We start from the raw sequence: 58415 nt of genomic DNA, 5'->3' as shown, positions 1-58415 counted from the left end.
AGAAATACAAGCAGAGTGTCACATGGATTACAGATTTTAAGAGAGCAGATTTCAAATTGATCAAGGAAAGGATAGGTCAGTTCCTATAGACTAAAATTTTATAAGGGTGGTCACCAAGAAAAGATAGAAAACATTCAAGAATGAATTGTTGAAGGCACAAAAGGAAATTAAAATGGAGCAAGGTGAGTTGTTTAAGGAAATCTATAGGAATGCAAAGGGAATTAATTGAGCAATCTATGTGTGCCTGTATATTTTTTAAGATATGCAAAAAAAAATAGAAGGAAGACAAAAAATGGAAGATGAATATAAAAGCGAAAGTGAGGTATGCTTTTGGAAGACTATTGTCAAAAGCACTAAGCTTAAAATGTGCTGAGATTGTCAATGAATAATAAAGACAACATAAGTGTTTTTGTAAACCATGTTGAGTAAAGAAGGAAGTACAAAAAAGCAACACAATTACTGCTCTGTGTGATTCAGTATTGACAGATGAAGGAAAAGAAAGCAGGATAATCAAAATTTTATTTCATTCTTTTTTTTCTCACCAAGCATAATGCTTTTGGACTCAAAGGGACAAAAGAAAAATAGTTGTGGTAGAGTTGAAATCCAAGATAAATGGATAGATAGGAAGAGAGCACCTAACTTGCTTTAATGAGTTCAAATCATTAGGCTCAGGTGAACTCTGTCCCATGGTACTAAAACAACTGGTAAATGTTACTGCCCAGACACTAAAAGTTTTCTTTGAAAGATCATGGAGTAAGACTGGCAGTGAGCAAATGGTGTCACAATTTTCAAAAAAGCAAAGAGAGAATCTGCCAACTTTAGGTAATATTGAGCCTGGGTTCAATTCCTGAAAAAATTCTAGAACACATTAATAAAGAGATGGCTAGTAAACATCTCTAGAAAAGAAAGTGGTGATCATGAAGAGGGACACAAACTCTCTAGAGATTATGGGCATCTATTAACCTTTTAGTTCTTTGTACTTTATGGAATTCTTTGAGTTTCTCTCTCTCTCTCTCTCTCTCTCTCTCTCTCTCTCTCTCTCTCTGTGTGTGTGTGTGTGTGTGTGTGTGTGTGTGTGTTGGAGGCAGAGTTGAGGGACTTGTACAGAGCCACACAACCTATGTCTGAGACCAAATTTGAATTCAGATTAAAAATTTGAAATCTGAAGAACAGATCAGGTCAAAATAATTCTACTTTCTTTCTTTCTTTCTTTTTTTTTTGATATTAGTTATTTGGCTGATAGGTCAAAAGAATATTATAAATATGTTTTGCTTAAGTTTTAGGTAAACATTTGATGAAAATTTTCATGCAATTCTCATGAAGAGATTTGACTAGATGATAAATAGGCTGGTTCAGAATTAGTTAAACAGCTAGATTCACTAATTAATTTTAAAATGGCATGATGTGGAATGGGAAGGAGTATCCTCAAGGATCTATTTAGTCCTGTTCTATTTGACATTGTAATCAATATTTGGATTAAGATAAAAATGGCATACTTATTAAGTTTTAATATGAGGTAAAACCAGAAAGAAAAGTTAAAATGTTATATTACAGTGAGGCTTCACAATAGTATTGGTAACCAAGAATGTTGTGATCAATCTAATTAGGTGGATTATGATCTCAGACTTAGAGCTGGAAGAGACCTCCTCTTTTTGTCTGGAACCTGCAGCCAGAATTCTGGGTTAGCATGAACAAGATCTGACCTTAGAGGCTACTCCCATTCTGAGTCACTAGTTCTTTCTCTCATCTTGGACTACTAAGAGGTCTCCAAGAAATCTCATAATACAACTAACAGTAACAAGATTCCCCCAGTTCTGTAGAAATATTCAAGTTAATACAGAAAGTGGGCACTGAACAATTTATTTTATCTCACAGAATATACAGAAAATGTTAAAACGTCATAAACAGCTGCAAAAAAGCATAAAAGACCTCAAATCGCCTATCAGTTAGCAATACAATCACTCCATTTCAATGAATTTCATTCATTTTTTTATTATAGCTTTTTATTTATAAGATACATGCATGGATCATTTTTCAGCATTGATAATTGCAAAATCTTTTGTTCCAATTTTTCCCCTCCTTCCCCTCACCCCCTCCCCCAGATGGCAGGTTGGCCAATACATGTAAATTATGTTAAAGTATAAGGTAAATACAATATATGTATACATACAGTTATTTTGCTGTACAAAAAGAATCAGATTTTGAATAGTGTACAATTAGCCTGTGAAGGAAATCAAAAATTCAGGCGGACAAAAATAGATGGATTGGGAATTCTATGTAGTGGTTCATAGTCATCTCTTAGAGTTCTTTCGCTGGGTGTAGATGGTTCAATTCATTACTGCTCTATTGGAACTGATTTGGTTCATCACATTATTGGAAATGGCCAGGTCCATCAGAATTGATCATCATATGGTATTGTTGTTGAAGTATATAATGATCTCCTGGTCCTGCTCATTTCACTCAGCATCAGTTCAGGTAAGTCTCTCCAAGCCTTACAGAACTATAATATTCCATAATATTCATATACCACAATTTATTCAGCCATTCTCCAATTGATGGGCATCCACTCTGTTTCCAGTTTCTGGCCACTACAAACAGGGTTGCCACAAACATTCTTGCACATACAGGTCCCTTTCCCTTCTTTAAAATCTCTTTGGGATATAAGCCCAGTAGAAACACTGCTGGATCAAAGGGTATGCACAGTTTGATAACTTTTTGAGCCTAGTTCCAAATCGCTCTCCAGAATGGCTGGATGTATTCACAATTCCATCAACAATGTATCAGTGTCCCAGTTTTCCTTCCAACATTCCACATTATCTTTTCCTGTCATTCTAGCCAATCTGACAGGTGTGTAGTGGTATCTCAGAGTTGTCTTAATTTGCATTTATTTGATTAATAATGACTTGGAGCACCTTTTTATATGGCTAGAAATAGTTTCAATTTCTTCATCTGAGAATTGTCTGTTCATATCCTTTGACCATTTATCAATTGGAGAATGGCTTGATTTCTTATAAATTAGAGTCAGTTCTCTATATATTTTGGAAATTAGGCCTTTATCAGAACCTTTGACTGTAAAAATGTTTTCCCAGTTTATTGCTTTTCTTCTAATCTTGACTGCATTTGTTTTGTTTGTACAAAAACTTTTCAATTTGATATAATCAAAAATTTCTATTTTATGATCAATAATGATCTCTAGTTCTTCTTTGGTCATAAATTCCTTCCTCTTCCACAGGTCTGAGAGATAAACTATGCTATGTTCTTCTAATTTATTTATAATCTCATTCTTTATGCCTAGGTGATGAACCTATTTTGACCTTATCTTGGTGTACGGTGTTAAGTATGGATCAATGCCTAGTTTCTGCCATACTAATTTCCAATTTTCCCAGCAGTTTTTGCCCAAAAGCTGAGGTCTTTGGGTTTGTCAAATACTAGATTATTAAAGTTATTGACTGTTTGGTCCTTTGCACTTAACCTATTCCACTGATCAACTAGTCTATTTCTTAGCCAATACCAAATAGTTTTGGTAACTGCTGCTTTATAATATAATTATAGATCTGGTACAGCTAGGCCACCTTCATTTGATGTTTTTTTCATTAGTTCCCTTGAAATACTTGACCTTTTGTTTTTCCATATGAACTTCGTTGTTATTTTTTCTAGGTATTAGAATCTCATTCATTTTTTTTTAACAGATTTTAAAACCCTTAAGACTTGGAACTACACCCTTGGTTTGAAGTTCCCTAGAAGGAACATGTAGTAGAAGATCTATCTTATCCAAATAACTTACTAAGATAGTGAAGCAAAAAATCCAAGTACCTGGTTTCAGCCCTTCTTTTCCCACATCCCATGGCTTTAGTTTCTTAATATTTGGCCCCTTATTGTTGAGGTACAATGCCTTTCCTCTCTCCAAGAGGTGCAGTACTAAAAAAATTCTTCTCTCAATAAAGAATCACCAGACACTCAAACTTTCAATTGCTCCTGAAGCTAGTGTTGCCCTGGAAACCTTTTTCTTTCAATAGATGACCGAAGTTTTAGATTCCTTGAACTGGGGATGATCTGTGAAACAATCCCAAAGGTAGTACTGTAAAAGACTATCTCTCCAAGACTCCTCTTGATTTCCAGAACTAGGAAACTGGGGTTCAGGAAATAAAACAGAACAAAACATTGTTTGGGAACCCCCTGGTTTAGGCACATAAACAAGCATATATCTACCATCACTATGTGCCTCTCCAGAAAGTTCCATCACTGTCCTAGCTGCTACTATCTCTTAAATGGAATGGAATAGAAAAAGTCTACTATGGGGTTTCTATTCTGGAACTTGTGTTCATAAAATAGAAAAGAAAAATAAAGGTGGCTAAGAACTCAGGAATCCTTCTCTAAGGCTTCATAGATGGGAAACATCAACTTATCATTACTGCCAAAAGGGAATCATTAATAGGGCTTGTATGGGCTGGAACAACACCAAGTGCTACACATTCAGGATCTCTCTAGATGAAAAGTAACAAAAAGAAAGTCTGAAAGAACTCCATCATCTTCCTTTCATAGATCAGCACAAAGGTGGCTGCTCCCAAAGGAATATGTCTTCCCAAGAATACAAACCAATCAGTAGGCAGCCCCAGCTAGCAAAACTCATCCTTCAAGAGGTGGTTTCCAAACCAAATTAGTCATCTTGGGGGCATCCCCAATCTATGAAACTTAATCATATATCTTAAGTCTTCTCAAAAAGGTGTTGATGGGCATGTCCATGCCTGCCATAAGGAAAAGCTTTCAAAAGTTCAAAACAAAATTTGCCACCCTATAAGCTCAACAAGTTGATCTGGGAACTCCCTTGATAACTCCCCTACACACAGATGAGGAAACTGAGGGCTTCAAAGGTAGAGTTGCCTAAGGTCAAGCAGAGCTTGGCACTCAGAGTTGTAGTTCAAACTCAGGTCCTTTGATGGCATATAACATTATAAACCTAAGTTTAAAAAAAAATCAGCTTCACACACACATATATAAAAGAGGTGAGGGAATAGGGCTAGAAAGCAGTTCATCAGACAAAGTCTTGGGAATTTTCATGTGAAAGTTCAATATGAAACCTGGGTGTGATAAGGTAACAAAAGAGCTAATGCTGGCTGAGATCCATTTAAGAGAAGCATCAAAAGCAGGACTAAAGGAAATAATACTTCTGCTATACTCTGCTCTAGGCAGACAACATCTCAAATATCTTCAGTCCTGAGTACCGTGGTTTAAGAAAACACTAATAATCTAGAGAGTTTCCAGAAGGCCATTCTGCTAACTTTTCAGGATCAGTTGAAGGAACTGGGGAATACCAGACACAATAGCTAACTCTAAAGAGCTATTACACAAAAGAGCGATTAGGCCAATCCTGCTAGATCCCTGGTATAAAATAAAGCTTCTTAACAATTAGAGCATTCTAAAATGGAAGGGGGTATCTTCAGTGGTAGTGGATTCTTCTTGAAAAGGATGGGGATTATCTTTCCAGAGTGCTTGGATTACATGACCTTCCGAGGGCATCTGAACTTTGTGGATCACTGACTTTGGAGTCAGAAAAACTTGGGTTTAAATCCTGTCTCAGATACATATTGGTTGTATGAGCCTGGACAAGTCACTTGAGCTTTTCCACCCTCATTTTCTTTGAGGAGTGTTGATATTTTGATGAGTTTTGAATAGTCAGTAATGGTGGGGATTGCAGGATTACAGATTTATAGGTAGAAGAAATAAATTTTGAAATCATGTATTCAAACCCCTTAATTTATAGATGAAGAAACATCAAGTAACCTAGGTTAAACAAGTGATAAGTAGGTTAAACATGTCATAAGTGATAAGGGTTTGAATTTAGATTCTCTACAAATCCAGCACTCATTCCATTGAGCCACATTGCTTCTCAATTATTACACAATAATGGTTGTCTCCTCATTGGTTAGTAATCAAGAAGAATGTACCATATAACCAGCAATGTTTTGTGGGCAAAAAAAAAAAAGTTCAAAAAAAGTTCATTCAAGAAATGATGATGGGAGCAGCTAGGTGGTACAGTGGATAGAGCACCAGCCCAGAAATCAGGAGGACCTGAATTCAAATGTAGCCTCAGACATTTAACATGTCCTAGCTGTGTGACCCTGGGCAAATCACTTAACCCCAATTGCCTCAGCAAATATATATATATATAATCACACATACATACATATATATATATATAATCACACATACATATATATATATATATAATCACACACATACATATATATACATATTCATATATATGTCATATATATGTAGATGACATATGTTGAGCTTGTCACATAGTGAGATTAAAGAATAATAACAGATTAATGCTCTACATATTGCATTGATACCCCTGTAAAGACCTAGAGGACCATTGCTTCCCATGGAAAAAAAATATGGAAGAACATGAATGTGGTTCACAGTAGATGATAGAAGCCTTGTGATTTCCACTCTGCAAAGTGGCTCCTACATCAAGTCCATTGAAGAAATTAAATTTAATTGTTGGATTAATGAATAGATGAAAAGAAGTAGATGAGAATTAGAGTGAAAATTTTGAAAATTCCACGATTTTTTAAAGGGAGAAACTAGAGAGAACCCAATGAGGTGATGGATTGTTCCTTGGAGCATCCAGCAGGTGGAAGCAAGATGTCAGGGGAAGGTCCATTACCGGCAGGAGAATGAAGTTGATATAATTATAAAAAGAGAAAATCTACAATCTCTGGCTTTCAGAGAAGGACAGCTTCCCACGCACTATTCTCTCCCATTCTCTTCATAACTTCTTCTTGATACTAGCTAGAGGTACTTTCCACCACCCTTATCTTTGCTGTGGGATGAAAAGTTCCAAGAATTTGCTTAAGCGTCATCAGAGTCTGGGACTTTAGAACAGAAAGCCCTTCCCAGGTTTTCTTGCCTCATTTCAAGGATGGAGAGAGACAAAAGTATGTGCTCCCTTCCAAAGCCAGGAGAAAAGAGAAAATGGGCAGATTCGACTTCGATCAACTCCTTCAGCCAGCTCCCAGCCTCGTCCTTGGATCCTCTCTTTGCCCTCCCTCTGCCTCAACATTCTTTCAAAGCTGTCCTCAACTTTTTCAATTCTATTTGGTCCCAACTCATACCCAAATCTTCTTCACCTCATTTTCCAGTCCTCCACTCTGCATGTTCATTCGGGATCTAGGTTAACTAAACATAAAGAGAACTCCTAAATGGTGAGAAAGGGAAGAAGGCTGGGGTTTGTAAACACCCTTTGTGGGACCTGACTTAGCCTGGACACGCACTTGTCACTTTTGCCTTAGTATGTCCGTCCACAAACCAGGGTGACAGGATAAAGGGAAAGAGAGGGTCCATATTAGGATCCCCGCCCCTATTCCTCCAGGCCCTTCCAACAGACTGCTCCACCCATGCATTCCCGCAAGTCTGGAACGGGAGCCGGCAGGATTGTCAAGGCAGAAGCTGCCAACATCCCTCCCACCTTCCCGCTTGGCATAATCCCCGAAGCCACTCCACGCCCCCCTGCGTGCCACCCTCCTTGGAGTTCACAGCGCGGTGGAGGTTTTGAGGCGGGGCGGTGCAGAGCAGTGTTCTCCCCTTCCCAGACTACGTCTCCAGGTAGTGAGGAAGGGTCTACACGTAACTCAGTCCCCAGGCGGCGGCGGCGAGGTAGCGGAGACTGGGAGGACCTGCTGCTACAGCCCTAAAGAGAGTAGAAAGCAGAGGAAGGGGTGGAGAAGAAGCTGGTGAGAGGGCGGGCACGGTGGGAGGGGACGAAGAAGGGGCGGGGGCCAGACCACGCTCAGGAAGAGCGGGCGGCGGCTGCGGCGGCCGGACCTGGACTGGGGGGCCCGAACTGAGCTCAGCGGAAGGTGACAAGAAGCTGTCCCGTCCGGATCTTCCCGCTCCCCTCCTACCCTGGACCCAAGTCTTGGAAAGCAGACTGCGCCGCCCCTCCCTCTGTGCCCGGGTACGAGCTCCGAACTCCTCGCGGCAGGCACGCCAGCGGTCGCAGAGCTGATTGCGGTGGCTCGAGGTGGCTGAGGACTTGGGGGAGAGGGAGCTGTCCGGCCCCAGAACCCAGGGGGAGGGCTTGGGCCACGCCGAGGGAAGCCCCGCGCCCTGCCCTCCCGGGAGAGCTCCAGGTTTCAGGAGCCTTGGGAACTCCGGCTGTCTACCCCTGGGCGGAAAGGTGAGCCCTCGAAATGGGGAAGGAGGCGTGGAGGGGACCTTTAGCGGAAGGGAGTGGAGGGATCGAAAAAGGCTTAGCTTAATGACGAGTTGACTGCTCAGAAGGACATTGCATGATTGTGGGCTGTCCAGCACGGCCTCTGCAAGGTCCGAGGAAGTCCCGAAGACGGGAGGGAAAGGTCCGAAGTGAGAACTGCTTTGAGTTTTGTCACCCAGGGACTCCCCTATGTGCCTCTTCTGGGTCTAGCTAAAGGGGCCAGGACCTGTCAAATATGCCTCGTCTCCTTCCAACTTGACTAGAGTGCAGAGCCTTCTTCCTGCATCGGCGCCCAAAAGCATCCCTGTCTTTAATTTGTGGGAACTCAGAAAGGGTGAGACTGATAACTTGTAACCAGATCCCTTTCCAACCTCCCATTCCTCTGATCTAGGACATCTACTGAAAGTGGAACTAAATGTGGAGGGGTGTGCGTGCGTATAGGTATGTGTATGTGTGGGTGACAGAGTGATAGTTATATCCTATTTTGCCCCTACCTCTTGCAGTTGTGTCTGCCCCGCCCTCAATCCAAGTCCTAGAGACTGAGTGGGGGAGACTCGATATTTCGTTTTTTCATCCCCGACACAACCTGAAAACTTAAGCTTTACTCTTCTGCCATGTCCACACCCCAGCTCCACTCCCTTCTCTTCCTGGCTTGGCTCATCTCACCCCACCTTGGCAGCTCAACACCCTGGCACCGTGTGCCCGCCTTCCCCTGGGGGAGGTGGCAGGAGCCCAGCAGTGCAGTTCGTGTTGTAATGGCCGCAGCATTAGGCTGAGAAAGTCAGGGCTAAATCTGTTCCCACCCAATTGGTTCCACCCTTCAGAGGAAATTTGACTCAGTAGGAACTGAAGAAGTGGAGGGCTGCTTCTGAGACTGGGGGAATACTGAGATGTGGGAGGACAGATTGACATGGGGTGGATATTGACGCCTTTTGAGAGGATCACTTATATGCATGGTGTTCTGTTGTGGGGTAGCCTCCCTCAATACCTAAAGGAAATTTTGGCAGTGGGACTCCAATTTAATGCTCAGGGAGAAACATGGCAAGTGAGGATTAAAGGGAAATGCTGAGAGAGAAGAAACCTAGACAAAAAATAAGGCCCTTCTCCTGCCTACAGCCTGATGTCATCAAGACAATGAGTAGGTAAACTGAGGAACAGTGAGGTACACTAGAGCAGAAATGGGAGGAAGCAACAAAGCTGAAGGCTCCCCCTACTCATTCAATTCTCTCTCAGCTTGTTCTCCCTACTCAGGCTCCTCTGAGAACACAGGTTGACACAGATTGAACAGAGGAAAAGGGTGTGGGGGATTGGCCCCTTGTGAAGACTGCTATTCTGAGACATAAATTCAGATAATATAGTCAGAAATAAATCCTAACATGAGGGTGTGGGGACCCCCTGTCATCTACCAACAGAACCACAGACTTTCTTACACACACACACACACACACACACACACACACACACCTCTGCCATTGCTCTCTATTGCATACACCCAATCTCATGCACAATTCCTTACAAGACATGTTTTCATACAACTTTGAATTTTCTCACAGTCATACATTACCCTAGACATTCATAGACTAGCTTACACCAGCTTTCATTGACACACATTTACTGCCCCCAAACACTTACCCAAAACACTTTCCTATGCTGTCACACCCACATCCACACCCACTTAGTCAGTTTATAGTGACCTCAGCTGGAAGGGACTATATAGACACCCCACATTTCAAAAGTTGCCCCTATTTACTCCCTTATTTTGGGAGTAGGAGGTGCATATGTCTACAGATGCTGCTTGCTCTGATGATGTTGTATTAGAGACAGTCACTGCAGGAGAGGCTCAGAGCCTCAGTAAACATCATAGAAATGGGCTGTGCCCACCCAGTCTCTGCTCCTCACCCCCCAATACACAAACAAAAGAAAAATAAATCCATATTTCTTCATCCCCCATCTGATTGCCCACTTAGATTATGTGTCTTACTGCAGGTCATATTGACTCTTCCTTATGGGTCAAAATGAGCTAAAATGAGCTGTTGAGAAGGAGGAGCATGGAGTGATAAAGGAATTACAGGGTTATCCAAGGTGGAGATTAAAAGCTAGAAGTTTATAGGGCTGCACTGATCAAGGATTATATAAGAATTTCCTGAGATTTTGACAGCTGCAAAGCAAGACTCGGGAATGGCTCTATGTTGCTGACCCTCCCACTCCGATGCCAGTGATAACAGGTGGGAAGCCCTGCCCAGTTGCAGACCTAGTCACAGATTTACTGTCCCCATATTGTATCATTTGTTCCTTTTCCCTACTCTGTCCCTGCCATTCTGGATCCCTATATTACAGTCTAAGGGTGACAATCTATGGCTTGGGAGGTATGTCTCATAACATCTTTGTCATTGGTTAGATGTCCTGGATCATACCCTGACTTCTCTCTTCTTCCATTTTTCTCCTTGTGGTTTCCTATGTCCTTTCCACTTAGGGAGATAGTATAAAAGAAAACAGTGTTATCAAGGTAACAATCTAGACTTCTTGGGAGAGAGCATTAGCAAATCCCAGAATGAAGGCTATTTATTGTTTTGTTTATTATTATTATGATTACTATTTTCTTAGTCATGCTCTTGGTGCCTCCAGCTTCTCCATCACAGCCTTCATCCTAGCTATGCAAAATGCCCAGAAATCTCAAAGCATGGGGAAAAGAAATATTTTAGTTGAAAATTTTTGGGAAAAACCAAATTAGATATAGTGCCTTTTAACACATCTTATACAAATGTAACATAATTGTAATTTTAGGAACTTTAAAAACCATATTAATTTTAATTGGGTTATTCATAAAATTATCAGGTTTGCTGTGTTAAACAGTTAATGTGGGCAGTAATTATACATTTAATATTGGAATCTACTTTTACATATTTTAATATATATTATAATTAAGGCAACAGGCTGCTGAACTTTAAGAAATGTATCATGTTCTACCCTTTTTTTAAAACCAGTTCACGAGATTTAATAAAAACCTGAAAACACAAAAGAACACAGTAAAGCCCCAAAAAGATTTTTTAAACAATTAATTTAGCATATTCTGCAATTTTAGATAAAAAATAAAAGTAACATTTTTCTTAATTAAAAAAAAAATGTGAACTCATTAGACTTACTTTTACCACAAAAAAATCTCTGTCTACTCAGTCTCATTTTCTACACCATCACTATCAGTCTTTTGTATTTTTTCCAACTCTCCATTTTTTTGTTTTTTTTTCCCCTGGCTTTCTGAAAACTGTTTGCCTGGATTGAGACAAGCCCCTCTACTTCACAAATCAGTACATTTCTTGAATTGGTGTAAATTCTTCCAAACATAAGTTTCTTTTACGAATCACAGAGAACTCTCAAACAAGAAAGAAGTACAAGGAATCAGGAGCTTTTGTCCTGTAAGGGACTTGGCACCATTTTGTAGAAGTGATTTTGCTTGGCAGAATCCCAACTTGCATTCTTTGACCAAGCATCTAAGGACATTGTCTATTTTGTTCCAATGGAAAATATCTTCCCAACATCAAGTCATAGGTGGATTGCTTGTTTTGCAGCCTAGTTAAAGGTGGCAGTAGCTTTGTGATCATGTAAATTTCTGTCTTTGAATCATGGGTCAGGAGTTGTAGTTGTGCTGATTAGCCGGTTCCAAAAATCTTCTCCTTTCTTAAGGAAGACTTTTAACTTTTTCTGTACCAATAAGTAGGACTCCATGTCAAGTATCAAAATCCACTGATGCTTGATAAAGAATTGGCAAGGAATGTCTGACAACAAAGCACTGTGATTCAGATAAGAGTGCTAGCCTTAGAACCTCACTGAATCAAATGTTCTTTCATTTCTGAGTATTTAAAACTCTTATTCTTTCTAGTAGAGATCCTCTACATTTTAATAAAGTATACTCTCCAAGAACAAAGTTAGTGTAATAGTAGGAAGGAATAATAAAATTGGAATCAGAAGACATGGATTCAAATCCTGAGTCACCTGCTTAATCCCTATGTGACTGTGGGCAAGTAACTTCAGTCAAATTTTCAACTTCCTTGATTTGTAAAATAAAGGGGACTGGTCTGGACTAGGAGTTCATTTTTTATGTGAGTATCATGGATCCCCTTTGATTGCCTGGTGAAGGCAATTCAGCCCTTTTTAGAATAATAGTTTTAAAGGTATAAAATAAAATATTAGGATCTCAACAGAAACCAGTTATATTGAAATATACATTTATCAAAATATTTTTCAGAAAACAACTTCATAGATCCCAGGATAAGAACTTTTAGGTTAAGATCATTTGTATGGCACCTTTCAGTTCTTAATCTGTAATCTTCTGACATTTCTGATTTCTCCCATCATACTTTATTGAAGAGTTGTGTCATGAATGCCAAGATTCAGACTGGAGTCATGGATCACACTGGCCTGCATTCAACTTTCTGCTCTCCGGGATCCTCTAGGAATCTTTGTTTTCATTCCCAGGGCACTATGGCTTTGTGCTCTTAAGCAGGAACCTCTGAATCTGAGATCCTGAGCCTACCAGAATTATCAATTTCCTTAGAATTCTGAATTTGTAGAGAAGGAAGGAAGGAAGGAAGGAAACAATCATTTATTAAACACCTACTGTGTTCCAGACACTGTGCTAAATGTTTTAACAATTATAATCTCATTTGATCTTCATGACTATCCTGGGAGGTAGGTGCTATCATTATTGCTGTTTTACAGTTGAGGAAACTGAAGCAAAGATTAAAGGAATGTCTAGGTCACATATCTAGTCACATTTGAACTCAGGTCATCCAGACTCCAGGCTCAACACTATCCAGTGCCACCTAGTTAAACCTAACTAGCTGATCATTAATTATCCATCCCTTCCCTTCTTCCATTGCCACTGTCCCTAGGTACCCTTTCTTTATATTACCTTTGCCTCTTTTACTTTTCCTGTTTCCCAAATAAACTATCTAGATAGAAGAATTAGAAACATAAAAAAACCTAGGACTAAGTAACCTTAAGCTTTATAAGCTACTCCATACTAAAATTTCTCCATGCTATATACCATTTATTGGGGTGGGATGAGGGGGAGATATAGCTACATAATGATGAATAAGGAAATTATTGAACCTAAAAAGAACACTTTGGGAGATATAAATCAGAATTCAAATGGGAATGTAAACTAGAGACCATACTGGACCCAATACATTGTGAACTCCTCAAGGGAATAGACTTACTCTTGCCTTTCTTTGTTTCCTCAGTGCTAGCACAGTGCATAGCACATAGTAGGCACTTAATAAATGCTTATTCGCTAACTGATCAGGAGCTAAAGTCTCTCAACAGCAAATTTAAGAAGTAAAGTAGAAATAGAAAAGCAAAGACCAGAATGGAAGCATTGAGTTGAGGCTATCTGCATGGAAAACAGGAAGCATGATAACAGGAGTGTTGGCAAGATGACTCTATGATATAATCTTTCTTTTCAAAGCTCTACCTTTTTATCTCAGCAATACGTGTGGTCTACCCTACCTCCTTGGGCTGATGTGCCAGCTCATGACCACATTTGTATACTTGCCAAGCCTTCTGGCTGTCCTGCCATGGTTCTATGGGAATAGAGACCAAGACCAACCTTCCCCCTAATATAGAAGTTCTTCATCTGGGGGTTGATAAACTTTAAATATGTGTATATATTTACATATACATATAAAACTGTATTTCAATAGAATTGATTTCTTTTCTAATCTTGTTTTTCTTTTTTATATTTAAAACATTATTCTTAAGTATATTGCATAAACTTTAGACTATGAAGTGGTCTATGACATAATAAAGCTTAAGAACTGTTAAAAGTTGAGTTTGCAGTGTTTTATCAGTATGGGTGCTCCCACTAAAATACCATCCTGGATAGTTCCAGACAGATTCCTACTATCTATTATGTTCTCCATCTTGGTAAAGAATTGGTACTAGTATGAGCTCAGAAATAGGATCTTAAACCAGTTTCAATGTATTGGGAAAAATACCGGGAACAGATGGTATTGTGGTAAGCTATCATTCCTTGATTTAATAGCTTTAGAGGTGTCTAATTTATATCAAACCAAAAGGCAAAGCCTGATATTTATATAGAGCCATTCAAGTTTTAGAAGGCCATCTTCCATCCATCTGCTTTTTATATCTAAATCAAATTGCATACATTTTGAAGAATATAACTATCTCTGCCAATTCATGTATAATGCTCAGTATTAAGGCCAAGTGATATTAATCTCATATTGTGATAGCATTGAGCATTCTCTAGTCATTTGTTAGTCTTTCATTTGTTTCTTCACAAATGATATTGAATCTTCGAAAGGGAAGGAATAGGATATAGTGAACTATTTATTTCTTCTGTGCTTGAAACTTCCACAAAACTGCTGCCTCTGATCTAGCAGATCCAGTGATCTGTGAACAGATCCAGCCAATCAGGATTTGGAGCTTGAAGTTAGTTACATAAACACGTAATCTATACGACAGACATTGCTCTGCCTCAGTTGTACTAAGCTTAACAATATGATTCTTGCATGAGGGAAAGAACTCTGATTCAAAGTCTGTCTAGAGCAACAGTCTCTAGACCTGATTCCTGTTGCTGGAAGGGCCAAATCTTGAGCAATAGTTAGGTTATGCAGCTTCAACCACTATTAAGAAAAGAACATTGGAAGTTGTATACATTGTTTCCCTAAGATGCCACCAACTTTGTGTGTTTGAGTATCAGAGGATACCTGTTTTATCAAGTGGAGAAGGCAAGAAGAATTGTGGTAATTGCAGCAGTCACTAGCTACCTCTGGGGCCATAGTTAAATCACCTCACTACTAAAGGCCACGATTTCTTTTTTCTATATAATACAGTATGACGGAAGGAGTACTATATCTAGGGTCAAAGGACATTGGGTTTAAATCTTTCCTCTTATAACTACTACTTACTTTAGTAAATAAATGAATTTTCCTGAGCAAGTGAGTAAACCTCTCTGGGTCTTAATTTTTATTCCTGTTAAACCAAAAGGTCACTCCAAGGCCTCTTTCAACTCTAGATATATGGTTCCATAACATCAGTAACATTTATGAAGTTTTCTTGAATTCATCAGAACTCAGACCTATAGTAGTTAAGGACTTGACAGTTAGATATTAAGTATATAGATGCACCAAGGTGGAGACGAAGTCTGATTTTCCTAAGTATATGTAGGGAAGGGATAGTACTACAATGCCTTTATCTGTGGTGACTGGCCCTGGATGAGGAGATGGACCAGATCCCAGGACCTAAATTTCATTGGCTGCTACAAATTTTTGCCATTTATCAAACTCCTGGTGGGTAAAGAATGCTGAGGATCTGCCTCAATTTCAGTTATAGCCAAACATAGGGCTTGATGCAGCAGCAGCATTTTCCCCTGGACTAATTCAATATGCCATAGGATTTCGAGTTGGAAATGACTTCAGTTCTCACCAATTCCTCACTTTATAGATAGGGAAAATAAGAGAGAAGTGCCCAGAGTTACAAAGGTAATAAAAAAGAGGTGGAGTGTGAAGGTATTGCTAACACCTCCAGAAATTGATTTGGTAGGACTGGAATTGTTGTTCAGTTTTTTTCAGTTATATTTGACATCATGATACCATTTGGGGTTTTTTGGCAAAGATATAGCAGCGCTTTGCCATCTCCTTCAGCTCATTTTACAGATAAGGAAACTGAGGCAAGTTTAAGGATTAAGTGACTTGCCTGGGATGACACAGCTAGTAAGTGTCTGAGGCCATATTTGAACTCAAGAAAATGAATCTCCATCGCTGTCTCCATTGCTGTCATTTTAGTAGTCTATTCTTTTTTTTTTTAAACAGACATATGTGAACTTAAAATTATCTTTCTGATGATTACATTTTGATACAATTTATTTCCTTTGTAATCTTACATATTTAATTTTATTCATTTAAAAATATTCTGAGAAGGATCCATAGACTTAACCAGACTTTCAAGTGGGTCTATGACATAAAATAGGTTAAGAGCCTTGGGTTTATATCAAGTTCTGATAATGTCCAGAAGGAGCTGGCATATTCCATCCTTGTCATTTTTCTCTGATAGAATGAGAAAATACACTGATTGGCAATATGGGATCTAAGGATAATGTCAGATATCTCCTTAAACCTCAGAAAAAACCTTATTCTCCCCCTCCCCCATCATCACTACATTTTTTCAATAAGAGACTGTTTTCCATGAGATAAAAAATGGATCAGTAGGAAACCTGTGCTGATTAATAGCATGTAGCAGAAAGAACTTACAATAAAAGTCACATTGGTCAGAGCTACAAATAATCATCAGGTGAAGGTCAAAAAACAACTTACTGAGGATCAGAAACTCTGGGAGACCCTGTTCCCACCCAGGAAAAGAATCTAGGGTATTCACAGGCCTGCCAGAAAACCAAACAACTGACCCCATTTGCTGCTGGAGTCAGCTGCTTGCTTCCCAAAAGGCGACAGATGCCCTCTGGCTTGTGGCCACTTCCTCAGTAGTCTGTTACCAGGTTTGGTGCAACCATTTGCTAGGGATCTTAAAGGGCAGTAATGGATTATCCATTGTATAAGCAACCAGAATTGGGGGAAGGAGTCTGAAACAAGCACCAAATGTTAAATACTATTCAGTTTCTTACATTGGTGTTAACTAACATCATTGATTAGGTTGATCATTGGGTGTGACTGATGACCACTTCAAAAAGGGACAGGACCCAAACTAGAATCCAAGCAAGATCGTGGACTAGAGACCAAACTGAGTCACTAACCGAATTTCCAGAGAACTCCCAAGTCTAAGAGATTTCGGAAGCAGAAAGCCTAGCACCATAAAGGAGATTTAAACCAGTCAAATCTGAATGGAAATCAAGAGGCTCATGCCTAGACATATCAGTCAGATGATTGTCAGGTGCAATCTTTCTCTTTTTCAAATATTTTCCTCTTGTCAGGGTTCTTCTGTATCTGTGCTTAACTCCATCTGTATATATTCCAGATTGCACTGGTAATTCTCTTAAAAAGGACACTCCATTCCGCAGCCATGACCTCTGCTCACCTCAAACCCTTTGGAGGAACAATCCATCCCTTGGAACATATCCCATTAAAATTTAAAATTGTTCTCTTGGATTCTCTGATTCCATATCATTGATCCATTCACCTAATCTCAGATTCAATTTCATCCATTTAGGAAACTTCTTTGTGATTTGTGATCCTCCACACATAAGGCTATGTAGTCCCTTAGCTAAATAGATATCTAACCTTACCTTTTCCCTTTTCTGCTATAAGGCATTTCCCCTCCCCATCAAAAAAGGGATTGGACCTAGAAAGAAGTAGGATCATAAAACTTAGAAATAAAAAGAATCTCCAGAATTATAAAATCAAGATTTCCTATCTTGGAATTTACTGACCTATAAGGGGTCTGTGGATAAATCTCCAGGATCCAAAATGAATGGAAAAAAATCTTTATTATTAGTAACCTCGAAGTAAAATCTTGCATTTCCTTTAGTTGTGAATATAGCCAATAAAACATGTTGGAATCAGCTGCTTTCTGAGAAAGAATTCTATCCATAGCCTTCAACACACTGCCTAAAGGGTCTAAAGTACAAAAAAGGTGAAGAATATCTTCCCCATTCTACTTCCACCCCCTGCTATTGCTCTTTCCACTAGACCACACTAGAGCAGATCATTCCAATGGTTGTGAATCCTAAATAGAACAGACTCTATCACCTCGAATTCAGAATAATTCAGCCCCGACACACATCACCACCAACACTCACAAAGGGCACCCCTCCCTTTTCAGGCTTCTGTGTCCCTATTTTATTCTGTGCATTCTTTTTGTCTTGTTTCTTCTTGAAGACAGCAGCTGCGACAGGAGCAGCTTTGATTTGCTTTGTAACTAAATTCATTTGCACTTCTGTAGCTCTTCTGGAGACTGTCCAACTTCATGACGTCAGTATGAAGCAAGTTTAGGCCATGGGATGTACATCCTATTGCAGTAACATTGGTATTTATCCATTTCGATCTCCATGATGCTTTCACATTTATTTGCATAGCCAGTCAGCAAAGAAAATATGCTACCACTCCCAGTCTTCTGCCCAGCATTGCTTATTTTACATCTGATGTATTCAGCAATGTTATCTGTTCTTTTCTCCTTCTGCATAGAGGTGTGATTATAAAGTTTATAATTCTTTTTCCTACACGTACTGTGTCCATTCTTCAGTAAGTACCCAAAGACATGGTGCTTCATTGATTCTTTTCTTCACAAATGCCATTATCTCTTCACATTCAGACTCAGAAAGGATTCCTGGGCAAATGGAATGGTGGTCTTAGTCAATTGCTGAACTGTATTTTACATGACCCATATTAACTGTTCTCAAATAAGTTAATCTTGGAAAAGAGTAATTTATTTCTTTTTGGTTTTCAGATGCCATCGTCTCTATGAAAAAAAAAAGTTGCTGAATTGATTGCAATTTTCTTTTTAAGGATGTTAATAGAAAAGCCCTTTGTGATGCTGCTGATAGTAAGAAGCTACAGTGGTACCTCTAAGCCAAGACTTGGAAAGGATGACTTGCATTTTCTTTATTATGGTCCTCTTCCTTTAAACTAACCAAAAAGATTATTTAATGGTCCAATGCAAGGCTTATTAATGATCTTAGTAGCTTTTGGAAATGCATCTTTAATCTGACAATATTTGCAAATCACTTTCTTCCTCTCTCTTCAGAATAACTTGTAGAGTAGAAACTCATCTTCCATGTGAAGTTGGCTTCATCATTTGCTTGGAGGTGGGGAAAACAATGTAATTTAGTAACTGCTAAACTGTAACATATAGAGAGGCATTTGTGGTACTTCCTTCCTCACAGCGAACTATACACAACTTGAGATGCTTCTTGTTGGTTAGTCATTTTTCAATTGTGTCCGACTTTCCATGACTCCATTTGGGGTTTTCTTGGCAAAGATACTGGATATGCTTTGCCATTTCCCTCTCTAGCTTTTTTGACAGGTGAGGAAGCTGAGGCAAACAGAATTAAGTGACTTGCTGAGGATCACTCAGCTAGTAAGTGTCTGAGGCAGGATCTGAACTAAGAACAATGAGAATTTCTGACTTCAGATCCAGAACTTTGTGCACTATGGTGCCATCTAGCTGCCATCCTTATGGAACTGAATTCATCTAATTGTTAATTTATATTGTGAAATCACCATATAAATCTCAAAAGAACAGACTCTTGGTTATGATTGATATAAGTTGTGAAAATATGAAAATGTATTTAAGATATAATTTAATATTCATTATTCAGGTAAGTATAAAGTCTTGCCATTTCAATTAAGATGCATTTTTTTGAGCTTCCTTATAGGACTCAAGATAATAGGGTCAGATGAAGTCATCCACTATCTCACTTTTTTGAAATAATCCCAAACTTAACTTTTTTTCTCATTTCTCCCTGCACTGAGCTTTTCAAATAATCAGGATGGTAGACTCCAGATTTCTAAATTCTACAGGAATAAATGGATGCATCTTTCAGCATTCATTCTACTCTCAATCCCTATAAGACCTAATCAGAAAGACAATTCCATACCTACCAATTTTCTTTTTTATTCCTGATTTTTAACATTTTTATTTAAAGTTTTAAATTCCAAATTCTAGCTTTCTCTTCCTCACTTCCCCCCCTCCACCTGAGACTGTAAACAGTCAGATATAGGTTATACATGTGCAGTTATGTAAAGCATTTCCATATTAATCATTTTGTACAAGAAAGCTTAAATAAAAGAAAAAATGAAAGTGAAAAATATCATGCTTCAGTCTATATTCAAATGATATTGGTTCTTTCTCGTGAGACATAGTATGCTTCATCATTAGTCCTTTGGAACTGCCTTGGATCATTATTGTATTTCTGAGAATAGCTAAGTCATTCATAGTTCTTCACTATACAATATTGTTATTATTATGTATGACATTCTCCTGATTCTGTTCATTTCACTATGCATCAGTTCATATGTTTTTCCAGGTTATTCTGAAATCATCCTTCTTGTCATTTCTTACAGTTCAATATGGATTGTAATCCATTACAATCATATACCACAGCTGGATTAGCCATTCCCCAATTGATGAATACCCTTTTGCTTTCCCAGTTTTTAGCTGCCACAAAAAAAAGCTGCTATAAATATTTCTACAAGGAGATCCTTTTCTCTTTTTTGAGGGGTGTCTTTGGTATACAGACCTAGCAGTTATCTACCAATATTCTGAGCAAAAATCCCCAAAAGGAAGCAAAGAAGGTAATAAATTCTTCTTTCTTGAATGGTGAAGGTTTCCAGAAGCAAAAAATACTATTACTCTTCTAATGGAAGGTCAAATTGTAATTGTCTTCAGGGTAAGCATCTTTAAAATCATGATGCTGCAGGTTGTTTTACATGCTTATCTTAGAAGCAGCTATATGGTGCAGTGGAGCACATTATACATGAGAGGTAGGAAGACTTGAGTTCAAATTCTCCTTCACACATTTACTTGCTTTGTGATCTAGATCTCAGTTTCCTCATTTTTAATATGGAGATAATAATAGCACCTCCTTTGCAGAATTGTTATGAAAATTAAATGAGATAATAATAGGTAAAGCATTTTGCAAACTGAAAGCAATATATAAGTGCTAGTTATTCTGTTGCATAGATTTGAGAAATAATTAAGGTGAGGAAGAAATAGCAATACAGGAGTACCTTTTCCTAAATTTTCATTTATTACTTTTAAATAATCCAACATTTTTCACTGAAAAAGATAACCTACAAAAACCCCCTGTTTTTCCCAGAAATCTTCACTTTTTCTCCTCTACTCTCACCCCTTTGGGGATTTCACATCTCTATTCCTTTCCCATTCTATTGTAGGCTTTGGCACGACATGGTCTCCTCTCCCTCCCCCCTCCTTACTTCTGTTCAAGTGTTCCCCTCTTCCATCATGCCCCAGAGCTTTTCATTCCTCCCTCCCTCCTGCTTCAGTGCTTCTCTGAAGCATTTTAGGCTGCCAGGTCTGACAGCAAAGAAAGAAGGCCCTTTGTGTCCCTGGTAAGGAATGACTGGGGGCAGTTCCATACCCAGCTGCCCTAACTTGCTAAGGAGCTTCTAGGTTTCAAAAGGTGGTTGGGGGGTGGGGGAAGAATAGAGTGAAAGTCAACAAAGAAGCAGAATCAAAAACAAATCTTCCAGATGAGCATAGCATCAGCTGAGATCCCACCCTATGGCCTTGGAAAGTAGGAATGGGGTCAGAAGGTTTATTCCATGTCACTGAGTAGAAAGAAATAAAGGCACAGAAATAGGGCATACTAAGCCTTGGGTCCAAACCGAAAGACAGATCGAGGAAAAAGGAGGCAAATCCAAGTTTTCTTCCAGTTTGACTGAGTTTGCATTGGCAATGGAAAGTGAGCTCACACTCTACTAAGACCCTACTTGGAACCTACTTGGAACTATCTTGAGCTTTAATAGGTACAATAGTTCATTAAGTCTATGATCTACAACAGGGAATTATAGCTTTTTCTCCCCCTGCCCCATGTTTTGTGTCTCCTCTTAGGGAGTGATTTTGGATAAGAGACCATCCAGTTCTGAGGGTACAATAGAACTAGCTGGAAGCCGAGATGTTGGCTAGGACAATGGTGAAAACCCTGAAGATACCCCATGTCAATTAAAGGGGACAAAGTGGGTGATATGGTGTGGATCTGGATTCTCTTCTTTATACCTCCAACTGTAGCCCTTGAAGGTAAGAGGGATGGGCAAAGGATGATAGAGGGATAATCCTCCCCAAAGATAATAGGAAAAAGAGTTGGTACTTATAGAGGGAGTTAGAAAGGGGGATAAGGGGATATTTTAAAGGAAAATGAAGGTATTGAAGAAAATCACAAAGAAATAAGAAAATTTGATATATGTAACGAATAGGGAAGATGATCTATGGTTAGAACTTTTCAAGAAGCAAAGCTGGATGGGACTGTGATAGGGATACCACATTGGGGTAAATGTGAGAACTAGAAACTTTGAGATTGCTTATCCTTGAACAGAAGTGCTACTGGATACTACAGGAGAGACATCTGAGATTGGTTGGCTCACCTACCCACCAGGAGGGGTAAGTGCTTCCCAACCCTTTACCTCGAATTAGCTCTATATCTTTCTGGAATTCAACCTTGTTACTCTTACCCAGCTGGTCCCATCTCCCCAATTTCCAGGACATCTCTAGCTTATTCAGGGATCTTTCCCCTAAAGATCTCATGGGGACTAAAGAAGGTCATGGGGTCTAAAGAAGTGTAGGGGTTTAGAACTATGCTCTCTAGGAAGAGGTTAAGGGGGAGCAGGATAGAAAAAAGTGTATCCTTCTGACTGCTACTTTGCATTATATGAATTAAATGAAAGAATGAACTAGCTATGTCCCTTCCTGTCCTGCTTCCAATGCTGCTAAATTTGAGCATTAAAAAGATTCTGGTCTGAGTATACCCTGAGTTATTTTCCTACTTTACCAGAAACGCTGGAAGGCTAAAGAAACCTCTTCTTCCCTTTCCTACCCTCCTTGCAGTGGGATGAGGTCAGTGTCCTGGATAATCAGCAGCGCCTGACCCGGACATTTGAGGCATGCCACGTAGCAGAGGGCCTAGGCCTTGGACAGGACAACTGGCTACAAACCCATTTTGTGGATCGGCAAGGGGCCCATCGGGCACATATCCGGCTCCACTTCTCTGTGAGGGCATGTACCAGCCTGGGAGTGGGTGGAGGCACTTGTCGTGAGACCTTTACCCTCTACTACCGCCAGGCTGAAGAGCCTGATGACCCCAGCCATGCATCGGCCTGGCATCTGGGGCCCTGGATCAAGGTGGACACAATTGCTGCAGATGAGAGCTTCCCTGCTTCCGCTTCTTCCTCCTCCTGGGCCGGTGGGACGGGGCTTCAGCTCAATGTCAAGGAGAGGAGCTTTGGGCCACTGACTCAGCGCGGCTTCTATGTGGCCTTCCAGGACACAGGGGCCTGCCTTGCCCTCGTGGTTGTAAAGATATTTTCCTATTCCTGCCCTGCTGTGCTTCAGGCCTTTGCTTCCTTTCCTGAGACGCAAGCCAGTGGGGCAGGAGGGGCTTCCCTGGTGGAGGCAGTGGGCACCTGTGTGGCCCAGGCCGAGCCTGAGGATGATGGAGTAGGCAGCAACCCTCCTAGGCTTCACTGTAATGGTGAAGGCGAGTGGATGGTGGCTGTAGGAAGCTGCCACTGTCGCCCTGGGTACCAGCCTGCGAATGGTGACAGAGCCTGCCAAGGTGAGACATAATCCCCTTCTCCAGGATTCGTCAAATACCTAGGATTGACTGACCTACTTGAGATCTTCAGGTTTACCATTATCTCCCAATCAATTCCATACACTCCCAGAGACCAGACAAGTTCCTCTGAATCTCCCATTTTGATCGACTAATTCTGCATTCCATTCCAAAATTACCTTCATCCACGACCTGACATTCTGCCCTTTAAGACCTCCCACAGTCTCTTTCCAGCACTTCAAGGCTGTGAAAAGACAAAGTGGGTACATTTGCTTTTTGAAGAATTGTGAGAATATGGAAGATAGGGATCCCATTGACCAAATTCTATGAGTTTTCTCTCTGGTTTGTACCCTTTTTCCTTGTTGATGTGGGTACATGTGGATCATTTTTTCCCTCTGTAATGTTGGTGGTAGAAGGAAGGGCTATGACTGGGAAAAAGTAATACATTTAAAATCAGAGGGGCTTGCAGTCTAAGATTTTGTGATCCTGAAGTTGACATTTAGCTACTGGAGATTTCATTTCCTCATTTATAAAATGGAATTAATGATACTTGTTTTACCTAACTCATGAGACTGATGAGAGGTTAATGAGATAGTATATGCAAGATACTTTTGCACGGCTTAAAGAGCTCAGTAAATATAAGAAACAGTTATAATGGGAGAATGGAAGAAGGAGTTAAGTACTATAGTTTGGAGGGGGCAAGCTGACAGAAGGGAAAAGATATAGAGAGAAGGAGTTAGATGTCAAAAGCAACAGAAACTCACAAGGATGGGTAATAGAATGTCTGGGTTCTCTCTGTGGCCCTTTGACTGTGGGCTTCAGGAAAGGAGAAACATTATACCAGTTTGAAGGCATGAGAATATGGTTGAGTGGGAAGGGAAGTCGGGCCACACAAAGGAGACTTTCCCTGATTAAAAAAAAAAGAAAGAAAGAAGGGTGAAAGGATGAGGGTCAGGGAAGGGGAGAGATGACGAATGTGGAGAAAGTAGTTATAATGCCTTCACTGTCTTATCTGCCTCTCACAGCTTGCCCCATAGGCTCCTTTAAGGCTGTGGCAGGAGGAGCCTCCTGTACACCCTGCCCCTCCCGAAGCCACAGTGACGTTCCTGGTGCACCAACATGTCCCTGCCTCAGTGGCTTTTATCGGTCTAGCACTGACCCTCCTGAAGCTCCCTGCACTGGTGAGTCATTTAACACCAAGGGAAGGGATAGGGAAGTAAGTGGAAGTAGGAATTGGTGATGGTAAGGAAAGGGAGGGAAGAGGATGAAGAGGGTTTGAAAGAAAGAGAAAAGAGAGACAGAAAGACAAAAATAGAGACAGAGAGAGAGACAGAGAAGGAAGAAGAGGAGGAGGAAGAGGAAGAGAAGAAAGAGGGGAGGAGGGGGAGGAAGAGAAGGAGGAGGAAAGGAAGGGAGAGAGAGAGGAGTGAAGGAAGGAAGGGAGGGAGGAGTGAAGGAGGGAAGGGGGAAGGAAAGAAGGAAGGAGGAGGAAGGAATGAAGGAAGGGAGGGAGGGAAGGAAGGAAAGAAGGAAGAAGGAAGGAAGGAAGGAAGGAAGGAAGGAAGGAAGGAAGGAAGGAAGGAAGGAAGGAAGGAAGGAAGGAAGGAAGGAAGGAAGGAAGGAAGGAGAAAGAAGAAAGAATTGTCATTCACTGTCTACTCATTCTATCTCCTAATTATCCATCCCTCTTCTCTCTTACCTCATGATTGGGCTTCTTCACCCTTTTGATATTTTTACACAAACTTACATCCATTCCTTTCTCATTGATCACATCTAATCTCATTCTTTTCCTGCATGCTGCCCATACCACTTAGATCCCTTCAAATCTGTGTCCCTCCCAGCCCTAGCCTCCAAATGGTATTTGTGTATTCCCCCAGGGCCTCCATCAGCTCCCCGAGACCTTTGGTTTGAAGTACAAGGCTCATCTCTGATGCTTTACTGGCGACTACCCCAAGACCTGGGTGGTCGAGGGGATGTGGGTTTCAACATCCTGTGCAGACAGTGTGGGGGCCAACAGGGTCCTGAGAGTGGGGCTTGTCACCCCTGTGGAGATGAGGTGTACTTTGACCCTCGCCAGCAAGGCCTAACAGAAAGCCGAGTGCTGGTAGGAGGGCTACAGGCCCATGTGCCCTACATCCTGGAGGTGCAGTCTTTCAATGGAGTATCCAGGCTCAGCTTTGACCCCCCAAAGACCACATCCATCAATGTCAGCATCATCCATGAAGGTGAGACCCTCCTCTGATTCTCTGAGCCTCCCTTCTCCTAACTTTTACTATTCTCAATAACCTTCCCTTCCTAGTCCTTTTCCTACCTACTTTTCCACCTGTTATCTTCCCTTCATCCCAATTTTCCCCAAACTAAGAGTGATTTCCCCCCCTTGTTCTCCCAGTTTGTGAGATCTCCAGACCTTTCCTTAGATTCTGGATGATTCTAGTTATTAGCGTTGTCTACCTTTAGGGAGAGGCTGTTTTCATGCCTTTATGCCTCTTGTGGACTTGACTTTGTATAAGTTAGCTTGGTTCTAAGTCATGGGACTTCCTCCTTCCTTGTACTCTCCAGATTTAGTGCTATCTTCAGAAAGAAATTGGAAAATTACAGGTGCTGGTTATAAGGTGGGTAAAGCAGGGATTTGGAGTCAGAAGTACCTAAATTCAGGTCTTGGCTTTGCTACTTTACTAGCTCTGTGCCCAGGGCAAAACCTTTCTGACTTTTATTTTTCCTCACCTATAAAAACACCTATCTCATGGAGACGTCATAAGAAATCTTGTAAAGCTTAAAGTATAATATAAATGTAGTTTATCCTTGTTAATAAGGCAAAGTGATCTATACAAAGGAAAACAATGGAAAAACATATAAGGATCAAAATGTTGTATTCCTCAGAACTAGCAATTCGTGGGCTGGGGATGAGGGAGATTATATGGAGGGAAGAGGAGAAAAGACAGGGAGTCACTAATAGTCTGGAGACTCCTTTACCCATATTACCCACTGAATAGCTTTCTTGCTTCCCCAATCATCTGCTAGTCTATGTAACCCCAAGTCCCCTGAAGGAATCCACTCTCCCTAGTCCCCCCAGCCATCCCCTGAGTGATACACCCTCCCCCTAGTCCCCCCGGCAGTTCCTCTGCTGCACCAGGTGAGCCGGGCATCTGACAGCATCACTGTGTCCTGGCCACAGCCTGACCAACGGCATGGGCGTATCCTGGACTATCAGCTCCGGTACTATGACCAGGTGGGTAGGAAGGGGAGGGACAGATAGAAATAGCAGAGAGAGAATAGTAACAAGAGATGGGAAAGGAAAAGAGGGAAAGGGAGAGAGTTAAGCTATTCAATGGAAAATAGAGGTTGGGAGCACAATTAGACCTTTGTGGGATGGGATGTACTTGGGCTATCACCAGGTTTATTGTATCTAAATTAAGTTTGGTGCTCCGAGGGAGATTAATCATAAGGTCAGGCTGAGCACAGGGTTAGAGTGATCATTGTTTCCAGGCAGAAGATGAGGCCCATTTCTCCACACTGACCAGTGAGACCAACACAGCCACCGTATCACAGTTGAGCCCTGGTCATGTCTACGGTTTCCAGGTTCGGGCACGAAGCGCAGCAGGTCATGGCCCCTATGGGGGCAAAGTCTATTTCCAGACTCTCCGCCAAGGTGAGGGAAATCTGAAATATGGGGAAGGGGGGACTAGGGAAGGAAAGGCTTTAGAGAATTTTGAACCTCTCCCCCTCAGTGAGAAGATGACAAATCTCTGGCTAGTGAGAGTCTTTTTGAAAAACACAATTTGGACAACCCTTGGATCCTCATGGTTGTGTCTTTATGGATCCATGTATGAATGGATAGATATGTCATCCTTCCTCGGAATAGTGCAACTCTCCCCAGTTTGTGTGTTTTCCATAGTTGTTGGGTGTGACTTTGAGCAACTTTGGGTGTGGGTCCATGTTATTGGTTGTGTAGTGGATGCTACTGGGTCATCCTTGGGTGTATTTCTCTCAGGTGAGTTATCCCATCTGATCCCGGAGAGGCTGCCATTGGTGGTTGGTTCTGCCCTGGGTGCTTTGGCCTTCCTCGTGCTGGCAGCCATCACCATCTTTGCCTTCATCTTCCAGAGGTGATGACTCTCCCTTGTCCCTTCACCTGATCTCCCCACCCTTTGACTTCAGCACAACCCCTGATCCAAGGCAGCCTAAGGATACTCCTCTACCCCAACCCAAAGGGTATAGTGTTATAGCTCCTCTTTTTCCTTACCTCTGCCTATATCAAGATTTTAAGAGAAATATGTGGGAGGGTGGGAGGAAATGTGAGAATCCCCATTCACAGAACTGCCCCTTCTATAGCTGATAATTGGTAAAGAAGCCAGGGAGGGAAAGGAAATTGGAAGTAAGGAAATATTACAAGTTTCTTAGTCTATGCCCACAGGAAGCGTCAACGAACAGGATACACGGAACCTCTACAGCAATACACCAGCCCCAGTGGTATGAAATGGAGCTGGGAAAGGGACTGGTGGGATTTGGGGAAGGAGGGAAGATGAAAAATAGAGACTCTGGGAAATGATGGGGAAGAGGCTAGTGGTGGGAAAGCTCATGATAGAGTCTTATCTATATGATCCTGGACCAACTTAACTTCTCTCAGTCTGTCTCGTTATCTGTAATAAAGGAGTTAGACTAGATGGCTTCTAAAATCTATTTCAACTCTAAATCTTTAATCAATTCCTCAACATGTATTTATTAAGAACATACTATGTGCCAGGCACTGTACTAGGCATTGGGGTTACAGGTGCAAATGTATTATGGAGCTCTCCAATAATGAGAGCTCCCTGGAATGTTATACTTTTAGGATGGGTGGATCTTAATCTTTTTAACCCCAAACCACAGGACTTGGAGTAAGGTACTACATTGATCCATCAACATATGAAGACCCTAGCCAGGCCATCAGAGAATTCACCAGGGAGGTAGATCCAGCATATGTCAAGATTGAGGAGGTCATTGGACCAGGTATCAAAAGAACTGAAGGGAATAGCAGAGTTGATCTGATTTTCTTAAGGCTCTCCCTTCCCTCCATCCACATGTAATCAAGGTGTTCTGGTGGTATCATGAAACACTCCTAATAATTGCCTTTCTAGAGATGTTTCTTATCTTTTTGCCCCGTGCCAATTTGGCACAACCTGACCTTGTGCATTTACCACTCAGGCTCCTTTGGTGAAGTATGCAGAGGTTGGTTGCAGCCCCGAGGACGGCGGGAGCAAGCCGTAGCCATTCACACTTTATGGGCCAGTGGAGTAGAACGCCAGAGAGGTGCCTTCCTGGTCCGGGCTGCAGTGCTGGGCCAGTTCCATCATCCTAATGTCCTTCGACTTGAGGGTGTAGTTACCAAGAGCCAACCCCTCATGGTGCTAACCGAGCTTATGGAGAATGGCCCATTGGACAGCTTCCTCAGGGTCAGTAAAATCCAATGAGAAGGAAGAAAAGTCTTGGGGACTAGGAAGGGGAGGTCCCTAATTGTCTTGGGAGAAGTACCTACAGCTCTTCAACTACTTCTTTCCTTCTCTCCTTGGTTTCTGATCTACCCATCTTCCAAAGGCAGCTTTTTAATCTTAACCCTGATCCACGGCTGGTCTCACCAGACTTCTGGGTCAGTAGTTTTTTATCTCTTCCCTCTGCCCTTTAGTTGACTTCTGCTCTCTACTCTTCAGCAACAAGAGGGCCAGTTCAGTAACCTGCAGCTCGTGGCTATGCAGCGGGGTGTGGCGGCAGCCATGCAGTACCTGTCCAGTTGTGGCTTTGTACACAGGGTTTTAACTGCCCACAGTGTACTGGTCAATGGCCACCTGGTGTGCAAAGTGGCCCACCTTAGGCATGGCCACAGCTATCTGAGTCACAGCAGCCAGGTAAGAGATCATGTGTACAGGAAATCATCATTCTACAGGTGGGTCAGTAGACTATGAAGAGAAACAAGGAAAGGTTTCTTTCCTTGTTGTTTACTGGGAGCTCATAGAATTCACAAGGGTTTACATATGGCTCCCAAGGGCAGAGGGATATGGGAGCTGGCATTGAGGAAAGATACTGGGAGATTTGGGGAGAGATATTAAGAAATCCTGGCAAGGCAGGACTGAATAAATGCCTAAGAAACCAGGGCACTAATTGGGGAACTCCAGAATTTCAAAGTTTCCCATCCACTTCCTTCCAGGGTTTACAACCTCCACTTCGCTGGGCAGCTCCTGAGGTCCTAGCTCACGGAAAATTCACAGCAGCCAGTGATGTCTGGAGTTTTGGGATCCTAATGTGGGAAGTGATGAGTTATGGGGAACGCCCATACTGGGACATGACTGACCAAGAGGTGAGAACATCTACCCTGCTGCTGCATAGGGGTTTAATCTCTGAATGTCAAAACTCTCTCCCATTCTTCTAATTTAGTAGTCACCCCATTCCACATCTCTGCCACTCTTTAATCCATAGATTCCATATACTTATTTCTATGTAAGTATAATGTCATTTTCCTGTCCCTTAATTCACTATCATTTGGTATTCCCACCAAATTGTTACATGTGACTGACCGAAGGGGAGATTCTTAGCCTAGAGAAGAGAATTGTGAGACAGCATAGCTGTCTTTAAGGATTTGAAGAGCTGGCCAGTGGGAAAGACTTTAGCTGCTCTCTTGGCACCCAAATAGAAGAATTAGAAGCAAGGAGAAATTACAGAGACGAATTTAGGGTTGATAGAAGGGATAATTTGCTAGCAATTAGAGCTATCCAAAAGTAAAATGGGTTGACTTGGGAAGTAGTGGGTTCCTCCCATTCTGCAGGTGTTCAGGTAAAGGCTGGATATTAATGAGCCGGTGAAGAGAATTCCTATTCAGCTTGTACTACATGTATTCTGAAGAACTGCCCCACAGAGTCTGAAATTCTTTGATTCTCTGACTTTCTGTGATTTTTCTCTAGGTGCTGAATGCTATAGAGCAGGAATTCCGGCTTCCTCCACCCCCAGGCTGCCCCAGTGGACTGCACCTGCTGATGCTGGATACCTGGCAACAGGATTCTGCCCAGCGGCCTCACTTTGACCAGCTGGTGGCTGCCTTGGACAAGATGATCCGCAAGCCCGAGATGCTACAGGCTGGCGGAGTTCATAGGGGAAGGTCTGGGGAAACTACAGAGGGCTAGGGAGAAACTAAATAGAAGACATGGGTTATCAATGGGAGAGGCAAAAACTCTGGGTGACACATGGTATGGAAGTTGCTTTTGAACTTTGAACATGAAGCCTTGAACAGCCTAATCCCTTCTCCCACTAGACCATCACAGACCCTATTGAGTCCTGTGACCTTGGACTTCTCCTCACTGGAAACCCCCCAGGCCTGGTTGGCCGCCATCGGCATGGAGTGCTATCAGGACAGCTTCTCCAAAGTTGGGATCTGTAGCTTCAATGAGGTGGCTCAGCTTGGTCTTGAGTAAGCAAAGTTGGGCAGGGAATGTAGACACTGAGAAGGGATTGGGGGAAGAAATAGTTAACTGTCAGGGCCACATACTTCTCATTCAAAAAACTATTTAGCTTACTTCCTCCCTCAGAAGTCCCACTTTCCCAGGGAAAAGCAGCAGAAATAGGTCTTGTAATTAAAGGGAACTATGTAGAGAGGATATATCCCACATCACCCCCATTCCTCCTTTCCCCAGGGATATGCCTGCTTTGGGCATCACTCTGGCTGGACACCAGAAGAAACTCCTTCATAACATCCATCTACTCCAGCAGCATCTGAGCCAGCCAGGCGCAGTGGAAGTATGATCCCTGGACAGGAAACAGCTGTGGTCGCACAGCCACAAATGGACAACAAATGGCATGAGCCTTGGTTACAGATGGAAGAACCTTCCCCTCCTCACTTCCCACCCAAGACTTATTCTTTGAACTCTTCCCTCCACAATGGTTCTTCCATTGCCATATTAAAGGGGAAAAATGGGATTTTGCCAACAAGGAGGTGTGATGAGGTCTCATGTAAATAGGAAACAAGGAGATAGGAGGAAGGTTAAAGTTGCTAGAAATATTTTTGGAGAAAGGTCAACAAGAAAGGCTTTTTAGAGATTAGGGTGCCGACTTTATTGGAAGGAATGATGCCTTGGCAGGGTAGGTGTCTGTGTACCAGCCATAACACCCAAATCTTTTTTGTTTTCCTTGTTCACTCAATTGCATGACCTTCATTTCTAATGAAACGCCTATTCTCAGCTCCTACATATACCCAGCTCAGCAAGGGAAAGCCCATCCCTGACAAAGGATGAGGGGTACCTGAGAAGGGCAAGGAGAGGATGCTCAGTAGAGCATCCTTAAAGTGCTTTGTTCTGGCAGTGTATTCAGCTGCTCGGTCTTGAGAGGGAAAGTTTGCCACAGTGACAGGACGTGTGAGGGACTGGGGATAGTAAAAGGAAGGAATAGACACATCCTGTTTAATTCATCAGATGCCCAGTGGGACCTGGATAAGTTGGAATCTGGCTCTGTCTGAACCTGCACACTCTAATGAATGTTCTTTCTGGCTCAATTCCAATCTTCCCTCAAAAGGGATGAAGAACATGGCCTCCTTTCATTCCCAGTGAGCAAAAGAGAGTCTACTCTCCTTGGGTTCCTGCGGAAGAAGTTCAGACTTGGTATACCCTACCCTCCTCCTCTTCCAGGCCCCTATTGATCTCCCCCCTTAAGTTTATCCCCAAGGTCCCCCGTCGAAGCCTTTCCCAGTTGGCACTACTTCGAGTGGTACTTCGGGAAATGGAGGGGGTAGCTGTTGCTAGTCGATGATGACCACAAGGTGGGGTCAAGTCCAGTTTGTTCAGTGAGTCTTTGTCTAAATCATCAGTCCCCAAAGGATTGAAGACATGGGCATATCGCTGTATTCTTTGTCGATTTGGGTCTTGTCGGTCCTCCACTCTAAAGAAGAAGATGGAAGAGACATGAATGGTTTGAATCATACACTTATTGACCAGTAGCCTTCTCTTAAGTCTGTCAGAGTTAAACACATAGTTTATGACTATGAAAAAAAAAAAGCAGATTCTAGGATTCAGATTCCTCAAAAGAAGGTGAAAAAAAGAAAATCCCATTTCTCAGATAAGAATCAAGACTTGGGTGGGAGAGGACTGCTTTTTCCCTTTTTGTGGGAAATGGCTTACTAAATAGACACTTATTTTTTTTTAAGGAAATTCTGTTATCTAAGACCTTAATCCTCTATAAAAACCCAAGGATCTGAGTGGGGAGAAGGGAAACACAAAAGTATTCCCACTCTTCTAAGCACATGTTCACACACTCCAACTCACCGAAGAAACCAGCGATCCCCTAATCCATACTCTCGACCACAGATTCCAGATCGAGGCCAGAGGCATCTGGGCAGCTTTCGCTCCAACATCACTGTGGTAGCAACAACCTGGGGTTAAGGAAGGGAGTGGAAGGGAAGATTACTGTCAAAAATATGGAGAGGAATACCAGTTAGAGAAAAGAATGAAAGATCAGGAATAGAAAGAGGACAACAGGTGAAAATAAGCCATCTTTTAAGTGCAGTAAGAAGAAATCAGGCATCATTCACATCCATTTAAGTACTCAGCATCAACTGATTCCATTTCATCCCAATCTGGGATCCAGATATAAATTCTTATATCACCTAGATATTATTTCTAATACCCAATCAATATAGTGCTACTGCAAAGCAGAAAGCTTTACATAAATTTATACATCCTCACAACTAATCTTTGAAATGAGTTAAGGTGAGTATTTAGTTTACAACCCTTATTTTTTCAAGGAGGACATGAGGTTGAAAGTTAGTAAAGGGCTTTCCCAAGGTCACAGAGACAGAACCCAGGTCTTTTGATTAGGAATGTTCTGCTCTTGCCAATAAATACAGAGAATAGAATGCTGATCCTGGGATACACAATACAGGAGGTTCAAAATCTAGCTCTCCTGTTTACTAACTGTATGGCTTTGGGCAAGGTTATAAAGACCTGTTTTCTCATCTCTAAAGATTAAAGAATTTCTAAGGCCCTAAATCAGTTATAAATCTATGATCCTATGATTGGATAATTTCCAAAATCCTTTCCGGTTCTATGTTCCCAATCTTCTGTTATAGGAAAACCCTCTAAAATGGAAAGGATATGAAGGAGATAGAGGAACCTTTCCTAAATAGTCACCTCACTTAAAATGTGACGAGAGTCATCTACTTTCTTTGTATCTTTTCTAAGGGATAGAGATGGTGTGAATCCAATATCCTGGTGTTGGGATTAAGTTGGGACATCTTACAGGTTTGGAGGAGGAAATGAGGCAGCTAGGAACTGATCAAGAAGTGTCCTAGGCCTAGAGAGTAAACAGATAGGAGGGGACAGACATACATCTACCAAGGAGCTCACCTGAGCTCTCCACAGCTCATCTCTCTCATGAGCCACTCGCCAGTGGGTGTCACCCATCATAGCAATGAGCAGGTTGAGCATGAGCAACGTGGCAATGATAGCAAAGGCAGCATATGTGATGCTGTACATGAAGGGCAGGTCTACGTCATAGTTGGCAGGACCATCGATGATTGTGAGGAACAATTCAAAGGTGCTGAACAGTGCCATAGGGTAGTCAAAGAAATGGCCCAGTTCATCTGGGTCTTCTGTCTGGAAGATGACATAGAACGCTGCTCCGCCCGGGAGGAGGAGACAACTAAATTCAAGCAACCATCAGCCAACTTCCTAGGTGCCCCTTGCCCATGATATTAACAAACTAGATTTCTAATCCCTTATCTCTGAAATATTTACTATCTATAAGATGACTCATCTTGAAGACCCTCCCCAATATCCCTATCCTTTCTTTTCTTGTGACCCTCTTTCTTTTTTTTTTTCTTGTGACCCTCTTTCTTACTCTAATCCTTCTAACCTCCTGATACCTAATTGATCTCACCTTATGTTACACTACTTTCCTAACTCTCATGATCTTGGGATAAAACACTGCTGTTCTCACTGTTAATCTTCTTGCATTCTATTAATTCCTATTTCATCCATCTTTCCCATTACCCAATTTTTACTCAAAATTATCCTGATTCTACTACTGCCCATTTCCTTTGACCCCTGGAATCTCTCTCTCTCTCCATTTTCCAGCCCCCGTCCTAGGTAGAGATATTACCGGAAGCAAATCCCAGGATGACCACAGCCATCAGCCAGCAGAAACGCAAGAGATCACCAAAAATCATCTGCAGGGGGCAGAGAGGGGAAGGGAAGGATGAGGAAATCTCTTCTTCCCTAATTGTCCCTGAGTAGCTACCCCTTTCCTCCAATATGAATCAGCCCCCAATTTATCACCTGCATGAACCTCTCATTTTTAACACATATGATAAAAACCAACCTCCCCAAATTGCTCAGTCCCCATCTTTGAAATGGCCAAATGTTACAGGGGATCAGGGAGACGCAGTCCATACTAGATTTGGAGGGAGGAACACTGACCTTCTGGATCATGATGGTGAAGGGGCCCAGCATCTGGAATCCTCGGGCGAAGTACATCACATTGCACCAGCCAAGCACCAGGGCAAAAGACATGGGCACCACCTCCCCGGATGTGTTGGTGAGCCGCATCACCATGGTTACTAGCACCATGCAGGCATAAGTGATGCTTGAGTACGAGGAGGAAGCAAAACACGGAGCACATGTGAAGGGATGGCTGACAGGCTGTGCCAGACCTCAGGTACAATTTGTGTGTGACTTCAATCATTCACACGTACTCATACACATGTAATCACATATACACCATGCATGCTTCAAATTTGGGCAGTTATACTGCATTGATAGAAACACAGAGGTTCTCTAGGTATGGGACTCTTAGTTGAAGCTCAAAGTCCATTGCTGGGAGGTTAGGATGGATAGAAAAGGAGAAGTTGAGATTTGGATGCTGGAGATACTCCAGCCGGGCTAGAAAATAGATGAGAGGTGACTTACATGATGGCATGAAACGGCCCTCCAAGAATAGTTTGTCCAAAGTACCGAGCAACCCCAACCCTGAAAATGTCTGGGATCTGAGTGTGTGAATCAATAAGAGAAGAAACAAAAAATAGCAATGAGAGATGTACAAATGATTTAGGACTCTTAATAGATAAGCCTCAAATATTCTCCTCCATCCAGTCACTGGATCTGAGCTATCTCCTGCCCACATCTCACCTCAAGAAGTAGGATGGCCACAGCCCCAATGACAGAAACCAGCTCCCCCACCATTCGGATATTGTCTTCACGGGTCATGTAAGACTCCTGATGGGAAAAAATGAGAATTCAAGGTATAGAACATGGGATGCAGAAGTACATGTGTATTGCACATATGTATAAACATAGAATACCAGAATTAGCAGAGTCTTTGGACATATAGTCCAATTAATGTCTGCATAAGAATCCTTTCTACAACAATCCCCCCAAAATTATAGTCCAGTTTAACTGAAGACCTTTAGGAGTGGGGATCTATCCACTCATTCTACTTTGGAATCTCCCTAATTGCTAGGAAGCTCCCAAATAAAACTCTCTCTGACCGTGTCCCATTGTTCCTAATTCCATCCTCTGCGTAGAATAAATCCATGTGGATACATACTTGGGATATTTCTTAGACTTTGAGAAGTTTCTTAGTTTCTATATTATGGGATTCACTTTCCCAGGCAATGTTTGGCTCAACTTCTTTTTAATCTTATTATTAAATGGAGTATGTGTATATGTGAATTATTAGAAATTGTATATGCAATTATTACACAAGTTTTACATTTGCTAAACAAGTTTGTCTGTGCATGTGAAAATATAAGCACATATATTTCATGAATGCCTTATCTGGGGGAAGATGGCAAGTGATGCATCAGATTCTCTGCTCTCAGAAGTAATCACCTGCAGTAGCTTCTGCTGGAGAAGGGTAATATCCCTCATACTAGTACGATTGGTGCTCCGAGGCTTTAGGGGACGGTAGGCACAGCACATGGTGAAGCAAATCATGTAGAGAACATAGACAGCACCCAGTACACAAAAGTATGGTCTCCCAAACCTTCTCCACTTGAGGCTCACCAGTTCCTTCACAGGGGTCAGGTCTAGGATCTGCCGTGCCTAGAAAGAAGGAAAATGGAGAATAGGATTTGCATTGGTACATGTGTACATACACATCTTCCTTCTCTCTGCTCCCTTCCCCTCCTCTCCTTTAGACTGTCTTTCTACCTCTCTCTTCTTGGTTGTGACAATTAGTTCAAGCAGTGACTGTTCGTCTCCCCAGGAGTCAATCTCTGTGAGATCATAGAGCGTGGAAGTCAATGGTCCATAGGTCCACTGGACATGCTTTCTCTTCTGCAGCAGATGTTGGAATATCTAAAGGTCAGGAGATGAGAGACACTTGATCAGAGAACTCCTGAAGAACAGTCTGTCCATCTCTGACTCCCTAGATTGGCCAGAACTTCCCCAACTTTAAGATGGACAGAGAAAGAATAAGGTAGAGAATGGGAAACAAAAAGGAATGACCTAAGGAAGAAATTTAAATTTAGGCTGACAGATAAAATCTGTATTACATAAATATTTTTTTCTGATAAGTGGTAAAGGGTTGTTCTTGTCTGTGTGGGCAAAGATTTGGGGCTCTGATTTTGAGGGCAAACATCTCTTACCACGGTATTCCCCTCAACACCAGCCAGCTTGAAGGGAGTGAGGCCTTGGTGGTTAGAGATGAGGTCTAGGGACTTCATGTGACCACTCCGTTCATCATAAGCTATCAATGCATTATACATCTGGCAGGCAAACGTTTTGTTGGGCTGGAATACCAGGATGTGAAGCACTGTATTTCCTGGAGAGAGAATATGATATGAGGGCAACTTGAAGACCACTGACCACTTGTTAATCCATTCCTCTTTGTCCTAACTTCATTCAGTTGTGTCCTAGTTCTAAATCCCCCACCTCTATGCTTGTGGCAGCTCATACCTAATGAGTCCTGGGCCCGGATATCAGCTCCGAACTCAATAAGTAGCTGAACGATCTCTTCATTGCCCACACAGGCAGCAAAAGACAAAGGGTGCTCTCCTGGAGGGAAGAAGGGAGACATCACAATAAAGACATGAGAAAGAAGTGGTCAGAAGCATCTAACTGCTTTGTTTCCCTTATTAAGCCTTGAAAGTAAAGACCCCCTCTCCTCTCTCCCATCAGATAAAGAGTTCCTAGAAAGAGAAACCATTTCCTCCCTTTGTGTCATGAGGTTCAGGGCTTTTTGTACAAATTATGCAGAAATTAGGGCACTGATTGACAGTGGGAAGTTAGAATTGGTGGAAAGGAGTAAGGGAAATAGAATTACATAAAGGGACAAGGGAGAGATGGGTATATGGACAAGAAGAGCACAGGGCTCTCCCGAGGAATCTGTGGGGTCTGCAAAGGCTGACCCAAGACTTCATGTCCCCCAAGCAAAGGAAATGAACTTCCCTTATAGTTTTTTCCCCTTCCTGATCTTTGTACCTTTCTCCTTCATCCTTATTTGAATGTCCTCTGTTACCCTCCCTGCCCACCCCCATCCCTGTTTGCCTTCTTTACCACCCTGGCTCTTGCTCTCACCAAAGTAGAGGAGGTTCCGGGGACTCCGGCGAAAAGCCATCCCAGTGGCTCGGGCAGAAACACTGGCACCACGGGTGAGTAGAATTCGCACCAAGTTCACATTCTGGTTCACTATCGCTATGTGGAGTGCTGTCTGTCCTGGATCCCCCCAAAAAAGACCATATGGGTCTCAGATATGGGAACTGCCCTCCATGGTGCCCTCCAAGATAAGGAACACCCCCCCCCAAAAAAAAAGCATCTTTTCAAAAGCATCCTCTCTTCCCAAACCTTTGACCTGGGCCACTAAATCTCAGCAAGCAAGACTAAGGGAACCAGAAGCGGCAATGGAAAGCCAGGGAGCCCCATAAGATCTTAATGTATTAGGAAAAGAAAATTAAGTAATACTATTCCCCCACCCTCTAAGACTTTCTAGGATCTCTAAGCAGAATCACCTAGTCCCCTCCCTAGCTCCTTTTCTTTCCTTCTCCCCACCCCTCTCCCCAGCCCATTGCCTCTTCAGATGAACACACCTAGGAAAGATAGCACCTTCATTGCTGGGTAAAAGCAGTGGAAGCAAGGTATTTCAAGGTTGAAATCATCAGGTTTTGAGGGTTAGGGAGACAAAACAGTGATCAGGAAGAAGTCTGATATCCATAGCTCTGGCCCTTGGGCTGTCTCATGCCTAGGAAAGCATCCTTTCTCCTTTTTCCTCCCTTCTTCCCATTTAAACCACTCCCTCTCACCTTCATACAGTTCAGAAGTCATGGGTTCAGTCACCAGATCAGATGCAACTTCTATCAGCAACTTGGCAGCCTCCAAATTGTCATAGAGGGCAGCAACATGAAGTGCCGTCTCCCCAAGGGCCCCTGAGATGGGAGAAGGGAATCAGTGCCATAAGCACCGCTCTGGGTCTTTCTAGATTGGATTTACTGAATCAGCAGGTCCTAGGTAAGGGCCATTACAGGGTAGTCAGGGTAGAAGACTGTCCTGTTTGGGGGAAAATGGGGCAGAGTAGAGGCAGGTGGGGTCAGAAGGCCTCAGTGAAGGACACCAAGTTTCTCACCTCTCTGGTGTACATCACAGACGTCATACTTGAGAAGCTTGGTCAGTGCTCGAATATCATTTTCCTTGGCAGCTAAAAGCAGTGGAGACTCCCAGATCCTGTAGGAGAGACCATTTAGGAAGATAGGAGGAAGACTTCAGATATAGGGAAAGGGAAGGGGAAATATATATTCTTAACCCTCTTCCCCACACATCTATGTGCATCCTAGCTGTCTAGTCATCCCCAGGATCATTCAGAGAGGGAAGGAGGCAAGTTTCAATGAGTCCTTTCCCCCTATTTCATTGACCCCAATAAGTAAATATATTCTGCTCTTCTTACCCACTTATCTGGGTGAAAGGTAATACTTAGAGCCTATGTTTTCAATAGTCTAAAGCTACAATGGTAAAGGGATTGCTCCAGATCCATGTTCTCTTACAAATCAGCTTTCTCCTCTACCTCATTAAATAGCCATAGACTATATCTCAACACTAACATTTTTTTTCCTTTTATCTCTTTAGAGGTAACTAGGTAGCATGATATTCAGAGCACTGGGCTTGTGATCAGAAAGACTTGAGTTCAAATTCAAGCTCGGCTAATTTCCCCAGCTGTGAAATAGGGATAATAATAGCATCTTCCTACTAGGGTTGTTGTAAGATTAAAATTGGATATCAGTAAACATTTTGCAAACATTAAAGTATTATATAGTACTTATTATACTTATTATAACATACATATCATATATATAATATATATTATTATATAGTATAATATAGTATACTATATTATAAAAGTATTATATAAAGTATTATATAGTATAATAGTGATGGTGATGATGATGATGATTTAGGGATGATTTGGGAATGATTGAGGTATATAATAAGGGGCAGCTAGATGGCTAGACTGCCAGACCTGAAGTCAAGGAGACTCATCTTCCTGAATTCATATCTGGCCTTACTAGCTGTGTGACCCTAAGCAAGTCACTTCACCCTATTTGCCTCAGTTTCCTCATTTGTAAAATGAGCTGGAGAAGAAAATGGGGAAAAAAATGGAATGCCAAGAAAATCCCAGAATTCCAAAGCAGATTTGACTGAAAAACCAAACAACTACAATCCCAAAGGGTAGACAGTATCTTATGTGTGTTTATAGGCTCTAGTTAGCCATCTATTTAAGTTGGCTACAACTCTTAAGGACATGACTTCTTAACTCCATCCTATTGGACCTTTTTTGTTTGTCTTCCACTGCTCCTTCAAGTGCTCTTCTTGGAGACTAGAGTAGAATGTAGTAGAAGTGGGAAGGAAAAAGAAGTAATAAGCTAGGGGATAGGGAGAGAATAGAATTATAGGATCATAAATTTGGAACTGAAAGAGATGTCAGTGGTCAAGTAATCCAGATGTGTCAAACATGCTGCTCACAAAACTCCCAGCACTGCCAGAATCAGATGAAAATGTCACTGGGAAATGTTTAACAAAATGAATAAAAATGCAATAGGATGTAGATAATGTAAGCACGTGGTTTTTAAGTCAATTTGTTCCCAGGAATCCTTATGTATTTTGGGTAGCCAGGTTAGTGATCTTGCATCTACTTGAGTCTGCCTCCACTAATACAATGCAACTGCCTCATTTTACAGATGTGAAAATTGAGTCCTGGCAAGATTAATTTATCTCACATCACAACAGATAGAAAAATGGCAGAATTGGGGTGGAGCCCAGCTCCCCCAATCCCATATTCTTTCCATGTCTTCCCTATTCTGGTAGCACTTATTTCCATACCCAGCCTTGATCTCATGGTCTGCTATTTTAATCTTTCACTAATTACCACCTTAGGATACCTCATAAATCTTTATCTCCAGGTAACGTCTACTACATAATTTCTGTTTCTGCTCCAGGGCTACAGAAAGCCATTAAGAGAAAGGTATGAACTCAATCTAGTTTCAACCTTTATAAACTCATGCTGTACCAGCTCAGCCACCCATTGTTCTTTGGGAAGTACTCGATTCTAACCTTATCTCCCCCGCATAAAATCAATCCTAACCTTTATTTATCTTGGCCTTTCCCAATTGTCCTTGCCATCCCCCAAACTTACAGCATATAAGCTTATAGCAGCTAGGTAGTTCACAAGCTACCCTGAAGAAACCCTGGGCAAGTGAATTAATTCTGTTTGTTTCAATTTCCTCATTTGTAAAATGGTATAATAAGAGTACCTACTTCATTCAGAGAGTTGTTATGAGCCTAAAATGAGATAATATTTGTAAAGCACTAGTACATATTAAGATTTTTTTTCAGAATGATTGTTCTTTTATGTATCTCTAAGTCTCTCAGCAGCATTCCTCAAATGTCAGCACCAACGTTTGCTCTTTCCATCTTTCCTCTGATCAGAGAAGGAAGAAAGGCATAGCAAATACAATAGCTTTCATAAGTTGATATTCTCAGAAACGTGACTTTCTCCCTCCTTTCCCTTCCTGCTTCTTGGAAAAGCCATCTTCAGTGCAATAAATACTACTTCATTGCAGCAATGAAGTTGTATATGGGCAATAATATGACCAACATGACCTAAGCAGTAAAACACCCTAAAGGGCAGGACATGATGGTGAAGGAAGGGGCAAGGTCAGGTCACCACTTTAGTCACCATATTCTTTCTGTCTCTAAAGGAGTCAGCCCTGAATCCTGAATCCAAAAGCCAGGGTCTCTTGGGGCCACTGAAGATGCTTCCAGTTTAGCCTCTGTGGCCAGCTCTGAGAAGGTTAGTCATTAGGGAAGGAAGCTTCTGTCTTTACTAGCAACAGATCCTTATACAGCAGCTATCAGAAAGCATATGGACATGGAAATCATGTAAGTGACAGAATCACCAAACTCTAGGGCATTCCTGTGCAAAAAGAGGCCAGCCTTCTCCATCATCCCTTAACTAGTTGCCACCACATACATAAGCAGGCTGGCCAGCCTGATTGTGGCAACTGGGAGGGAACATCATTGCCAGGCATATTAGACCACCACGATGACAACCAATTTGGCTACCATCTCTCCTCAGATCCCAATAAAGACAGCCTGGAATCTTGAGTCCAAGAGCCTTGAGAATAGCAATGTTTTTCATCAGCTCAGTGCCTTCAGCCATCATTCTGGGAGAATGAATAAATTTTCCAAAAGAAAAGTCTTGACAAGGCAACCACTGTGCTAATACAGCCTGGCAATCACTGCTTCAAGGGCTATAGACACTGCTAGTGAACACTCAGGAAAAACCCCGTCACCCAAGTCCTTGAATCTGTCAGACAATTCAATATCAAAAACTAGTAGGATTTTATCACTGAAAATGGCATTAGACATTAACATTTACTTTACTTTCTTGCTGGACCCTGAAAACCAAAGGACTATTCCATCTGATTTACAGCTGAAACCTTCCATATATATTGTCTCCCCCATAACAATGTGAATACTATGAAAGCAAAGACTGTCTTAATTTACAATTTGTAGTCCCGTGATCATCACAATGCTTTCTATATACTAATCTCTCTTTTTTAATATAGTAAATCAAAAGCTATTTATTAAGTACCTGTTATGTGCCAGGATTTGAGCTTGGTAAAGGGGATACAAATACAAAAATCAAACAATTCCTGCCCATAAAAGCTTATATATTAAAAGAGGAGACAACATGAGTACACATAAGTATATACAGAATACAAGGTAACTTTTTGGGGGAGATGGAGTTAATAGTTGGGAGGATCAGGAAAGACTTCATATAAAATATAGTGTGCTTGAGCTGATTCTTTTTTAAATAGTATTTTATTTTTCCAATTACATATAAAGATAGTTTTCAACATCCATCTTTTTTTTGAGGCATTTGGGGTCAAGGAACTCAGATACTTTTGATTTTAGGGTTGGTGCTCTTATCCATTGTACCTTCTAATTGCCCCATTCATCTCTGTAAGATTTTGAGTTCCAAATTTTTCTCCCTCCTTCCTATGTTTCCTCCTTCTCCAAGACAGTGAGTGATCTGATATGTTATACATGTATCATGTATTAAGCACTTAATAAATGTTTTACTCATTAATTATTAATTCAATAACTGTATTCAGGTCATCAATTATAGATATATAAAGTAGATTCATAAACAGGTTTGCATCCATTAGAGAGTACTTTTTACTCTGCTCCCCAAATCTGGATGCTTCTGTCTAGCCCTCTCCTAGTTATCCATAGATTGAACCTATTTTGTGTCCAAGGCTCACTTTTCCATTCCCAGAAAAGATTGTGGACTCTGCGAAGTTCTAATCTGTGTCTCTTTGTTCAGTTGAAACTTTCTTCTCCTAGGTAATACTAAATTCTGTCCTTAAATCCTGATTTCTCTTTTCTCCTTTTTATTTTCCTTCTAGTTTTCTTTTAACCTATTTTTCTATCTCCTAAGCAATTTGGCTTTTTTCTGTAGAAGTCAAAAATATATTGATAGATTATTCACAGACAATTATTCATATGAATAAAGACATGGATCCTTATGGTTTAGTGGCATACAAAATAGTACATATCTACTGCAAGATGAAAAGCACTTGGCTATGATCAGTTAACCTCCATGTGCCTGATTTTCCCCAATTGTAAAAAGAAAATATTGAATTAGTTGATCTTTGAGGTTCCTTCCAGCTCTAGATCTATGACCTATATCCTAAATCAGCGTGTCATTGTGGTATGGGAAAAGGGAAGTAACTTTGACTTGTTGAAACTGAAGTTAGTGGAACAAAAGTCTAATGCCTCCAAATTGATCTGCAATTTTAAGGCCAGAATTTAAGGCCAGAAAGGGGGGCTCATTGACTAGAGACTGGCCTTCAGATGAAAATTTTTCCTTTTTATTACTCAACTCATGAAGATACTATACTATAAGAGAGGTAGGGTTCTGAGAAAACAGTGAGTAATAACTTTTAAAATAATGTAATTTTTACAGTAACTGACCAATATGGAAAAATGTTTAACATGGCAATACATGCATAACCTATATCAGATTACTTATCATTTTAGGAGGAGGAAGGAAGAGGGAGAAAAATGTGAAACTCAAAATATTGTAAAAATGAATACTAAAAATTGTCAACATGCAATTGGGAAAAAATAAAATTCTATTATTTAAAAATATATATTAGAGTAACATCATTAGCTTAATTTACACCGGCTACCTACAAATTCCACTGAAGGCAAGGGGAAAGAACAAAAAAGAGAGGAAAGAGAAGAAACAGCTACAAGATTTACCTTTCCCTCATGGTATCGCATCTAAAATCAGGTCTTAAAAAATAAAATAAAATCAGGTCTTAAATGTATCACATTTTCTTCCATGCTTGCCTCGGCATCCTCTCTGGGGATGAACATCAGCAGACGCCCATCTTCAATGACACAAGTTACTCTCATCTGAATATAGCTGCCACTCAAACTCTTCCCTGAGTTTCCTCAGTCAAATCTCCCCATCACCACCACCACACACATTTCTCTCCTTTACTTCTCCTCCTTCCTACTTCCTTCCAAGGGAGCAGAGTGTGAAGAGAACCAAAAAAGATGTTAGAGATAATTTATCCTAATCTCCTTCTTTTAGAGTTGAAGAAATTCATTTGAGAGGAGGCAACTGCCCTATTAGTAGCAGATTTTGGACTAAAAATCCAGGTATCTTATTTCTTATCCCAATGTTGTTCTATTATATCCTGCTAGTCTGACACTACAAAAGTTTGTACTTGATATCCAAAGTCTCTAGTCACTTTTCTCATTTCTCCCCCGGTCCTCTCCAATTCCCCTCCCCTAAAGTTTCCCAATTCTCCCCAATTCTCAAGCATTTGTGGGGAAGAAAGGGAAGAGCTGGGAAAGAGCACTTAGCTAAAGGGGACCTGGAGCAGGAAGTGAGAGGATCACTGAACTTTTAGTTTAGGAAGTGGATTAATATGGACTGATCAACCTCACACTTCCATCCTTGACATGTAGTCTAGCCTCTGTTAAAACATATTTGGTAGGGAAGTCACTATATCCCAAGGTGGTCCATTACATTACTAGACAGCTCTAAGTTGTTAAAACTGCCTTATCCAGACATAAAATTTGTCTCCCTTTCATGCATTTTCCTCTGAAGCTATGCAGAATAAGTTCAGTCCCTTTTCTAAATGACACTCTTTAAAATATCTGAAGATTGTGATCATGTGTTTCCCTTATTGTTAAACTGCCTTCTTTCTTTTCTCCAAGTTAAACATTCCTAACCTTCAATTTCTTGGACTGTGTAGGAATAATGTAACTTATGATTGCCTTCATGATGCTTGACAGAGAGGAGTATTTCATCATTTGTATATGTGCCCCTAGAACCTAGCACCTAATGGGTGTTGAATCAGCACTTGTAGATTAGTTAATCATTCCATGTGTTTTCAAGTAACATCACTTTCCTTGTCACCTTTCCTTTAATAATTTGTTTCATACTGTCCTGTTCTGTACACATATATTGGATCTAGGATATACTATAACTTATTTAACATGTATAAGATTGCCTGCCATTTAGGGATGGAAGGAGGGAAGGGAAAAATCGGAACAGAAATGAGTGCAAGGGATAATGTTGTAAAAAATTATCCATGCATATGTACTGTCAATAAAAAGTTATAATAAAAAAATTTGTTTCATATACCTTTTAAAGTACAGTACTACAAACTGAATATAATATTCCAGAAGGAGTTTGACCTTGGCAGAACACAATGAAGTGCCCTTATTCTGGGCACTATAGTTAATCATTCCATGTGTTTTTGAATACCATCACTTTCCTTGTCACCTTTCCCTTAATAATTTGTTCCATATAGCTTTTAAAGTATAGCACTGCAAACTGAACATAATATTCCAGATGTAGTTTGACCTGGGAAGAATACAATGAAATGCCCTTGTTCTGGGCACTATAGTTCTATTAACAGAGCCTACAATAGCAATCACTCTATTTGGCAGTCACATAATGTGGTTGACTCACATTGAGCTGGTTAAAAGTTGTCTGTGTTCTTGTGTAAGACCATAGTGTCAGTGGGGAGTGGGATAAGAAGGAGGAAAGAAAACAGGATTGTAAATGTGGTATTTAGGAGCTTTAAAAGGTTGGAACTAAAGGAGGTGGAGCTGGAAGGGATAAAGGGGGATATCATAGGAACAACAATCTCCTTGAAGATGGCCTAACTCTCTGAAGTTATGAATGAAATGAGCTCATTGAATGAAAAGCAAGAAAAACACAGGGATAGGTATAATAATAGTATTAGAGGCTTCTAAATTTTATTCCCCACTTCACTCTTGCTCCTCCCTGAATGGTTGCATCTTGCTTCAGAAAAACAATAGATTCTCAGGAAAGAATATCCCTCTACCCCATTCATGGCCAAACTTCTGTTTGTCTTGCAGAATAGAAAGGCAGGGGTATTATTAAATGAGAAACTGCATCATGCTTATTTTTTAAGAATACAGGGGTACATTAAAAATTGTCTTAGATGTTTTATTTAAATTTTATTCTCCACTTAACATTGCTCCGGCTCTCTTGGAATGACTGAATATTACCTACCTTTCTCTATCACTGTCTGACCTATCTTTTGGTTTCCTTGAAAAACAGAGGGCAAGGGATAGTATCAAGTAAGATAAAATGTGTAAAGGGATTATAGCTCTTAAAGATCTTTATAATTGTTAGCTGTTATTCTTTTTGTTATCATTATTATTGCTGTTATTGTTGTTCTTATTAACAGTGAAACTAGGTGAAATTTCTCTCCTGGAAGGCAGAACCATCAAGACTTCAAACCAACTAATAGTTCTATCTATTTAGCCTCTGACTGGTAAATCTGAAAAGCACAAAAAGAAGTTAATTTAGGATGGCAGCTTCAGTGATACAATAAACAGCACTCAAATTCTGAAAACTATCATGTTCCAAAAAGTTTCATGGATGAAAGAAATATAAAGGCAGAAAAACTGGAACTGGCCCTTGGGATGAGCTCATCTTAAACAAGATGCAGTATAGTACAAGAGAAAGAGTATTGGCTTTGTAATCAGAAGACCTGGACTCCAGTTCCAAGTTTGATACTTACTGCTGTGTGACCACAGGCAAGTCACTTAACCTGTTGTTCCTCAGTTTCCTCATCCATAAAATGAGGGTGTTGACTAGATGATATGTGGTAGCTTTTCCAAATAGATATCTAAGATTCTGTGTATAAAGCCCCCACCCAGCTATCTCTGGAGAATTATAACATTGGAGCCTCACTGGACTTTATCCACCTTTCCCAAAGCACAGTTAAACTTAAGTCAACAAACTCCAAATATTTATTAAACACCTATGTCCAAGATCACTATGTCTCAGTGCTGGGGATACATAAAGCCTAACCAAATTTAGTATCCCTCTCAGAGAAACACAAATTAAGACAACTCTGAGATACTACTACACACCTGTCAGATTGGCTAGAATGACAGGGAAAGATAATGCGGAATGTTGGAGGGGGTGTGGGAAAACAGGGACACCGATGCATTGTTGGTGGAATTGTGAACACATCCAGCCATTCTGGAGAGCAATTTGGAACTAGGCTCAAAAAGTTATTAAACTGTGCATACCCTTTGATCCAGCAGTGTTTCTACCGGGCTTATACCCCAAAGAGATACTAAAGAAGGGAAAGGGACCTGTATGTGCCAAAATGTTTGTGGCAGCCCTGTTTGTAGTGGCTAGAAGATGGAAAATGAATGGATACACATCAATTGGAGAATGGTTGAGTAAATTGTGGTATATGAATGTTATGAAATATCATTGTTCAGTAAGAAATGACCAGCAGGATGAATACAGAGAGGACTGGAGAGACTTACATGAACTGACACTAAGTGAAACGAGCAGAACCAGGAGATGATTATATATCTCAACAACGATACTGTATGAGGATGTATTCTGATGGAAGTAGATTTCTTTGACAAAGAGATCTAACTCAGTTTCAATTGATCAAGAATGGACAGAAGCAGCTACACCCAAAGAAGGGACACTGGGAAATGAATATAAACTGCTTGCATTTTTGTTTTTCTTCCCAGGTTATTTATATCTTTTGAATCCAATTCTCCCTGTGCAACAAGAGAACTGTTCGGTTCTGCACACATATATTGTATCTATGATATACTATAATCTATTTAACATATATAGGACTACTTACCATCTGGGGGAGGGGGTGGAGGGAGGGAGGGAAAAAATTGGAACAGAAGACAGTGCAAGGGATACTGTTGTAAAAAAATTACCCTGGCATGGGTTCTGTCAATAAAAAGTTATTAAAAAAAAAAAAAGAATTTAGGCAAATCAAAAAAAATTTAGTATCCCTCAGGGAACTTCTTAGAAAATAATATGGGATGAAGCTTACTATTATCTCCATAATAATAATAATAAATAAGTCACCTTTATATAATGCCTTCAATGCCTTCCTTTAAGTGACCTTGCATGATCTTTGATGAAAATGTTAATAACAATTTTTCAGACAAGGAAACAGAGCCTAAGACATATTAAGTAGCTTGCCTGGGTCATATATACAACAAGTAACTCAAGGCAGAACACCAACTCAGGAATTATAGCTTTTCGTAGCAGCATATATTCCATTCTACTGTGACAAGTAAGACATAGAATAAATTCTTCAACCCATTTCTGGCCTAAACACCTTTGTCTCTACTCTTTCCTCCTTCCAAGAAATGGGAGTTTCATCTCCCATATAATTGAGTATTCTCATTAAATCACAAGTCTTCTACTCAAACCCATAGTCCTGTTCCCTAGCTCCACATAGCAGGGTGGATCCTAGTACATGAACATGTGTGCACCTTTCCCTTTGCTCCTTTTCAATCCCAATTCTTAGGAAAGTATTATAATGAATACCATTGTACCTAATAGTATATTGTGTTTATTCTGTTGTTAAGACAGACTATAGACCCCCTCGAGTGGGCCCAGGTAAACAGAACTTGTACTGTTTGTATGTGTGTGTATATGGGGGAAAGGTATATAGAGTCTTTTAGCTCAAGATATATATAGGCAGAGAACAATTACACTACAAGAAGGAAGAACAGGGGAGCCTCCATATAAGGACTGAGGTTATTATTAATAAATATTGTGCATTATATTACACAAATAATAAAATTAAAGTTCTAATAACATTATTAATTGTTCAATGATCAACTATGATTGACTCAGTTCTTTCCAGCAATACAAGATCCAAAATAATTCCAAAAGACTCATGATAGAAAATACCATCCACATCCAGAGAAAGATCTATGAAGTCTGAATGCCAATTGAAGCATAGTATTTTCACTTTTTAAAAAAATTTTCTGTGTTTTCCCCTTTTGTTATGTTTCTTCTTTCACAACATAGCTAATGTGGAAATATATTTAGCATGATTGCAAATTTATAACCTGTATCAGACTGCTTGTCATCTCAAGGAGGAAGGTAGAAAAATGTGGAATTCAAAATCTTATAAAAATTATGTTAAAAACTACCTTTACATGTGACTGAAAAAATATACATTTACTAAAAAACTAAGCTAAGTAATTTCATATTCTTTATCTCATTTAATACTTGTGATAGCTCCCCAAGCTTGGTAGGAGCTGTGTTAACCCTTCATTTTAAAAATAAGGAAACTGAGGCCTTGATAGATAAGCCCAAACCCATATGATGAGTTCATTAGATCATGTTATTGGAACCGGAAAGGAACTTTTTAGATAATCTCATCCAACTACATCATTTTACAAATAAGAAAACTGAGGCTCAGAGAGGCTTGCCCATGATCCCTAATGGCAGACTTCAAAGAAGAACTTGAATTAGGACCTAGCTTCAGGTTATTTCTAGCAGCCCACACTACTCTTATAGTTTTTAATTTCAGCTGACTTGAAACTTTTTTTTTTGGTTATTGTTGTTTTCTAGAGGTGGGGGAGAGAGAGGCGATGGGGGCAGAGTACCATCAACTACAGTTCCGTACAGAATGTCCCCAGAGATTAAGAAGGAAAAAATAAGAGCTGTAGGTAAACAGCTTTTCCAGGACGCTACTATCTGGGACTGCATTCTGAACCTCAGCTCATCCTCCCAAGGCATTGAGACACTATACATAAATCAAATGCAGCTTCCTCTGGGTTGGGAGAGAACACAATACACTGGAAATCACAGAGCACCACCTATGGGTTCAAATACATGCAAGCCAAAACATGGATGAGTCCTGGCTCTCCTCCATCCCCATTACTAGGCCACCAACAGAGAGGAGTTAAAGGAATAGATTGAAGTGAAATCAATCCATTAGGAAAAGGAAGTACCTAATCCAAGAGAAGGTAGGACTTTCCGGTGTGGGGGTGTGGGGTGGGGTATCTTTAAATAATCTCTAATTGTAGCTCTAAATCTCTGCTCTTGTGGATCATCAGATGAGACAGTAAGTCTCAGAGAGGTGAAGAAATTTGTTTGAGGTGACCCAGCTAGCTAAATTTGAATGTATACAAACATATTATTAAATATAGATGCCATTCCCTGGCCCTGCTCAGTAGAGATTTCACATCCATTGTCTTTGTTTCAATCTGTTCTTAAAAGAGGACCCAGGAGGAGAGTAGAACTAAGAAAAATGGCAGAAGTCAAACTGAATTCCATTGGAACAGAGCTAGCTGATAGGACCAGACAACCAGTCTTAAGAAGACAGGAGGCATACAGCACAAAGAACATTGATTCAGAGGTTCAGAATTCATATACCACCTTTGATTATTCTCTGTAAAACCTTGCATAAATCCTAACTTCCTTAGTTTCTTCATCTGTAATATGATGTGATTGTATTAAATGACCTTGGAGATCCCTTCTGGCTGAATCTATCATCTTATGAACATAAGGCATAATGATAAGAAAGGAACTATTTGTGAGATTACGAAAAAGAGGAATTTAAATGGAATAAAATGAAAGCTGTCCTACTTTGCTAGATTTTCCCATTTTGGAGACTGTGTCTCCAACTTCCTAGCTCAGTGTCCTGAGACCTAGTGTCTTGGGATACTGTTTCAAGGAACAAACTGAGATAATATATGTGAAGGATACAATAGTATAGGGGGAAAAAACTTTGTAACAATCACAAAACACTATAGAAATACATTGTGGTTATCTTTACTAGAATATAAAGTAAAAAAAAAAAATGCTTCCTTTATTTCTATAAATGGGAATGCCCATCCTTCAAGGCAATATCAGTGTCCCTTGGTAGTTCCTCACACAAAGGAGGGAAGGTTTTGGGTGCTGAGGTGAGGAACCAACAATAGAAAATAGAAGACAGAAAAGAAGAGGTAGAGATATGTGTTCAGGTTGAGGAAAAAGACTGTCCCAGATGGGGCAAAGCTGTGATTTCAAAAGTTTCATTTACTAAGATCCTCCCCAAGCTCAAAAAAGCTCATTGAACTGAAAATGTGATTTCAGAGAGAATAAAGGCAGAGAAAATTCCAGTAATTATAACTTTTCTCCCAAAGTCTCCTGGCCAACCAGAATGGAGCTAGAGAGGGAAATCAAGATATCAGGCTATATATGCCTCTAGCCCTGGTCCTACACTCTCCTTTCATACCCACGCAGGGACTCAGGAAACTAAGACTCCCCACTCTAAGCCCCTGGGCCTTTCTGCTCCCATTCTGAGGGATATTGGGGGGGGGGTCCACACTAGCTCATGGACTAGGCCATGGAACTAGTGATCACCTGTTCCCCAACAACAACACCCCTGTGTCAACTCAAGATCTCATCACCAAAACATGTTCTCCCCCACCCACCCTCCCAGGCCCAGGAAGAGAGATCTGGGTGGAGTGAGGTGACAGAAGAGAAACTATCACTAAAAAAAAAAAAAAAAAAAAAAAAAAAAAAAAAAAAGGGAAAGTAAGCCCACCTAATCCTAATATCTGGAAATCATCTAGGGAAAAGGTAATTCTGCTTCATAACCATGAAAAGTTTGGAGATAAAAAAGCATCCAAAGTGTGGGGGGAGGGGTATCAAGTATTTCTATTATGAATAGAAACATTATATGTCTTCTAAGGGGCCTGGGGAAGTCCCTATGAAGTAGGGAACCTGACAAACTCCTACTCCTACGGCCTGGGAGGGAGGTCAGAGTGTAGGAAAAAATGATGTACGTCATTTGAAAAGGCACTCCTTTAGGGGTCCAATAACTTCCCCTCCCCCACCACACACATACACACAACAAACACTCGAAGAACCACTCCTCTCTTTTCCTTCCAGAGCAGGGAGTCCCAGATGTCCCCAGAGGAGGGTAGGGGGTGGAAACAATGGTGGGAAAGCCTCAGGGATCAGCATCAGGATCAAAGCTAACTCAAGGCAGACTCCTGACTGCCAGAAATTCTATCTGGGAGTATAAAGAATATAAAGAGAGCTGAGAATAATAATAGTTTACAATTAGGAAGTGATTTCATATTAATTTTTTTCATTTGTTCTCAACAATCCCTGGAGTTAAAGTACTGAGAATATTTTTTCCCATTTTATAAATAAGGAAATAGAGACTTGGGGACATAAAGTGAATCAGCCTTGGTCACACAACCAGTAAATAGAAAGAACTTGGACCTAGATCTTCTGAACACAAATCAGTTTAATTTCCAGTTCAACAAACTTTTTTTAAAGCACCTCCTCTATCCAAGGATACACACACCCCAAACAGCCAGGTTTCTACTCTCCAGAAGTTCACCAGGATGATAGCTCTGAGTCCTTTGCACAATTTAATTCAATTCACTGAACATTTATTTTGTGCCTACTATGTGTCAGTCATGGTACCAAGCAATCGAGATACAAAAGGAAGCGAAAGATAGTCCCTGGCTTCAAGGAGTTTACAATCTAACAAGGAGGCAACATTTAAACAAATACATATAAACCAAGAAAGATACAGTATAAACAGGAAATAATGAAAAAGAAGGAAAACATCTTAATTAAGAGAGGTTAAAGAAGGCATCTCGTAGAATATGGCATTTTAGCTGGGATTTAAAGGAGCCTGGGAAGTCGGTAGTTGGAGCGAAGGAGGATGGTTCCAAGAATGGGGGATAGCCCGTTACTGTGGCCCTCAAGGACATCTGAGTACCTTGGCCATCTAATATGACCTGAGGCTGTGGCAGCGGTATCCATCCCAACACCCCCTCCCTGTGACATGAGGATCTCGTCCCCCAGAGCAAAATGTAGCTTATCAGCTGTCAGAGGAGCTGTCTCCAAGATGCAGTCCATGCCTAGCCAATCCGCGGGCCGATTTTTCTCAACTTAGATCTCCAAGCGCAGAAACAAACTTTTAGGTAAACTTTTGCGCCTCCTTCCAGTCCCCTCAAAAATAAATGCTCCTCGAAATGAATTGAATGTTCAGTAATAAGTGCATAGAAAAAAATATCAGTTTTGGAAGTTCCTTTCATAAAAAGATATCTAGAGGGTGGCGGAAAGATGCCAGGTGAGCCAAAGGTAGCATGGTGGTGGCGGGGGACCCACGGGGTCCGAGCGACACCTACCTCTTCTGCTGCAGCAGGTTCAGCTCATCCAGGCGCCTGTCCCACGATTCCCGTCCCTGGAGATATTGGCAGATCTTGCCCCACAGGCTGGGGAGCAGCCCTAGCTCCTTGGGCAAGGGCACCCCCATGGGGTGCAGGGCTGGCTCCCCGGGGGCCTGGGCCTGGGACCCGGACCGGGGCCAGATCGGGGCAGGAATCAATCTCGGAGCCACATCGCAGCGATCGAGGGCGAGCCCGCCCCCGCCCTCTCCCTGCAGAGGTCCCGTCTCTGAGCCGAGGTTCCGCCTCCCCCCGATCCACGACACCCCTCCCCCGCTCCGCCTCAGGATTTCACCCCCCTCCACCCCACTAGGAGCTCTCATCAACAGCTGGAGCCGGGCTACGAGAGGGCTTTAAGATTGTTACACTTGGCAGGAGCTGGAGCTCGGGGCTCCGGTTCGGCTTTGTCAGAAGCTCCGAGCCAGCGGGAAGCAGGGCGGACACACCCTCCCTCCTCCCAAATTACCTGAGATTTAAAGAGACAGGCGGCTGGAGGCCCGCCCACCCGCTGCTGGTCCCCGGTGCTTGCGCAAGTTCTCTCTTCACCTGGGTCTTTCTCCCTGCCTCCAAGCCCGCCCCTAAAAGACTGAGATTCGGTGAAGCTAGGGGAGTTCTTCCTGAGACTCTAGGCCACCTGAATTTCTGGCCAAGTCAAAGCAGAAGCTCCGCGCAGTGAAGGGGACAGGTGAGGTTAGGGGTGATGTCACATGTAAGTCTCCAGAGTATGGGGACCCAATGATCCGGAGGCTCCCATGGGGCCATCATTTCTCCCGAATCTCCTTTTTTAAATCTGTGGCTACCTCTCTCTACACCTGCGGATCTTGATCTCTAGCTCACATTTTTTTTTTTTCCTTCAATGACTGTTGCTTGCACACACACACACCCTCCCCCCAGATGCTTTTCTACGACTGGAGGAAAAGAGGCTTTCTAGCTTCTAATCAATGAGACACTTAAGGCACTCTTAAGATCAAAGATTTAAAGAGGGTAGGGGACGTTAGAGATCAACTAGTCTGCCCTTTTCTCTACCTCATTTTAAATATGAGGAAGCTCGAGTCGAGAGAAGGGGAAAAAATTGTTTGTCTAAAGTCACGCAGGTGGCAAATAGCATGGGTAAAGTTCAAACTCATGTTTTCTAACACCAAATCCATCATTTTCTCTCTCCTATACCTCAAGGAATCCCTTCTTGAGCCCAAAGGGGTGCAGGATTATCTGATCCAATCCCTTCATTTTATAGATGAGAAAATTGAGGCTCAGAAAGGGTAAGAAATGTGTTCAACCTCTCCTAGATAATAAGTATCAGAGGGGTGAATTAAAACAAGGTACTCTGATTCCAGTCAGTATTTATGTCACTGTGCTACATGGCTTCTCAAGACTTTTCTATTGAAATGTTTCTTTAATATATATACATGTGATATAGTGAAAAGAACACCCAGACTAGAGTCAGAGTGATTTAGGGCCAAATTCTGCCTCTGATTTTAATCTATGTGACACTTAACCTCACCCATTTATAAATATGACATCTTTAGACTAGATGTCTTGGAAGGTCCTTTTCAGTTTTAAATCTATGAATCTTTGAGAGCTAGGAGATGGATTTGGAATGACAAAAGCTGTGTTTGAATCTTGATTCTGCTACTTATTATCTCTGAGATGTTAATCAGACAACTAAGCTGGTTTCCTCATTTTGTAAGGTGAAAGAGTAGGTAGGGTTTTTATTGTTGTTCAGTTGTTGCTTTTTTCTTTTTTCTTCTTCTTCTTTTGCTGAGACTATTGGGGTTAAGGGACTTGCCCAGGGTCACCCAGCTAGGAAGTGTTAAGTGTCTGAGGGCAGATTTGAACTCAGGACTTTCTGGTGTCAGGGCTTTTTCTCTATCCTTTGTACCAACTGGCTGCCCCTATTTAGTTGTTTTTTCAATCATGTGTGACTCTTCATGACCCCTTTTAGGATTTTCTTGGCAAAGATACCAGAATAATTTGTCATTTCCTTTTCCAGCTCATTTTTACAGAAGAGGAAGCTGAAATAAATGATGTTAAGTGACTTGCTTAGAATCACAGAGCTAGTAAGTGACTGAGCTGGGTTAGAAGAACTCCTAACAAACATAAAATAATGAGTACGTCGGGGGACATTATTAGTATGGGAAAGCGTGAACCAACATTTTCGGGGTATGGGCCCAATAGCTTATTTAGCTGCCCTTACTAGGATGTGGTGTAATGGGAGCACAAAGGGTTTTGAACTCTTTGGTATGGGTTTGAGCTCATATCATACATAGAGCTTTTCAGCTCTAAATCAGTGATCTTATAGGTCACCTGATTTTCTTGTACAAATGAGGACACTGAGTTCCAGAGACATAAGGGTACTTGCTCAAATTCACACAGTTAGTTATCAAGGATTGAGCATGTATGTATATATACAAATATGTTATTAAGAAGAATTATTCTCTGCCTCTTTTGTCATATTCCATCTTTGTCTTCATTTGTTCCATATGTCCTTAATGAATAAAAGGCATTTATTAAATTGCTGAACTGCATTGAAATGTCCTTCCTGGTCACTTTGGCTATCAGAGATGGGGTGGGGGAGCAGATTGTTTTGGTTAAGCAGGAGAGGGTAAAAGTGATTTCATAGCAGGAGCCTGAGTTGCCATGTTTGTTGTAGATCAGAGGGGACAGTCTTCAGCACTAATGGGACCAACCCAGGACTAAAAGCTACTTATGTTCTTGCCAATGGGCTCAAGGCCAGGGCCAGACAGCCTGAACAAACAATGTACCTGATTAGGAGAGGAGGGGCCATCTGTCCCAGCCCTACCCCTTAAGGTCAGGGGGTTCAGGAAGAAAGGGTGGAACTTAAGCCCAGACCTTGAACTCAAGACCTTTGTGCCCATTATTCTGGTGCTTGTCCTACCATTTGACCTCATCACACTTCTTGTGTTCCTGCAGTTCCAAGTAGAGAGTCCCAAATAAAAACTCAGACAAGGGTGGGGGTAAAAGGCAATTAGATGTTTGAGTTAAGAGATAAAAACACAGTCACTGTCCTCGCTTCTTGTTCTAACTTTATTCCCCCTTTAGACATTGCTGCTCTCTCTGAGGACAGAGAACAAATTTCTTTGTTTTCCCCCTCCTCATCATTTACCATTTACAATTGTCCCCCTGCAAGTCAATTTGGGGGTCTTTCATTGTCCCTTCTAGTGCAGATACCACTTGAGAAGAATCTGTGTGGTGTAGGGCCCAGGTAAAGTTTGACTATAGATAGCAATTGGGGTCTGTTGGAATAAAACTGGCAGAGCTACGTCAGGACAGAGGGCTCCATAGCCTCGGGGAATGTCCAGTTAGTTTGTTCAAACCAGTTCTTCCTGCCCCGGGGCTTGCCCATCTGACCTGAGGCCTAAAGTTGAGGGGGGGCCCCCCAGGGGGAAGAACAGAAGAAGCACCCTACCTCTGAAGATTGTACTCCAGCAGGGAGCTAAAAGCAGAAAAAAAATGGTAGGTTTAAATTCCTATCTAAATATATCTTCATGGATGTTTTTAAATAATCTATTATCTTGATGAAAGTGTAAATAGTACCAAAATCTAGCCTTGATTTGAGTGCATATGAGATGTCTGGTATAAGTAACTCTTTGTGAACATCCCCCTGCCTCTGTGCTCAGTTTCCAGGTTTCTCTTTCTCTCCGCCTTTCTGTCTTCTCTTCCGTGTCTCTATCTCTGTTTTCCTCCGATTCAGTCTCTGTAACTGTTTACCAGTTTTGTCTCTGGGTTTCTGACTCTTCTGATCTTATCTCTTTCTAGTTCAGTCTCTGTGTCAGAAACCTCCATCCCCATCCTTCTCCTCTCATTCCTCCCCACCCCATCCAGCTGCTCCCCATATATAATATTACCACTGATTCTGTATTAGAAGTCATCAAGTAACCCCAAGGTTAATTGGCATGGTCAGTCATGAGCAGCCTAAGATTTGGCTGGCCAGGTGCCTCTGAGGATGGAACAGGCGCCAAGGAGAGTGAGAACAGACTAAGCTAGTGCGAACTCAGCTTGGAGTTTGCTCCGGTCAGTGGGTTCAGTAGCCTCAATATGAACTCATAAAGCCTGTAAGGAGTAGGAGTGACAGATCAGCAGGTGTACATATATACATAGTCACAAACACAGTCACATACATATATGGCTTTCAGTCATCAGGAATTCTTCCTATTTGCTTCCAGACACCGTCACTCATGTTTTTCTACCTCAGACATCTCATTTTTCCCCCATACCTCATTTCCAGTTGAATGCAAGACCATTTTCATGCCCTACCTTCTACATTCTAATTTCCAATTCCTTCTCCCACCTCCATTTCTTGCTTCCCTTCATTTTTTTTTCCTGAGGCAATTGGGACTTGCCCAGGATCACATAGCTAAACCCTGAAACTTTGGCCCTGGTGTGGCAGGGAAGAAAGAAATACATCCAGTTTGAGATAAATGTGACTTTCCTTGGAGAAACAAAACACAATTGGATTGAGAGCCGCTAAAAAGGAGGATGGAATTAGGCAAGGGAAAATAATATTAAGCACCTGCATTGTTAATTTTGGAAAAAGAAGTATGAATTCATTTGGGAGTCACTGAATATTTTTTTAATTACTGTTTTATAGTTATATGACCAACAAAAATGCCCCAACTCCTGAAGACTCACTCACATGCCACTTGAAGCCCAAATCCATTGTTCTCTAGTTCCTGGTATTTAAACCGAATTCAACCCATTCTTAATATCCTACCTCAATTACACAGCATATCTCCAATCCTCTGCATGATTCTTAGTGCCCAGTTTCCCAGGATGGCAGGTGGCAGGTGACAGAAAAGAGTCCAATTCAAGGTTTGTGCCTGATAAGGCATTAAGTTTAGTGACTCCACCATTTCCAAGAAACTGGACCCTGATCCAATCTTTGTCATTTCCT

At 41.2% G+C, this 58415-nt stretch overlaps 2 protein-coding genes across 2 annotated transcripts; one reads left to right on the top strand and one right to left on the bottom strand.

Moving 5' to 3' along the window:
* The first annotated feature begins 7791 nt into the window (after positions 1-7791).
* On the top strand, positions 7792-31427 carry EPHB6 (EPH receptor B6). The gene is made up of 17 exons (XM_052000197.1): positions 7792-8185; positions 21761-21946; positions 22242-22306; positions 22751-23477; positions 24500-24655; positions 25352-25699; positions 26579-26703; positions 26961-27123; positions 27466-27580; positions 27889-27944; positions 28344-28463; positions 28659-28906; positions 29162-29356; positions 29656-29805; positions 30407-30600; positions 30754-30909; positions 31133-31427. The coding sequence occupies exons 2-17, from the start codon at positions 21865-21867 to the stop codon at positions 31239-31241; spliced, it is 3009 nt and encodes a 1002-aa protein (XP_051856157.1). The 5' UTR covers positions 7792-8185; positions 21761-21864; the 3' UTR covers positions 31242-31427.
* A 98-nt stretch (positions 31428-31525) lies between these two features.
* Positions 31526-53696, bottom strand: LOC127563988 (transient receptor potential cation channel subfamily V member 6-like). The gene is made up of 15 exons (XM_052000198.1): positions 53465-53696; positions 39045-39142; positions 38725-38847; positions 38003-38140; positions 37382-37480; positions 37072-37247; positions 36635-36781; positions 36314-36526; positions 35612-35698; positions 35393-35469; positions 34904-35069; positions 34587-34653; positions 33833-34101; positions 32753-32859; positions 31526-32369 (listed from the first exon to the last, which is right to left on the bottom strand). The coding sequence occupies exons 1-15, from the start codon at positions 53590-53592 to the stop codon at positions 32084-32086; spliced, it is 2181 nt and encodes a 726-aa protein (XP_051856158.1). The 5' UTR covers positions 53593-53696; the 3' UTR covers positions 31526-32083.
* Positions 53697-58415: the final 4719 nt, after the last annotated feature.

The sequence above is a fragment of the Antechinus flavipes genome, chromosome 5, assembly GCF_016432865.1.
Source record: "Antechinus flavipes isolate AdamAnt ecotype Samford, QLD, Australia chromosome 5, AdamAnt_v2, whole genome shotgun sequence".
NCBI lineage: Eukaryota > Metazoa > Chordata > Mammalia > Dasyuromorphia > Dasyuridae > Antechinus > Antechinus flavipes.
This window is presented reverse-complemented; position numbering and strand designations above follow the sequence as displayed.

Bases quoted from the DNA above. Each gene is read 5' to 3' on its own strand.
- LOC127563988 (XM_052000198.1), bottom strand. From the start codon at position 53,592: ATGGGGGTGCCCTTGCCCAAGGAGCTAGGGCTGCTCCCCAGCCTGTGG. The intron at 36,782-37,071 runs GTAAGAGATGTT...CCTGACCTTTAG, and splicing joins GTGTTGAGGGGAATACCGTG to ATATTCCAACATCTGCTGCA. The intron at 34,102-34,586 runs GTAATATCTCTA...CGGGCGGAGCAG, and splicing joins CATCCTGGGATTTGCTTCCG to CGTTCTATGTCATCTTCCAG.
- EPHB6 (XM_052000197.1), top strand. From the start codon at position 21,865: ATGTCAATTAAAGGGGACAAAGTGGGTGATATGGTGTGGATCTGGATT. The intron at 23,478-24,499 runs GTGAGACATAAT...TGCCTCTCACAG, and splicing joins TGGTGACAGAGCCTGCCAAG to CTTGCCCCATAGGCTCCTTT. The intron at 28,464-28,658 runs GTATCAAAAGAA...TTTACCACTCAG, and splicing joins TGAGGAGGTCATTGGACCAG to GCTCCTTTGGTGAAGTATGC.